The sequence below is a fragment of the Notolepis coatsorum genome (assembly GCF_963971535.1).
Source record: "Notolepis coatsorum genome assembly, chromosome: 17".
NCBI classification, from domain to species: Eukaryota; Metazoa; Chordata; class Actinopteri; order Aulopiformes; family Paralepididae; genus Notolepis; species Notolepis coatsorum.
The window spans coordinates 108,683,820-108,755,908 of record NC_140181.1 but is presented as its reverse complement, the minus strand read 5'-3'; the positions used below and the strand labels follow the sequence as shown (position 1 = coordinate 108,755,908).

General features: G+C 41.8%; 1 protein-coding gene across 1 annotated transcript; it reads left to right on the top strand.

Moving 5' to 3' along the window:
* Positions 1 to 24,676: 24,676 nt before the first annotated feature.
* On the top strand, positions 24,677 to 67,827 carry LOC311243425 (non-structural maintenance of chromosomes element 4 homolog A-like; the record flags this gene model as incomplete). Its single annotated transcript, XM_084332656.1, has 11 exons — positions 24,677 to 24,764; positions 26,207 to 26,338; positions 28,619 to 28,699; positions 30,573 to 30,703; positions 41,149 to 41,279; positions 47,662 to 47,764; positions 50,137 to 50,227; positions 56,848 to 56,939; positions 59,607 to 59,655; positions 62,144 to 62,235; positions 67,750 to 67,827. 11 exons carry the CDS (start codon positions 24,677 to 24,679, stop codon positions 67,825 to 67,827), a joined length of 1,068 nt encoding a protein of 355 aa, XP_084188782.1.
* Positions 67,828 to 72,089: the final 4,262 nt, after the last annotated feature.

The window sequence follows — 72,089 nt, the reverse complement described above, 5'->3', positions numbered from 1 at the left end:
AGGTACTTAAAGCTGTTGACTCTCTCAACCGGTGCCCCGTCGATGCTGAGGGGGCTGTAGTCCTTGACCCGACCTCCTGAAGTCCACAATCATCTCCTTTGTTTTGCTGACGTTCAGGGAGAGGCTGTTTTCCTGGCACCATCCCGCCAGGACCTTGACCTCTTCCAGGTAGGCCCTCTCGTCGTTGGCAGAGATCAGGCCCACCACCACTGTGTCGTCAGCAAATTTGATGATTGTATTGCTACTCCGCTGAGCCACACAGTCGTGTGTGTACAGGGAGTAGAGGAGGGGACTCAGAACACAGCCCTGGGGGGCCCCTATGTTGAGGGTGATGGATGAGGAGGTGCAGTTGCCTGCTCTCACCACCTGGGGTCTGCCAGTCAGGAAGTCCAAGACCCACTGGCAGAGGTCATAGTTCAAGCCCAGGTCCCTGAGCTTGGCTATGAGTATGGAGGGGACTATGGTATTGAATGCCGAGCTGTAGTCGATGAATAGCATTCTCACATAGTTCCCCTGCCTCTTGTCCAGGTGTGATGCTGCTGTGTGCAGCACATGGGCTATGGCGTCCTCCGTGGACCTGTTGGGGCGGTATGCAAATTGCAGGGGGTCCATGTTGATGGGGAGGGAGGAGCAGATGTAGCCCTTTACTAGCTTCTCAAAGCACTTCATGGCTATGGAGGTGAGAGCTACAGGGCGGTAGTCGTTGAGGCAAGCAGGCTTGGATTTTTTGGGTACCGGGATAATAGTGGACTTCTTCAGGCAGGTGGGGATGACAGCCTGTTCTAAGGACAGGTTAAATATGTCAGTGAATATGTAAAGATATATAAGATGGTATATATATATTATACAAACCCAGAAACAGTGGACAGACTTGTCTTTCTTGCCTGCAACTTAAAGTAATGGCTTTGCTTGTCCAAATGACAATACTGACCAAATTGAGATTTATTTTTCTCTTGTCCATTTATTTGGTTTGCTTTCTAATTTAAAATACAGGTTGAAACAGTCTGTACACAGTAGGCTATGTGTGCTAGCAGAGGTGGTTTGTCCACCAAAAAAGCACCAAAAGATAGAAAAGAAACTAGCAGAGCCAGAACTGTTCAACTCCCCTGGAGCCACAGCCAGCAGAGAAGCCGGTTTACTTTAGCTTTCAAACCAGGTGCAGCCTGAGAACTGGAGTGTGAGGGGCTGTAACACTAAAGATGGCGGCAAAATAAACATACATCTGTTGTTAAAAAAAAAAAAAAAAAAGTGGGCAAGGCGCTCACCACGAATACTGGAGACGCTGGGTTCGCCTGTTCGAGCCCAGCGCTCCACATTGCTTTCAGTTTAGCTGGTCGTCCGTACTAATACACATTGGCAGTATTAGGGGGTGGGAAACTGATGGGTGGGGATCGGGCGTTGTGGACAGCGACTCCTACAGGTCGGTTGGTGCGCCTGCGCAGTAGAATCAGGAAGCGATGGGGGCGGCGCCCCTCCAAAGCGCAGGCCCCTCCCTGGCGCTGAAAGATCGCGCCGCGCAGGTGAAAAGATGCGACTGCTGTTACCTCGAGTATCGGAGGGGACTTGTGCTATGTACTGTATGACTTAGTCCACATTGCAGCCGGCTTGTGGGAGGCAAGAAACAGCGTTCGAGACAGGGGAGGGTTGAATTGGATGATACGAAATTGGGATGGGAGAAAAAATTGAAAATGGGAGAAAAAAGTGGATAAAAAATACTTATAACAATATCGATAATATCGAATATCGAGTGATATGATATTGTTATCGATATCGTTATCGCGATATCATTTTTGGCTATATCGCCCAGCCCTAGTTCGAACGTCCGTTCGAAAAACCCTGACGAAGCTTGAATCACTTTATTCAAATTGAGGATTTAGTAAAAAAAATTAAAAATAAATAAAAAGATTTGGAATGTTTTATTTGTTTATTTAAATTTGTTCATTAAAAACGAAGGTTCGAACGTCTGTTCGAAAAACCCTGATGAAGTTTGAATCACTTTATTCAAATTGAGGATTTAGTTTGAGGATATATATATTAAAAAATGATACTTTTATTTTTTTCTTATTTTACCTTTTTAATTAAAAACGAAGGTTTGAACGTCCGTGCGAAGAACCCTGACGAAGTTTGAATCCCAAAAACAGGCTTCGGGGACAGCCTTACCAAACATTATTTATATTATTCAAATGGACTGAAACATGTTCCGTTGTGATGTCACAGTATGATGTCATAAACAAACATTCTAGAACATTTGTGATGTCACAGTATGATGTCATAATAACACATTCTAGAACATTTGTGATGTCACAGTATGATGTCATAATCAAACAATCTAGAACATTTGTGATGTCACAGTATGATGTCATAATCAAACATTCTAGAACATTTGTATAATGTATATTTAACAATTCTCTCACTGCCGGAAACTCAAATAAGAAGAAGAAGAAGAAGATCTCATTGTGCATCTTGAAACAGTACTGAACAGATAGACTAAACAACATAGATTGAAGCCTGCATTTCTCAAAATGCACCAAGGGTTGCCTACCATGTTGCTGAGGAAACGTGAGTGTCCACAACGGCTAGCTAGATGTTCTACTACTTGAATACTGAATGTTAATATTGAATCAGACAATATTGAATACTGAATGTTAATATCAGACCATATTGAATACTGAATGTTAATTCAGGTTGACAGTTGACATCATTTGACAGTTGACAGGGGTCTGGAAAGTTGATTTAATAAAAGAAAAAATACAATTTAATCAGATTAATAACTTTATTCAAATTGAGGATTTAGTTTGAGGATATAAAATGTTTTAAATAAAAAAGAATTTATAAAAAAAAATGAGAATTCTTTTAATTTAAATCTTTTAATTAAAAACGAAGGTTCGAACGTCCGTTCGAAGAACCCTGACGAAAGTATTTCTCTGGTCTGCATCCCCTTAACCCATTCTCTGCCACCACTTTGATCATCCTAAACCATCCTCTGCCAGCGCTATTTGTCTATGGAGATGTTCACCTTCTTTGCAGGGCTATAACCTTTTAAATTGTATTGCTAAATTGACATTACTATGGCCCAATTATCAATTATCTATCGTTCAGGATGTAGGAACGTTTTACTTTTTCATTCACACATTCATACTAAAATACCGTCTAGAGTATAAATATGTTTTTATCGTTTTCTGCAGTATTTCATAGAACGTGAGATATAGGCATAAATGCATATTATATTAGATTATAAAATGCAGTTTGATACCGATCCATGCTATATTAAAAATGTCATGGTCCTAAACGTCATGACTGATCACCTGCGGGTGAACGGAGGGGGGGGGGGGGGGGGGGGGTCGTTTATAATTCAATGACCGACGTTAAATGATTTATGTAGTATGGGTGATATATTGATCAGAGCAGTTTGTATCGAAAATGATAAAGAAAAACGCTGAAACTCACGTCAGTCTCCTCGTAGCGTTGGGCGATGAGAGTGGAGCAAACAGATCCCAATTATGTGATGTTGATCGATGCGATCCATTTCCGGGTTGTATATTACTAATACACGTCCAAATCATGTTGATTATTGAGTTATGGCAAAGATCCATATCCACGGTGTCTGTATTGAGCCCCGGGACGATAAACGAGTGGCTGGACGAAATTAGGGGACGGACCGAGCTCCCAACGGGCACTTCCGGTTTGGCAACTCGCCGATCGGCCACCAGGTGGCGGTATTGAGGTGTTGCAGAGTTGTGATGGCTCAGACAGCATCAGCCAAGACTCCGTGGGTGAAATATGAATGATGTCATAATGAATGATGTCATAATCAAACATTCTAGAACATTTGTGATGTCACAGTATGATGTCATAATAGTACATTCTAGAACATTTGTGATGTCACAGTATGATGTCATAATAACACATTCTAGAACATTTGTGATGTCACAGTATGATGTCATAATCAAACAATCTAGAACATTTGTGATGTCACAGTATGATGTCATAATCAAACATTCTAGAACATTTGTATAATATATATTCAACAATTCTCTCACTGCCGGAAACTCAAATAAGAAGAAGAAGAAGAAGATCTCATTGTGCATCTTGAAACAGTACTGAACAGATAGACTAAACACCATAGATTGAAGCCTGCATTTCTCAAAATGCACCAAGGGTTGCCTACCATGTTGCTGAGGAAACGTGAGTGTCCACAACGGCTAGCTAGATGTTCTACTACTTGAATACTGAATGTTAATATTGAATCAGACAATATTGAATACTGAATGTTAATATCAGACCATATTGAATACTGAATGTTAATTCAGGTTGACAGTTGACATCATTTGACAGTTGACAGGGGTCTGGAAAGTTGATTTAATAAAAGAAAAAATACTATTTAATCAGATTAATAACTTTATTCAAATTGAGGATTTAGTTTGAGGATATACAATTTTTTAAATAAAAAAGAATTTATAAAAAAAAATTAGAATTCTTTTAATTAAATTTTTTTAATTAAAAACGAAGGTTCGAACGTCCGTTCGAAGAACCCTGACGAAAGTATTTCTCTGGTCTGCATCCCCTTAACCCATTCTCTGCCACCACTTTGATCATCCTAAACCATCCTCTGCCAGCGCTATTTGTCTATGGAGATGTTCACCTTCTTTGCAGGGCTATAACCTTTTAAATTGTATTGCTAAATTGACATTACTATGGCCCAATTATCAATTATCTATCGTTCAGGATGTAGGAACGTTTTACTTTTTCATTCACACATTCATACTAAAATACCGTCTAGAGTATAAATATGTTTTTATCGTTTTCTGCAGTATTTCATAGAACGTGAGATATAGGCATAAATGCATATATTAGATTATCAAATGCAGTTTGATACCGATCCATGCTATATTAAAAATTTCATGGTCCTAAACGTCATGACTGATCACCTGCGGGTGAACGGAGGGGAGGGGGGGGGGGGGGGTCGTTTATAATTCAATGACCGACGTTAAATGATTTATGTAGTATGGGTGATATATTGATCAGAGCAGTTTGTATCGAAAATGATAAAGAAAAACGCTGAAACTCACGTCAGTCTCCTCGTAGCGTTGGGCGATGAGAGTGGAGCAAACAGATCCCAATTATGTGATATTGATCGATGCGATCCATTTCCGGGTTGTATATTACTAATACACGTCCAAATCATGTTGATTATTGAGTTATGGCAAAGATCCATATCCACGGTGTCCGTATTGAGCCCCGGGACGATAAACGAGTGGCTGGACGAAATTAGGGGACGGACCGAGCTCCCAACGGGCACTTCCGGTTTGGCAACTCGCCGATCGGCCACCAGGTGGCGGTATTGAAGTGTTGCAGAGTTGTGATGGCTCAGACAGCATCAGCCAAGACTCCGTGGGTGAAATATGAATGATGTCATAATGAATGATGTCATAATCAAACATTCTAGAACATTTGTGATGTCACAGTATGATGTCATAATAGTACATTCTAGAACATTTGTGATGTCACAGTATGATGTCATAATAACACATTCTAGAACATTTGTGATGTCACAGTATGATGTCATAATCAAACAATCTAGAACATTTGTGATGTCACAGTATGATGTCATAATCAAACATTCTAGAACATTTGTATAATATATATTCAACAATTCTCTCACTGCCGGAAACTCAAATAAGAAGAAGAAGAAGAAGATCTCATTGTGCATCTTGAAACAGTACTGAACAGATAGACTAAACAACATAGATTGAAGCCTGCATTTCTCAAAATGCACCAAGGGTTGCCTACCATGTTGCTGAGGAAACGTGAGTGTCCACAACGGCTAGCTAGATGTTCTACTACTTGAATACTGAATGTTAATATTGAATCAGACAATATTGAATACTGAATGTTAATATCAGACCATATTGAATACTGAATGTTAATTCAGGTTGACAGTTGACATCATTTGACAGTTGACAGGGGTCTGGAAAGTTGATTTAATAAAAGAAAAAATACTATTTAATCAGATTAATAACTTTATTCAAATTGAGGATTTAGTTTGAGGATATAAAAATTTTTAAATAAAAAAGAATTTATAAAAAAAAATGAGAATTCTTTTAATTTAAATTTTTTAATTAAAAACGAAGGTTCGAACGTCCGTTCGAAGAACCCTGACGAAAGTATTTCTCTGGTCTGCATCCCCTTAACCCATTCTCTGCCACCACTTTGATCATCCTAAACCATCCTCTGCCAGCGCTATTTGTCTATGGAGATGTTCACCTTCTTTGCAGGGCTATAACCTTTTAAATTGTATTGCTAAATTGACATTACTATGGCCCAATTATCAATTATCTATCGTTCAGGATGTAGGAACGTTTTACTTTTTCATTCACACATTCATACTAAAATACCGTCTAGAGTATAAATATGTTTTTATCGTTTTCTGCAGTATTTCATAGAACGTGAGATATAGGCATAAATGCATATTATATTAGATTATAAAATGCAGTTTGATACCGATCCATGCTATATTAAAAATGTCATGGTCCTAAACGTCATGACTGATCACCTGCGGGTGAACGGAGGGGGGGGGGGGGGGGGGGGTCGTTTATAATTCAATGACCGACGTTAAATGATTTATGTAGTATGGGTGATATATTGATCAGAGCAGTTTGTATCGAAAATGATAAAGAAAAACGCTGAAACTCACGTCAGTCTCCTCGTAGCGTTGGGCGATGAGAGTGGAGCAAACAGATCCCAATTATGTGATGTTGATCGATGCGATCCATTTCCGGGTTGTATATTACTAATACACGTCCAAATCATGTTGATTATTGAGTTATGGCAAAGATCCATATCCACGGTGTCTGTATTGAGCCCCGGGACGATAAACGAGTGGCTGGACGAAATTAGGGGACGGACCGAGCTCCCAACGGGCACTTCCGGTTTGGCAACTCGCCGATCGGCCACCAGGTGGCGGTATTGAGGTGTTGCAGAGTTGTGATGGCTCAGACAGCATCAGCCAAGACTCCGTGGGTGAAATATGAATGATGTCATAATGAATGATGTCATAATCAAACATTCTAGAACATTTGTGATGTCACAGTATGATGTCATAATAGTACATTCTAGAACATTTGTGATGTCACAGTATGATGTCATAATAACACATTCTAGAACATTTGTGATGTCACAGTATGATGTCATAATCAAACAATCTAGAACATTTGTGATGTCACAGTATGATGTCATAATCAAACATTCTAGAACATTTGTATAATATATATTCAACAATTCTCTCACTGCCGGAAACTCAAATAAGAAGAAGAAGAAGAAGATCTCATTGTGCATCTTGAAACAGTACTGAACAGATAGACTAAACACCATAGATTGAAGCCTGCATTTCTCAAAATGCACCAAGGGTTGCCTACCATGTTGCTGAGGAAACGTGAGTGTCCACAACGGCTAGCTAGATGTTCTACTACTTGAATACTGAATGTTAATATTGAATCAGACAATATTGAATACTGAATGTTAATATCAGACCATATTGAATACTGAATGTTAATTCAGGTTGACAGTTGACATCATTTGACAGTTGACAGGGGTCTGGAAAGTTGATTTAATAAAAGAAAAAATACTATTTAATCAGATTAATAACTTTATTCAAATTGAGGATTTAGTTTGAGGATATACAATTTTTTAAATAAAAAAGAATTTATAAAAAAAAATTAGAATTCTTTTAATTAAAATTTTTTAATTAAAAACGAAGGTTCGAACGTCCGTTCGAAGAACCCTGACGAAAGTATTTCTCTGGTCTGCATCCCCTTAACCCATTCTCTGCCACCACTTTGATCATCCTAAACCATCCTCTGCCAGCGCTATTTGTCTATGGAGATGTTCACCTTCTTTGCAGGGCTATAACCTTTTAAATTGTATTGCTAAATTGACATTACTATGGCCCAATTATCAATTATCTATCGTTCAGGATGTAGGAACGTTTTACTTTTTCATTCACACATTCATACTAAAATACCGTCTAGAGTATAAATATGTTTTGATCGTTTTCTGCAGTATTTCATAGAACGTGAGATATAGGCATAAATGCATATATTAGATTATCAAATGCAGTTTGATACCGATCCATGCTATATTAAAAATTTCATGGTCCTAAACGTCATGACTGATCACCTGCGGGTGAACGGAGGGGAGGGGGGGGGGGGGGGGTCGTTTATAATTCAATGACCGACGTTAAATGATTTATGTAGTATGGGTGATATATTGATCAGAGCAGTTTGTATCGAAAATGATAAAGAAAAACGCTGAAACTCACGTCAGTCTCCTCGTAGCGTTGGGCGATGAGAGTGGAGCAAACAGATCCCAATTATGTGATGTTGATCGATGCGATCCATTTCCGGGTTGTATATTACTAATACACGTCCAAATCATGTTGATTATTGAGTTATGGCAAAGATCCATATCCACGGTGTCCGTATTGAGCCCCGGGACGATAAACGAGTGGCTGGACGAAATTAGGGGACGGACCGAGCTCCCAACGGGCACTTCCGGTTTGGCAACTCGCCGATCGGCCACCAGGTGGCGGTATTGAAGTGTTGCAGAGTTGTGATGGCTCAGACAGCATCAGCCAAGACTCCGTGGGTGAAATATGAATGATGTCATAATGAATGATGTCATAATCAAACATTCTAGAACATTTGTGATGTCACAGTATGATGTCATAATAGTACATTCTAGAACATTTGTGATGTCACAGTATGATGTCATAATAACACATTCTAGAACATTTGTGATGTCACAGTATGATGTCATAATCAAACAATCTAGAACATTTGTGATGTCACAGTATGATGTCATAATCAAACATTCTAGAACATTTGTATAATATATATTCAACAATTCTCTCACTGCCGGAAACTCAAATAAGAAGAAGAAGAAGAAGATCTCATTGTGCATCTTGAAACAGTACTGAACAGATAGACTAAACAACATAGATTGAAGCCTGCATTTCTCAAAATGCACCAAGGGTTGCCTACCATGTTGCTGAGGAAACGTGAGTGTCCACAACGGCTAGCTAGATGTTCTACTACTTGAATACTGAATGTTAATATTGAATCAGACAATATTGAATACTGAATGTTAATATCAGACCATATTGAATACTGAATGTTAATTCAGGTTGACAGTTGACATCATTTGACAGTTGACAGGGGTCTGGAAAGTTGATTTAATAAAAGAAAAAATACTATTTAATCAGATTAATAACTTTATTCAAATTGAGGATTTAGTTTGAGGATATAAAAAATTTTAAATAAAAAAGAATTTATAAAAAAAAATGAGAATTCTTTTAATTTAAATTTTTTAATTAAAAACGAAGGTTCGAACGTCCGTTCGAAGAACCCTGACGAAAGTATTTCTCTGGTCTGCATCCCCTTAACCCATTCTCTGCCACCACTTTGATCATCCTAAACCATCCTCTGCCAGCGCTATTTGTCTATGGAGATGTTCACCTTCTTTGCAGGGCTATAACCTTTTAAATTGTATTGCTAAATTGACATTACTATGGCCCAATTATCAATTATCTATCGTTCAGGATGTAGGAACGTTTTACTTTTTCATTCACACTCATACTAAAATACCGTCTAGAGTATAAATATGTTTTTATCGTTTTCTGCAGTATTTCATAGAACGTGAGATATAGGCATAAATGCATATATTAGATTATCAAATGCAGTTTGATACCGATCCATGCTATATTAAAAATGTCATGGTCCTAAACGTCATGACTGATCACCTGCGGGTGAACGGAGGGGGGGGGGTCGTTTATAATTCAATGACCGACGTTAAATGATTTATGTAGTATGGGTGATATATTGATCAGAGCAGTTTGTATCGAAAATGATAAAGAAAAACGCTGAAACTCACGTCAGTCTCCTCGTAGCGTTGGGCGATGAGAGTGGAGCAAACAGATCCCAATTATGTGATGTTGATCGATGCGATCCATTTCCGGGTTGTATATTACTAATACACGTCCAAATCATGTTGATTATTGAGTTATGGCAAAGATCCATATCCACGGTGTCCGTATTGAGCCCCGGGACGATAAACGAGTGGCTGGACGAAATTAGGGGACGGACCGAGCTCCCAACGGGCACTTCCGGTTTGGCAACTCGCCGATCGGCCACCAGGTGGCGGTATTGAAGCGTTGCAGAGTTGTGATGGCTCAGACAGCATCAGCCAAGACTCCGTGGGTGAAATATGAATGATGTCATAATGAATGATGTCATAATCAAACATTCTAGAACATTTGTGATGTCACAGTATGCTGTCATACTCAAACATTCTAGAACATTTGTGTTCTATATATATTCAACAATTCTCTCAACCAGCGAGGGACAAAGCGGCCCAGGATAAGATAGCAGGGGGCAAGGAGGGTCCCGCGGAGGGGGGCTCAGACAGGAAGTAGCAGCAGTAGAGGCACTCCAATGGACAATGTAGTTGATGACGGGGTCCAGTAGAAGAAGAAAAAGAAGGTGAAGAAGGAGAAGAAGGAGAAGAAGAAGAGCCCATAAAAAGAATTGCGGAGGGCAGTAATACGCCTCGATGCGTCTACTCTGCCGGAAATTCAAATAAGAAGAAGAAGAAGAACCAGCCCACTTTACTTCCGGCCCATCGGGATCCGTCCCGAACGTCCAGATGGCCAGTCCGGGCCTAATCATGAGCATGAGATCATGAGATGTTTTTTTTTGGCAAACTCCAATCTGGTTTTCCTGTTTTTGAGACTCATCAATGGTTTACATCTTGAACTCTCTATATTCACTCTGGTGAGGTCTTCTCGTGAAGGTATTTTTTTCACCAGGGAAAGAATTCTAAATTATTTGTCGTGCCGTCTTATCTAGAGGATCTGAGCACAGTCGGATTCCCGACATCATACACCACAGTTGTTGTATTTCTGCTCTATATTGGAAGTAACATTCCCTGTCGCCTACTGTGACCTTTGAAAGCTTTCTGCCACAATGCACCTACACCTGTCCGGCCACGCCCACTTCCGCCCATGTATTTAAGCGAGGGGTGTGACAGTCGGCTGGTCCGACGGTCTCTTTGGTGGGTGACGACTTGCGGCGTACGCTCTCCGCCTCTGCTCGCTCCCGTCACGTGGCGGTGAGCAGCGTGGGGTGGTCTGTCGGCAGTGCTCAGTACGCAGGACCGGAGGCGTTCGGTTCTGCAGAACAGCTGGCTCCGAGGGGGGGTTCCCCCGTTGCCTCTCCATTGCATACTCGTTTATATGTAATTATGCTATAGGTTTTGAGGCGAGCAGATCTCCTAGCGATTGCTCTGCAAGAGCTCCTCCCCCTCAGAGCGAGTCTTGACAGTCCAGTTCAGACATTGTCTCTACTGATCCCTTTCTATCAGAGTTCAAAAGGTAGGCGATACTGCCACCTGGTGAGATTCGATCGGCATTCCAATTCCAACGTAGGCAAATGAGCCAGGGACACCTAGAGTGATCCAGATGACCGTTTAGAACGGTGATCAAAGGAACAAGATCAAAGGATCCAAAAATGAGTTTACTTGTTATTGGCCACTGTTGGGCAATTCCAGCGTTATGGATGTTACATTCAGAGAGAACATTGGAAACTTAACTTAACATTGACAAGGCATCGATTTGAATTGGAAGTATAATTTACACATTTTAGTTACACTTATTGAGATAAAGATGAGCCTGCAGTAAGAAATGTTTTGACCTTTTGGATTTTGAGATGGGTGACAAAATACACAGCGTTATGGATGTTACGGAAATTGACAAGCTTTTCGGACTCACTGAACACATGATGAAAACTCTGAATATCTTTTTCAAAGAATAACATGTTTACTATCACTTTGTAGGGAAGGGTTTGAGGTACCCAAAAAGCACATTCAGGAAAACTTGGCATTTCCTCAAGGAATGAATCACAAAAAAGTGCCGTTATGGATGTTACATTTTTGCGTTATGGATGTTACACGTCTGAAATAGGCAAAAAACACTATAACAGGGCTTTACCCATGTGTTTGACTTTGGTGGACCATTTTGAGGGTCAAACCAGTCTGGATTCATGTTGTAGTCTGAAAAAATTCCAGGAAATGCTGAGAGAATTGTTGAATATATATAGAACACAAATTTTCTAGAATGTTCAATTATGACATCATACTGTGACATCACAAATGTTCTAGAATGTTTGATTATGACATCATACTGTGACATCACAAATGTTCTAGAATGTTTTATTATGACATCATACTGTGACATCACAAATGTTCTAGAATGTTCTATTATGACATCATACTGTGACATCAAAAAAAATCACTTGGCCTTAAATAGTTTCAAAATATCAGTCACTTCTGAAAAGAAATTACAAAAAGTTTTTGGAAAATAGCTCTTTATTTGATTAACATAACAAAGTGTTTTCTATACAGAGAACAGCAATATTAATATTGATTAAATCAGAAAATTAGTTTTGGAGCAATTCTATGAAAATGTCAACCTCACCATGAAAAAAAAAGTTATAAAAAATCAAGTCCAATTCACTCTGCCTGGACTGGTTCAGAGAAATGGTATCTCCCTCTGTTATCCATGTGAGGATTGAGGTGTTCACGAATCTGATCAAAACTGACCCAGGACTTGTCCTCTTTGGTTGGAAGTGCAGCGGTAAGCTTCCATAAGGGACATGGACATGTGACGTTTCTGAACCCTCTGCTTGACTCCTTCTCTTATGGTCACGGCATCCTTCATTCCTGGGGCCTGTCTTGAAATTTCGTCCCTGGAATAATACTCATTTACTTTCTGTTTGGTTTCATTTGGGGTTTCTGTGTTTTTTGGGTGGGTTTCTTGTCATGATACTCAGCAAAACAATAACAAATACACATGTAGGCTGAGCAGACGCGAGGGGGAGATGGCCGACAGCAGCCGATTAGCAGTAGGCTAACGTGGACACTGCTCTGCCTAGACCAGGGGTCAGCAACCTTTACTATCAAAAGAGCCACTTTTCCCCCGTCCCACAAAATAAAATGCTGAGGGAGCCGCACAACCTATTTACCCTTAAAATGAAGATAACACAGTGTATAACGTTTTATATATCCCCAAGCATACCCCACATTTAGCATAAAACGCCTGACAATTGCATACCCAAAGTAATTTGCGATTTATTATACTTTATACTTATAGCACACAGTTTGTTGCATTAATGGGATTATAAAGCAACAAAAAGAAAAATTTTGACTTTTTAATTGCTGTTTTTACCTGTTTTTACCAAAGGAAAACCTCAAACTCTTATGAAGAGGAGAAAAAATACTGGCTGTGTAGACCTATTTTTTAATAAAACACAGAAGAGGAGACAAAACACTGGTGTCTGTAGACCGACTTTGAAATAAAACCCTGAACTATTCAGGTATATTTGAGTCCTTCCCTTATTTGTGGAACATTTATAAAATAGAAATAGTCCACTTTGAAAAAAGAATACCATGTGTAGACCTACTTTGAAATAAAACACAGAAAAGGAGAAAAAACACTGGCATCTGTAGACCTACTTTGAAATAAAACCCTGAACTATGCAGCTCTATTAGAGTCCTTCCCTTATTTGTGGAAAATCTATAAAATAAAAAGTAACTTTTTCATTGTTCGCAAATTTCGCACCACATATCAGGCATACAGGTAAGCCTTTTGTTGACTAAATATCTTAGTTGATGAAATATTTTTTAATTTCAGTGTCACAGTATGACATCGATCTCCAAAATAAGAAAAAACAGGGAGCCGCAGCTGATTGGCTAAAGAGCCGCATGCGGCCTCGAGGCCGCAGGTTGCCGACCCCTGGCCTAGACCAACAATGTGTGAAAAAGTTGTGTCTGGAAATATGTTGGATTTTAATCAAACAAGGAGTCATAAAATACTTCTGATTTAAATCAAACAAAGGGGTCATAATCAAACTTAACAACACACATTTTTGATGTCTATTTCAGACGTGTAACATCCATAACGCAAAAATGTAACATCCATAACGGCACTTTTTTGTGATTCGTTCCTTGAGAGGAAATGCCAGGTTTTCCTGAATGTGCTTTTTGGGTACCTCAAACCCTTCCCTACAAAGTGCTAGTAAACATGTTATTCTTTGAAAAAGATATTCAGAGTTTTCATCATGTGTTCAGTGAGTCCGAAAAGCTTGTCAATTTCCGTAACATCCATAACGCTGTGTATTTTGTCACCTATCTCAAAATCCAAAAGGTCAAAACATTTCTTATTGCAGGCTCATCTTTATCTCAATAAGTGTAACTAAAATGTGTAAATTATACTTCAAACAAAGGGGTCATAATCGGACTTAACAACACACATTCGCAATGTAACATCCGTCACTTGCAATGTAACATCCATAACGGTATCATCCATAACACTTGTAAAGAATACAAAAAATAAGACCAGAATGACTAATTGTTGCCAATATGTCATCTTTATAAAAGTTAGCTTTGCTTAGGAAGTTTGGTTGACATTGCATTCCAGATGCATGTTTTATGACAACTTTTCCTGGAAAACGTTATGGATGTTACATTCGCTGTCCCATAAAGGGGCATTATAACAGCATGCTTCACCTGCCAATGGAAAGACACAAAGTACATAATTGATTCACATATTGATACAACAGCCCTTCATGACCAAAGGTCAGGTTAGAAAAATATCTGTACATTTCTTTTGCCATTCTGGCCATTCAGAAAGTCATACAATTAGGTTAATCGAAAAATAAATTTTTACATCATTGTGTCTCCTCCTGTAGTGTGAAAAAACATGCATTCTCATAAATATTACGATCAAATCTATTTTGTACTTCAAAATATAGACCTTGATGATACATTTGAAATTGGTTTGGTTATGATCATGTTATTTAAATTTTTTCATGGTGAGGTTGACATTTGCATGGAATTGCCCTGTTACGACCCCTGTGGGTCTAAGGGTAAAGGGCTGTAACATAAACTCTCTATTGTATATATTAAAAATAGTGGCTATTTATGTACACTTTAGTTGTGGGTTTTCTTTTCTAATCAGAGTGATCTATCTTGAGAATGTGTTATATGCATTTATTTATATTTATATTAAATATAACTTATACTTAGTGTTATAAGAAAAGCTGCCCTGTACCCATATACTGTGATTTACAGGTATTTTGGTAAATGGTAAATGGCTGTATTTATATAGCGCTTTTATCGAAAGCGCTTTACAATTTGTTTCTCACATTTTACCCATTCACTCACACATTCACACACCGACGGTGGAGGCAACCATGCAAGGTGCCAACCTGCTCATCAGGAGCAATGGGGTTAAGTGTCTTGCTCAAGGACACTTCGACACGCTCCGGATTACCAGACGACTGCTCTACCTCCCAATCCACTGTCTCCCCCTATTACTAGGTCTATTTTATTATTAGGTATTTCTACTTTGGTCTCTATCACTATACATTTATAGTTAGTGTAATCAATCATTTGACCTGATGTACACTAGAATGTGCAGCATACAGTACCATTCAGATTCAGATTTCTTTATTCACCATTTTGTACAGGTACAAAATGGAACGTGATTTGACATTACAGTGCATGATTGATTTTTTCACAAATAGGAACAACATAATAATAATAATGATAAATAAATAAGTAAGTGCAAAACAGGACCGAACAGTGAGACAACAATAAGACAGTAAAGTGCAGTGGTAGGGGACATGGAAACAGTGCAGCACTGTTCAAGTCCAGAGGTCCAGCCTGACGTCTCACCCCTTTATGGAGGAGGATTGTTGGCATATTTACCTGGGTCACAAAAGAACCAACATAGCATGTTTACAAAAGAGGTGGATTATTCTGGTTGCAGAATGACAGCTCTCACTTTTTTCCTCATTCCTTCCCCCACTTTGGAAATTACTCAATAACCAACTAGGCTGCAGTAAAAAACTTAAAACCAGATTCTCAAACATAAACATAAAGACGGACAACACGCTCATCACAGAAAAGCTGGATGTAGCCAATTACTTAAATAGTTTCTTCACAAACATAGCCACAACACTGGTAAACAAACTACCCTCCCACTCAGGGCATTATGGGGTAGAACACATAGTAGCTTACTACAAAAACCTAGGGGTCCACAAAGACGACTTCAAACTGGAAATGGTAACAACAGATGAGGTACTCAAAAAACTGAGCGCCCTCCAACCTAACAAGGCCACCGGCCATGACAACATCCCCTCCAAATTCCTCAGAGACTCAGCAGCCGCCATCACCCCAGTCATCACACACATAATAAACCTCTCTATAAAACAGGGACACGTCCCCAAGGACTTCAAAATTGCGAGAGTGACCCCTCTGCACAAAAAAGGCAGTAAATTAGACCCAGGCAACTACCGCCCTGTTTCTATCCTTACCTCCATCTCGAAAGTCATGGAAAAAATTGTATACGAACAGGTCGAAAAATACCTTGCGGAAAAAAATCTAATCTACGAATTCCAATCTGGCTTCAGAACATCCCACTCCACTGACACATGCCTTCTCTATTTAAACGACCACATCAAACAAGAGGTGGACGCGGGCAAATACTGCGGCATGGTCATGCTGGACCTACAAAAGGCCTTCGACACTGTCAATCACACCATTCTGATTGACAAGCTAAAAGCAATTGGTTTTGATAGTCTATCAGTGAGCTGGATGCAATCCTACCTGGAGGGGAGAGAGCAGATGGTGGAGGTAAACGGTACCCTATCCCCCCCCCTCACAGTAAACTGTGGTGTTCCACAAGGAAGCATACTAGGTCCGCTACTGTTCCTAATTTATGCAAATGACATGTCGTCAGCTTGTGACTGCAACTTGTTCCTGTTTGCGGACGACTCAGCCCTGCTGGTCTCTGACAAGAACAAATTACAGGTTGAAAAAACCCTCAGCTCAGAACTAAGCAAAATCTGCATATGGCTCGCTGATAACAAACTATCATTACACATGGGCAAAACAGAGTCCATTCTCTTCGGTTCAAATAACAAACTCAGCAAGACCGACGGCTTCTCAGTTACAGTGGGTGACAATATTGTCACAAGGAAAGAAGATATTACCTACCTGGGTTCCATCCTAGAGGCAAATCTTTCCTGTGACAAAATGGCATCCAATGTAATAAAAAAAGTCAACCAACGAACTCGTTTCTTGTACCGGATCTCCTCACTGGTAAACAAGAATACCCTGAAGACTCTAGCAGGAGCACTCATTCAAGGGTACTACGACTATGCTTGCACCTCATGGTACCAAAGCACCTCAAAGGTGCTAAAAACAAAATTACAAACATCTCAAAACAAACTGGTCAGACTACTGCTTGACCTTACTCCTAGAACCCACCTCACCCCTGCCCACTTTGACAACCTAGGATGGCTTAGAGTAGACGACAGAGTACAGCAACTTGCAATGGGCCTGGTCTACAAGATACACTACACGACCAAGGTACCCATGTACATGACTAAATACTTCCCAAAGGTCAGTGAATACCACGATCACAACACCAGAGGGAGCTCCACAAATCATGTTAAACCCAGATTCGGCTCAAACAAGGGACTAAACACGTTTCGCAATTATGCCACATCAATGTGGAACGCCCTACCCAAAGCTGTAAAGGAATGTGAATCACTACCCACTTTCAAAAACACTCTCAAAAAACACCTAAGGGAGACTGCAACTCGAAACTGGCCCCTGTAAATGTCCGAACACAACCCCCGCCAATGTACAGTAAATTACCAAGTATGGTCTTGTCAATAATCCAATGTACAGTGTTGTTTGTACAGTTGTACAGTGTCCCCCACCCACCCCTCCTACCCACCCCCCCCCCACCCACCCAACCACCTCCAATGTACAGTCCCCTCCTACCCAACCCCCCCCCCCCCCCCCCACTCCTACCCAACCCCCCCCCCCCCCCCCCCCACTCCTAACCACCCCCCCCCCCCCCCCCCCCCCCCAACCACCTCCAATGTACAGTCCCACCCCCACCTACCCAATCCAATGTACAGTTTCTACGCCTAATGTATATACTCTTTTCTTTCTGGACTCTTTTTGTATCACAAATACAGTACTGTAATTGCAAATCTGGTATGTCATAAATGTATAGATGTAGCAGTACTGTCTATCTGTATGTCATGTATGTCATATATGTTACGATGAATTGGAAATGGGGGACCCTGGTGTAAACAAGACGAAAGTCTTTCTCTGGTCTGCATCCCCTTAACAATTGTATGTATTGAGCTGTACTGCACTGTACCCATTCTGCAATCTGTTAATAAAGTTTTCATTCATTCATTCATTCATCTAGTGACACAGCTGTCGGGTCTAGCTCGTATACTACGTTGGACCACTAGCCTAAACTAAATGTATCAGCAATAGTAGTAATCATGGATTATCGTCATAGTTCTTGTAATCTTCAATCAAGTCAATAAGTAATGCTTGAGAGTAGCTAGCTAACTAACGTTATCTATAGCTAATGCTTGCATCACCATGGAGGTCTAAGGTAATAATGTGTTAGAAATTACTACCCCCGTCCGAGTTTTCAAAGGGGGCGTGGCTTAGCGATAGGTCTATTGTTACAATAGCCGATAATCCATTTTCCCAATGATAAATCCCTATACGGGTGCTGTAGTAGTGCATTGAGTGTGTCGGATAGTAGAGTGACACTACTTCCTTAGCCAACAGTAGTCTACTGCATGTTCACCGTGACTCTCTGGTTCATATATTTTTTTATTCAGCACAAAATCAAGACAGTACAGATATGCAGATATTTTACAACTAGTTCTCAATTAACATCTTGTCTGTACCGTGTCATTAAGACACAGCTATGCTTGGGGAAGGGGAAGGGGCGTAAAAATAAATACATAAATAAAATAAATAAAAAAATATAAAAAAAACAGGTAAACCAGAATAATACTACATGTGTGGATCAAACCATTTAAAAAGAAAATGACAATAAAATGGGGAATAAGATAGAAAATAATAAGATGAAAATAAGTAATACGTTGCCTTTATAGCCCTATTCGCTCTATACAAGCCCACTTTCTATCGAACTGTTCACCTTGCAACCTGATCAGATGAGTCATCCTCTCCATGTCCTGAATTTCTTTAATTTTGTTTAGCCATTGGTTATGTGTTGGGGGACTGGGTTTTAACCAATTAATTGTGATCATTTTCTTGGCAGCAGTTAACAGTATTTGAAGAAGATACACACTTTTCCTTCCCTCAATGCCCTCTGGTATGACTCCGAGGATGGCAGTTTTGAAATCTTGTGGGATGTCCATGTCGAATACTTTTTTTACATCCCTGAAATACATCATCCCAGAAGTGACATAGTTTTGGGAATGTCCAGAAAATGTGTGTATGGTTACCTATTTGTTCACCACATCCCCTCCAGCATTCGCTTGTGGGAGTCGTACCTGCTTTAGCAGTCAATAAGGGGGTCTTGAAAAACCTACTAATGACCTTCCATTTATATTCTCTCCAGGAATTAGAATTAGTCACCTTATGTGCTTCAGTACAAACATCGAACCACTCCTCTTGTGAGATCTCCTGTTGGAGCTCAGCCTCCCACTTCAACTTAATGTATAGCGAGTCGTTGTGGTTCATTGATATTAGGTTTTGATATAATTTAGAACGAATTTTTTGTATTGAAGCATCAATTTGGATATTAGCTATAAAGCGTTCTATAGCAGAAGGGTGTCGAATTTTGTCCCAATCTTCCTGTTTTTTTTTTTTTTTTTTTTATTGATCTTTTTCCCCCTCCATTTTCCTCCGATTTTCTCCCATCCCAATGTTAGTCGTATGCCAATTCCCAGTCCCTTCCTGGTCGCTGCGCACTTACCCCCCACAGTCAGATCATCTGGGAGAGTGGAGGCTACCACGTGCTTCCTCCGACACACGTCCAGCCAATCACCGCTTCTTTTCACCTGGCAGCACGGATTCTCATCGAGAGGGCGTAGCGTGTGGGAGGACCACACTATCCCCCTCAAGTCCTATCCGCGCTTAGCAGGCGCCCCGACCGAACTGTAGGAGTCGCTGTTTACAACGACCCGGACCCACCCCGCCAGCTTCTCCCACCCTCTAATACAGCCAATTGTATTAGTGCAGACGGCCAGCCAAGCTGGTGACAACCATCTTCCTGGTTTTCTAAAAAATGTCTTAATTGGAGACATCTGAAAAAGTCAGTACTAAGAAGGCTAAACTCCACTCCGAGTTGTTTGAAAGATTTAAGCTGGCCGGAGTGAATAAGTTGGTGAACAAATGTCAGACCCTTTGTCCTCCATCCACTGAATCCTGCATCCAAAGTTGATTGTGTAAAGTCCCCAATGAAACCAATTGAGGTCAGGCCCGATGTTAAAGGCAACCTGAACTCTTTCTGGACCTCTCAATATTTTTATCGTAAATCTGGACCACACACCTATTGAGTCCTCCCTTATCTTATGTCCAGAGAATAATAAGGTAGTGAGTTGTTTCTGTGTAGATAAGTCTTTTTCCACTGACTCTCTGTGTCTTTATTTTCAGCTGGAGGGGAGTTTGCCAGCAAGGCACCAAGCTACAAGAAGTCTAGAGGAGGTACCACACACACACACACACACACACACACACACACACACACACACACACACACACACACACACACACACACACACACACACACACACACACACACACACACACACACACACACACACACACACACACACACACACACACACACACACACACACACACACACACACACACACATGCACTCTAGGGCTGCATGATGTGGACAAACCATTAATATTATTATTTATATTGCAAATAAAATTGTATGATAAAAATATCATGTTAACGTCTCAACTTTCCTTCTAACAGGGCTGAAAGCACATTTTCAGTCAAATCAGTATAATAATAATAACTTGAACCAACGGGACAACTTTCAACTTTATTTGTAAAATGCCTCATTCTGCTGGGAACATGCATGGGAGGAAGCAGCAGAGCAGCTTATTATTATATTAACTTTAGTGGGTTCTATCTCATTTTTGTTGGCACCATTGGATTCCTTGACTCTGAACATGTATGTTTAGAAGTTCAAATCAATGTTCTAGCTCATTTAGAAGCCGAGATATTACAAAACCTACATTTTACGGTGGCCATTTTGGAAATTCACCTGGGCAAATGGAAACATGGATTTTCTGAATCCTTATCCAATATCCTTTCCAAAAATGTATAGTATTGCAAATCCTTTTATGTGTGTCAAAATTATGTATGAATATGTATGTACGATTATAGAAATTATTGTATATTTAAATGTTTTGTAAATGTTTTTAAATGGATTCTTGGAAGATTAGCCAATGAAGCTAAAAGCCATCCAAATTAATTAATTCAAAGTACAGTATGTCCTATTGGATTTTCAACAACATAATTTGTTATCCCGACATGCTGTTGGACGTTTATGCGTGTCAAAATGATGTATGAATATTAGGGTTGGGTACCTTTCACATTTGAACTGATACCGGTACCTGTGAATCGATACCGGTACCCAACGGTACCTTTTTTCTGTACTTTAGTCTCTAAAAATCTACCTACCTCAGTTGTAAAAAAAAAAATTAAATAAAAAAAATCCAAACTTCAAATAATTTATTATCATATATAATAGATAGATAGATAGATAGATAGATAGATAGATAGATAGATAGATAGATAGATAGATAGATAGATAGATAGATAGATAGATAGATAGATAGATAGATAGATAGATAGATAGATAGATAGATAGATAGATAGATAGATAGATAGATAGATAGATAGATAGATAGATAGATAGATAGATAGATAGATAGATAGATAGATAGATAGATAGATAGATAGATAGATAGATAGATAGATAGATAGATAGATAGATAGATAGATAGATAGATAGATAGATAGATAGATAGATAGATAGATAGATAGATAGATAGATAGATAGATAGATAGATAGATAGATAGATAGATAGACAGATAGATAGATAGATAGATAGATAGATACTTTATTAATCCCCTTGGGGAAATTCAGGGTATCTCGCAGTATACAGACATTGACCGTTCCCATACAGTTATTACACGTTATGTCTGCATCATGAATTAAAAATAAGTACATGATAAAATTCAATTAAGTCATACCCATCAATATTAATAATAGCGTGATTAGATAAAAGCAGGTGTATAAAAACAGTGTATAAAAACAGGTGTAAAAAACAGGTGTAAAAAACAGGTGTAAAAACAGGTGTAAAAACAGGTGTAAAAACAGGTGTGTGGGTCAGAGGTCAGGTCCCCCGCACTATAATACGCTGTTGTACAGTCTGATGGCTGTGGGGACAAAGGACCTCCTGTGCCGCTCAGTCCGTGAGTGCAGGGAGATGAGCCGTCCGCTGCGACTGCTGCTCTGCCCCACCAGGGGGCGGTGGAGAGGGTGGTTGGTATTGCCCATGATGGCCAGCAGCTTGCTCTGCGTGCGGCTCTCCACCAGTGGGTCCAGTCTCCTCCCCACCACTGAGCCAGCCTTCTTGACCAGCTTATCCAGCCGTCTGGTATCCCTGGCCGTGGTATTACCACCCCAGCAGACAGCGGCGTAGAGGAGCACACTTGACACCACTGCCTGATAAAACATGAACAACATTTCCCCACACACATTAAAAGACCTGAGCCTCCTAAGGAAGAACAGCCTGCTCTGTCCTTTCTTGTAGAGCGCTTCCGCGTTAGCAGCCCAGGCCAGCTTATCGTCTAGGTGCACGCCTAAATATTTGTATGTCTGCACCGTCTCAATGTTGTTTCCCCGTATGCTGACTGGTTGCAGAGGTGGTTTCGAATCCAGTACCATCTCCTTGGTCTTTTTTGCGTTCAGGAGAAGGCCGTTCCGTTCGCTCCAGTCGCTGAAGGCTCCCACTTGGTCCCTGTACTCTCCCTCCTGTCCCTTCCTCACACACGCCACAATCGCTGTGTCGTCCGAGTATTTTTGGACGTGGCAAGACTCAGAGTTGTAGTTGAAGTCTGCCGTGTAGAGGGTGAACAGGAACGGGGCGAGAACAGTCCCCTGTGGAGCCCCAGTGCTGCTGACCACTGTCTCCGAGACACAGTTGCCCATTCTGACAAACTGTGGTCGGTCTGTCAGGTAATCTGTGATCCAGGAAGTGAAGGAGGGATCCACCCCCATCTTCCTGAGCTTGTCTTTAAGTATGGGAGGTTGAATAGTATTAAAAGCGCTCGAAAAATCAAAAAACATAATCCTCACATAACTCCCCGGCTCATCCAGGTAGGAGTAGGCCCGATGGAGCATGTAGAGGACTGCGTCGTCCACCCCGATGCTCTCCCGATACCCAAACTGCAGGGGGTCAAGGGCGTGTTAAGTCTGTGGCCTCAGATGGTGTAGAAGCAGCCTCCAGTGTCTTCATGATGTGTGACGTGAGGGCCACCGGTCTGTAGTCGTTGAGCTCGGCCGGGCGCCCAACTTTGGGTACCGGCACAAGACATGATGTTTTCCACAGGACCGGCACCCTCACGTCCCGCAGGCTCAGTTTCTGGAGCGGCTCAGCCAGTTGGTCTGCACAGAGCTTCAGCAGCCTCGAACACACGCCATCCGGGCCAGCCGCCTTTCCTGGACGCAGTTTCCTAAGTTCCGCCTTCACCTCATCTACTGTAAGGGACAAGGGGGGGGGGGGGGGGCCTGGGTGACACAGGGGGGGGGGGGGGGGGGCGGTGACAGGGGGGGGGGGGACTAGGTCACTGGGGGGGGCTAGGTGACAGGGGGTGGGGCCAGGGAGCGGAACTGCAGAGTTGTGGTTGCAGCAGTGAGGAGGAGATGGTGCAGGGGGAGGAGCTGCAGCTGGAGAGGTGGGAGGGGCTGTTGGTGTGGCCTGGTCAACAGGGGCAGAGCGAGCCCTGGCTGCCGTGTCAAACCGGTTGTAGAATTGGTTAAACGCGTTGGCCTTGTCCACATCACCCTCTGCCTGGCAGTTTACCTGCTTATAGCCGGTGATGGTTTTCATTCCCCTCCACACCTCTCTGGTGTTGTGCTGCAGCTTCCTCTCCACCTTCCTCTTATAGTCCTCCTTGGCCTGCTTCAGACTCCTCTTTAATTCCTGTTGCACCTGCTTGCGCCTCTCTATGTCATCCTTCCTGAATGCCGCCTTTTTCTCATTAACAAGCCTCTTAAGGTCAGCGGTGATCCAGGGCTTGTTGTTTGAAAAACAGCGCACAGTCCTTGCTGGTACAATCATGTCCCTGCAGAAGGTCAGGTAACTGGTGATACAGTCAGCCTTCCTGTCAGTGTCCAAGGTCCCCATATTCCCGTCTGTGTCCTGCAATACATCCCAATCTGTACACTCATAGCAGGCTCTCAGGGACTCACTGGCCTCCGGTGTCCATTTTCTAAATGTCCGGGTGGTTGCCTCTGCACACAGGGTTTGTAGCAGGGCTGAAGGTGAACCAAATTGTGATCTGATCTGCCAATTGGTGGGAGTGCTGTGGCAGTATATGCTTCCCTGGCATTTGCATACAGTAGATCTAGTGTGTTGTTCTCTCTTGTGGGGCAGTTAACATATTGTACAAAGCCAGTTAGATGGGAGGCAAGGCTGACATGGTTAAAGTCACCTGAGATCAGGATGAATGCATCAGGATGCCGAGTCTGAAATCTCGCGACAGTGTCGTGGATGACGTCACACGCCACTGCCGGGACAGCGCGAGGGGGGATGTAAACAACAATGGCAACTATGTGAGAGTACTCCCGGGGAACATAGTAGGGCCTGATACTAGCGGCTAGAAGTTCGACATCCTGGCAGCATATCTTTTCCTTAACTGTTATGTGACCCGGGTTGCACCATCGATTATTCACATAGAGGATTAGACCCCCTCCTTTGCTTTTACCGCTCGTTCTATATCGTAATATATAATATTGCAGCGAGCGTTGTCTGCATCTAGCTTTGTTAAGTGTAACAACACTTGCAACCGTTTTCGGCTTGCCATTGCCCCGACTGCTTTGTTGTTGAATCAAGTAATATCCTAGGTAAGCGTGTATTCTGCGCGTGAACGTTGACGTGAACGTGCGGCACACTTCATAGGTTTTGTTTTGCGGTAAACAAAACATTGATGTCGGCGAACAAAAAATGTAAGTAAAAAAAAATAACCTAATGAATATGAATGTCCGATTTATAGAAATTATTGTATATTTAAATGGATTCTTGGAAGATTAGCCAATGAAGCTAAAAGCCATCCAAAATGAATTAATTCAAACTACAGTATGTCCAATTGGATTTTCAACAACATAATTTGTTAGCCCGACATGCTGTTTGCAATACTGGCATGATTGTTCTTTTATGCATGTAGGTCAGTTCATGACCAGTTCACACTGAGACACAGTTCCTGAGATTGTAAAGTTATAATTATTCAAAGCTAGTAGTGGCAGGTCTATAATGTTAAATACAGTACAGTGTTTCCCACAGGATTTTCAGAGACTATGGGGGGGTGAACCTCCGACCCTCTAGGGGGGTCCGGGGGCATGCCCCCCGTAATTATTTTTAGGTGTACATTTTAAAGTTAAATGCATCAATCTGGTACACTTTGAGAGCAAAATAAAGAGGCTAGATCTATGATGAACTTTGTGCTCAAAACACAAAATCGACTAGACTAGTGCCTCCCAATCCTCTCCTCGAAGCACCCCAGCCGTTCAATGTATTTGTTAAATTCCACCACCAGCACACCTGATTCAACTTAACAAGCCCGTTATTAGTTGAATCAAGGTGTGCTGGTGGTGGAATTTAAACAAATACATGGAACGGCTGGGGTGTCTCGAGGAGAGGTTTGGGAACCACTGGACTAGAGCATACATTTGAGCCATCAAAGAAATTAAGCAAAAGTGGTTACCTGTGTTGAACTGGTATATTTTTTCGGAAAAAAAAAAATATATATATATATACTATTATGACTACTACCACTGCCAATACATCCCTATTGGCAAACTTTATATTTAAAAAAAAATGTAATAATTTTTTTTTGTGTTCATTATACAACTGTGGCGGGACTAATTAGACTGTGGCGGGCCTAGGTAATTAATGGGAAACCCTGCAGTATTACCATTGCCTTTTTTTGTAATGATATTACCGTACGGTACCCCTGTTAAAAGTTGCCGTTACTTGTCAACCTTTTGAAGGCAGGGATTCCTCCACAAGCGTACAGGACGAGGCAGCAGGGTCCAGTGTGATGCCCGTTGACCTGGAGGACGATCCCATCCGCCGCAGGGAGATCCGGAGCAAGTACAGGACCCTCATCAACTCAGTGCAACGTGAGTTGAGGAGAGGGGTGGTCACCATACTGGTCTTTTAGCCAGCCTCCCAGGAATTAGCCCGGATCATTCCGAAATTATACTCATATTCACCATGAAATAACGTGTGAACGTATTCATGAACAAATGTATTCTTTTTTGCATCTTGAACGGAAGATAGTTACTGTCAAATGACCATGGTATTGTATCCATAGCTATAATATAAAATATAGATTTAGCTCTACAAACAACGTGATGCACAGTGAAACTATGTAATGAAAACCTGGCCGTGCTATAGCTAGATGGGGAAATCGAATGTCCCCGAATGTGTTAACACATTGTGCGCCAAAAACGTGATAATTCGTTATTGCCCGCCATGCGTTGTGCGCCAACAACGAATAAACACGTTTTTGGGACCAATATTTTATTTTTTCGCCATGGCATTCATAATTCATGCAGCCTCCCTCCGGGACTGCAGCTGGACCCTGTCTGATATTGCAACGCCTCAATACCGCCGCCTGGTGGATGTCGGGCGAGTTACACTCCAAGCCAAACCGGAAGTGGCGCTCGGTGCATCGAGGAAATTCCTCCGGCAGTAATATCTTGTAACGTGGATCTAGATACACACTCGAGTGCATGGAATCGCTTTCGAAACGCAATAATCAATATGATTTCGGCGTCAGGGCCTATAACTCGCATTTTAGGAATTACTGCAGAATGATGATCCGATATGATGTCAACGTATCTCTTGTTTTCCAACTTTCTTCAACTAGCAACCTCGTCAAGTGGGGATCTACCGAACAGGCCATGTGAGAGGTGCGGCGCGTGAGCGGCGCGGGGCGCGGAGCGGGCGGTTTTGACGTGAGCGAGAGTTCTCCTCCGCTCCAATCCACTCCAGGCCGCTCACAGTGGTTTAACACTGTTGATGTAATATATACATGCAGTACAATGCCAAAGCAACAGATGGCGATGTACAAACATGAAGGCCATTTTCAACCAATGAGAAGGGTGAACCTGTGATATCCTGTTCAGGCTTTGTCACTCACTCCTGTTAGAAAAAGTATCGACGCCATTGTTGTTGTCGTTAGCTTACATGCTAACGTTAATGGCAGCGATCATAGCATTGTGGCTCGGCTAGCCTATCATCGCTTAATAGAGCTAGTGAATGGATAAACAACGTTATTTAACATTGCAGAATGGGTACAATTACAATGCGGCTCAATACAAACAATTGTTAAGGGGCCCAGGGGGTGTAGACTGTTGTAGTTTGAGCTAATTTACACCATGCTCCAAAAGAAAATAAAAAATCTGCCGAGCGATCTGGCGCGGGGAGCGGGGAGCGCTCGATTCAAGGTGAGCGGGGAGCGAGCGGAGAGCGACTTGGGGGCGGGGTCAACATGAGCGATTAGCGGAGCGGACCAAGCTTTAAAGAGCGAAGAGCGGATTTCTCGGCCGCGCCGATCCGCTCACGTGGCCTGCTACCGAAGGCACTTCCTTGTGGTGAAAGCGAAGAAGGAGGCGAGTGTGTGGCCCCACCCCTGCTTATGTAGGTAAGCTGATGGGGGTGTGGCCAGACGGATGTTGGGATGTAAAGGTGCATTGTGGAATTTTTTATTCAGTGCGCGTGCACGAGTGAGGTACAGTGCAGTAGTGACGCCGAGCGGAGCCATACGATACAGAACTAATAATGTTGCCACATCCGGAACGATAGATACCCGATGTTGAATGGGCCATAGTAATGTCGACATAGCTATAATATTTAAAAAGTTATAGCCCTGCAAAGAAGGTAAACATCTCCATAGGGTTACAGCACTGGCATAAGGATGGGTACAATGCATGGCAAACAATGTGTTAATGGCTGAGGAAAATAACATTGTGTGTGTGCTGGTGCGTGTGTGCGTGTGCGTGTGCGTGTGCGTGTGCGTGTGTGTGTGTGTGTGTGTGTGTGTGTGTGTGTGTGTGTGTGTGTGTGCGTGCGTGCGTGCGTGCGTGCGTGCGTGTGTGTGTGTGTGTGTGTGTGTGTGTGTGTGTGTGTGTGTGTGTGTGTGTGTAATCTATGATCACAGTGGTGAAGCCTGGGCTAAAAACTCTTATGAGTCACATACAGTAGTTTGCAGGTTTTGTTTTGAATAATTGTTTTATAAATGTTTATAAAATACATTTTATATAATATTTAATATTATATTAATACATTTGATATACTATTGTGATCGTTTAAAAATAATTTTTTAAATCTTAGATAAATCTGTACTGTATGTGTATTTGTGTTAGTGTTTATATATTTGTGTGTGTCTTTCTCAGAGGACAGAGAGGACTTGATGAGCCCCTCCAACAATAAGCTCACTAAGGTTCTGGATGAGGCTAACATTCTTTTTAAAGATGGTATGTGTCATTTGATATAATACTGTATTAATATATTTAAAAAGTTATTATAGTAAGTCATGTTATATTATACAACTTTTAACCATTAGTGGTGCTAGTGAGCGCTGGAAAACAGCCCCCGAATAGCTTTAATTTGATTGGTTTATACTAACAAGCTAATTACTTGTCAATTAAAAGAAGATGTTAAATTGGTAATACGCAATGCATCGACTTGCTTCCCATCTTATATGCATTCCAAATAAAACAGTGTTGCTGCTGGTGGTGACGTAAAATGTATCACTTGCTGTGTACCCAAGAAAACAAAAATCATGAACTGGGTATAGGTAGAAACTATTGTGTTATATCAATTGGTGGTAGAGTGGGGCAAAATAGACATTTTTGAGTTGCCAGTGTAGTTTCCCAAACACGTTGATACCATAAGCTTCGGACGCTCTCAAACTTTGATTCTCCCGTTCCATATCCACGTACAAGAAAGCCACTGACCACGACGTAAGATTCACTGTTTAATTCCAATTTGGGTGTTCATACAGTATACACTTTAAAGTGTCTTAGTCTTATAGAGCGAGATGAATAAAGTTCATACAACATCGGATGGTAAATAAAGTTATCGTGTCAAAATAAAAGTCCCTATATCATATTAGCCAAATATCATGTAAAAAACAAACTCTTTACAAAGAAATCACTGTTATCAATAAACATGAATTGTACTGTAAATACTGTATCTATTTATATAATTGACTCATTGACCACCGAGCCCCTTCCGGGAAATTGGGCCTAGTACGCCAGCGCTTTAATCAATGGGAGGACGGGGATATTTGCGAGTGCTTAAAATATATCTTAAATTATGGCTATGGGTCTAATACACCCGTCGCTTATCAATGACTTGCTTGCAGTCAACATGTACGAAACGGATTGTTTTTTCATCTGTACATTTCCGTTTTATACCGTTTTGAATACGAGTATAGTTTTGGAGATTTCTAGTAATTCCAGAGAAAGACGCGATAATAGCCCTTTAGTGGAATACACAAAACACGTTGTAATTTTTCGGCTGATTTATGAATCGTTTTCAAATAAACGCTAGATTATCGATAGTATATGTGTCCTTATGCACAATACAGAAGCGGGCTGAAAAATCGCTTATCCGTGCCTTGCTCGGCGCCAACGGCACACACACACGTTGTGATCGCTGTGAAAAAAACATCTGATTAACCCAAGACTGGTAACATAGATTCCTTCCCTCACATCTGATGTTCTGCAAAAAGATTAATCCAATTCCTGATCGCCATTCCAAATATTGATCGCGTTTATTGATCCAACGTTATATCTCCAAAACACATAATCCACGCTGCTCTGAGTGTCCCCAGTCCATTTGTTGTAACGATACATGCCCGAGAAGCAAAACCTGGACCGGAGTTTTTTTTTTATGCACATCCCCAGCCAATCCAATCCAATGATGTGCAATACCATCCGGGAGACGATAGGCGGCGGTATTTGCCCTTTTGCAAGCTCAGACCCATTCCCAACGATAACAGCAGGTTGGATGGATGAAAATGAATGGATATCGCTAATAAAAGAAATAACGACCAAAACCCGACTATACTCGTGATTGGCGCTCAAGCGATAGCGAGTTAACCCGACTATCATCGTGGTTGGCGCTGAATGAGTTAAACACCATGAACTAAATGTCCAAAATACTTTCTCATGAACTGAAATTATTCTTATTTATCAAACTAGGCACCTACAGCCAGAGCAACACTTTCCAAAAGTTAATGAGGGAAAAAAAAAATGTATTCGGGTTGTAACTTCGGACCTAGATGTGTAGTGGTTTTTCGAGTATGAATGTGCATGTAAACTGTCAGTGTTCCCTCTGCAGTCCGTCTGGCACGGGAGCAAGTTCTCGACTCTCACCTGCTGGTGTTGGCCTCAGACCTGGGGAAGGAGAAGGCCAACCAGATGCACGCTGAGGGCTCTGCCTTCGACACCACTGCCTTTGCAGAGCATCTGGTAAGTACTGTAGCAGCGGTGAGACCATACAAGTAACTCATAATAATAATAATAATAAACTTTATTTGTATAGCACCTTTCATACAGAAACTGCAGCTCAAAGTGCTTCACAACAGAAAAAAAGACGGGCACAATATGAGCACATAAAGTGCAGACATTAAAATCACAGTTTTTCACATTAGGATCTAACATCCCAACAGGCCACCTTGTTTATGGTTTGATTCAGTTTTAAATAGACAATAATAAAAAGAGTAAGATAGAATAGACAGAGTAAAATAGTGCACATAAAGTGCAGACATATAAAATCATTTTTTTTTACAGTGCAATAAAATAGTTCTGGATTACTGTTTTTTACAGTGCAATAAAATAGTTCTGGATTACTGTTTTAACAGTTTAAAGTCGTCTTTACCTTCTCTGTTTGGTAGCAAAACCTGACAGTCTTCCCTCCTGTTTGATACCCACTTTGACCCTTCGAACCTCCCACTCAGGGCAAACCTCCCTATCAGGGCGCAGTTCTAGGCCTGGGTCCTACTAGGGGTGGGAATCACCAGTTTCATCATGATACGATACGATATAGATTCTTTGGACAACGATACGATATTTGCCGATATCACAAAGTCTGCCACGATACGATTAGATTCAGGTGCAATCTATTGTTCTTAATACAAATGGACCTCCTGTTCACTGTAAAGTGCCACATTTTGATATATTGAGCTTTAAACTTTTGGAACTCACAACACGCAACCTAAAACCCCTTCCTCTCCCAAACCGTTCCTACAATTGTTTTATGTAGCATGATGATCATGAATACATTCATTATGTATTGTATTTTTTATGTTTAAATATCAACATTATCTGTCCATCCTCAGTAAATGTACTATAAATATAATATACTCCTGACTTCATCTGGTCTTTCCAAACGCACACACACACACAGAAATGGAGAATGCCACTTCCACACATAGATATCTATATAGAACACTAGATAGCTTACCCGCGCTGCCGGCCAAGAGCGACGTCGTCGTAGGGCGGCCATCTTGCTCGAGGCAGCTCAGCTACTGATAACATTCATGTCTACTTTTTTACTTAAAGGCATTTTTTTTATTTTTTTTTTTACAAACCGCTTGAATCATAGCCACGTTAATAATGCTTGTAATAAACCAACCCGTTTGTAAATCCGTCAATATTTCAGCGAGTTATGAGTATTTTTGTCTGTGCAGCTCACTCTTCCTCATTCAAGGCTGACTCGAGCAAGATGGCGGCGGTTCAGTGACGCTGGTGACTCCGCCTTAAGCTATCTAGTGTTCTATATAGATATCTATGCTTCCACAGTCCCCACTAATGGAGGCTCTGCTGTTCTACAACAAGACTACAAAGGCGCCTCCCTCAAACTGAACAGTGACATCTCCTTAGCAAATGACCTCAATACCTTCTATGCGAGGTTTGATGCTGGTAATAACAACACCAGCCCACAAGCCACGGCAATGGGGGGGGGGGGTCGGCTGCTGATGGAGACGCAGTGTTCAGGGTAACAGAGCATGAGGTGAGGCGGACCTTTAAAAAAGTGAATATCAGGAAGGCAGCAGGTCCGGACGGCATCCCCGGCCGCGTCCTAAAAGTCTGTGCCGACCAACTGGCCCCAGTATTCAATGACATATGTCCTTAGAACAGGCTGTCATCCCCACCTGCCTGAAGAAGTCCACTATTATCCCTGTACCCAAAAAATCCAAGCCTGCTTGCCTCAACGACTACCGCCCTGTAGCTCTCACCTCCATAGCCATGAAGTGCTTTGAGAAGCTAGTAAAGGGCTACATCTGCTCCTCCCCATCAACATGGACCCCCTGCAATTTGCATACCGCCCCAACAGGTCCACGGAGGACGCCATAGCCCATGTGCTGCACACAGCAGCATCACACCTGGACAAGAGGCAGGGGAACTATGTGAGAATGCTATTCATCGACTACAGCTCGGCATTCAATACCATAGTCCCCTCCATACTCATAGCCAAGCTCAGGGACCTGGGCTTGAACTATGACCTCTGCCAGTGGGTCTTGGACTTCCTGACTGGCAGACCCCAGGTGGTGAGAGCAGGCAACTGCACCTCCTCATCCATCACCCTCAACATAGGGGCCCCCCAGGGCTGTGTTCTGAGTCCCCTCCTCTACTCCCTGTACACACACGACTGTGTGGCTCAGCGGAGTAGCAATACAATCATCAAATTTGCTGACGACACAGTGGTGGTGGGCCTGATCTCTGCCAACGACGAGAGGGCCTACCTGGAAGAGGTCAAGGTCCTGGCGGGATGGTGCCAGGAAAACAGCCTCTCCCTGAATGTCAGCAAAACAAAGGAGATGATTGTGGACTTCAGGAGGTCGGGGGTCAAGGACTACAGCCCCCTCAGCATCGACGGGGCACCGGTTGAGAGAGTCAACAGCTTTAAGTACCTCGGAGCCTACATATCCGAGGACTTGACATGGACCACACACATTGACAGTGTTGTGAAGAAGGCACGACAACGCCTCTACTTCCTCAGGCGCCTAAGGAAGTTCCAAGTCAGTCAGAAGATCCTTAAGAACTTCTACTCATGTACAATAGAGAGCATCTTGACTGGCAACATCACCTCCTGGTTTGGGAATAGCACTGCACAAGACCGAAGCAGACTACAAAGAGTGACACGTTCAGCCGAACGCACAATTGGAGGGGGGCTCCCCACCCTCCAGAACATTTACAACAAGCGTTGCAAGGGCAAGGCTAAGAGAATCATTAAAGACTCCAGTCACCCGAACAACTGCCTCTTTGAACTGCTGCGGTCAGGCAAGCGATACCGGAGTCTCAAGGCGAGCACAGAAAGACTCAGAAGAAGCTTCTATCCCCAGGCCATCAGGCTGCTAAACGAACAATGAACACTACACAACAACAACCACCAAACGCACATAGCACACACATCCACACGCACACACTCACTTTAAACAAACACACTGTAGCACCCACTCCACACACTTTATAGCACACACCCACTTTAAACAAACACACTGTAGCACCCACTCCCCACACTTTATATTTATTGATGAAGGATTGCACTACAACTCGTACACCTTACTGTAAATTGTACCTAAATTGTACCTCATCCCATTTCTGCTTTGCACTATATAGTACTGTACATTAGTACACTGCATAGTATTGTATATTATATGGTAACTCAGAACATTGTACATATGTCTATACCGAACACTGTGACCTCATTTTCTTCTTCTAAATTACATGCTATACTATGTTATTTGATACTATCTTGTCTAGCACAGTCTCTGGAGCGTAACAGTAAGAAGCATTTTGTATGAAAGTATTCTGTACTTCTGTATGACAACTATTAAAGAAACTTGAAACTTGAAACTTGTTCTCTATGGCTCTGATCAGGGTTAGCTTAGCTTAGTTAGCTTATGCTAACGTACCGTTAATTTCGGTCTTTAACGCGACGTGGGCATAAAGGAATGGTGAGGATGCAAAGCATGTTAGATGCATTTGACCCGTTGTGGAAAAAAACAGCAGGCGGACTCTGGAGCTATGCTGTAATGTGTCGTCTACACACGCAGAGCTACTGTTGTTGATGGGCGGATATGCTCGCCAGGGGATTTTCAAAATACTGTAAGTATCGCAATATGAACCGATATTTTTACGATGCATCGATCATATTGGATTATTGATAATAGATTGATATATCTATCTGGATCGATGTATCGTCCCACCCCTAGGTCCTACACAGTTTTAAAGCCCGACAGTCTTTCTTGTTTGATACGCACACAGTTTAATACCTAACAGTTTTGAACCTGTAATAAAAAGTAATAGGCAGAGTACAGTGCAATAAAATAGTAGAATAGAGTAGATAGTAAAATTATGCAACAGTGCAGTGATTCCATACTGTTAACAGATTTGGCCCTCGATAACGATACACAATATCTGGAATCATCAATATATTGCAAGATTTTTTGTATCTACGATACATCACGATTAGGGCTGTCAGTTTATCGCGTTAATTAGATTTATATTTTTATTATTATTATTATTTTTTAAATCTCATTCATTCCATAAGAACGTAGAATACACATTTACAGACTTTTTTTAATATGGTCCATTTGCATGTTCTTGGTATCTGATTCTAGGGACATCTATGGATCTCAGGGAATGTATTCCCAGTGTCAGAAATACTGTGTCTGTTACTAGGCTTGAGTAAATTGTAATGAACCAAATGAGAATATCAATAAATTTTTTTTTATCTTTGACTGTGAATAACACCATGCTAAAATTGACCAGACCTGAAAAATCTAAGCAAATGAATAAATGGAAGATGATTAAACAGAAGGTTTTGTATACAGTACTGAATTCTGCCATCCGGACACATGCCATTTGAACTATGATTATAGAATATAGAATATCAGGCCTAAAATGGTTACGTGATTAAAATGCGATTAATTAATTACAAATCCTGTAATTAATTAGATACATTTTTTGTATCGCCTGACAGCACTAATCACGATATCTGTGTAACTGAAGAAGAAATAATACCCATAAAAAGGCAAAAAGCAGGAATTATGTATTTATTCACAGGCTTCTCATGAAAGCTTATCAGCTTATATTTAGTGTGCATCACAAACTGGCCAATTGTACATGAAACAATGTTCAACAAATTGCAGTGTCTCACAATTTGACCGCTACTTGATTATTATTATTAACTATTAATTATGTCCCCAACCGAAAACGTTACCATCTTCTATAAAGAAAAAATATCATCTTTAATCATCTGTCAAGGAACACGCCAACTTTTTGGGAAATGAGCTTATTTGTGATTTCATCACGTCAAAAGCCGACGTGCCTGTTGCTTTTTGAAAAACGGGGCAGCAGTGGTTTCGTAGTATATATCTGCTTAGAAAATGAAAATGTCAAATTATTTTATTTTTTATTTCTCCACGTGGTAAATACACAGGTCACAACATGTTTACAGGAAAGTTTTGGAATTGTATTTGGAGTGTATTTCGTGACTGTTGGGAACTAGGCTACACTGGCACACCTACTTCCAGTGAATGACGCTAAGCTAGGCTAACAGTGCGGCTGTTCCCTAAGCCTAATGCATGCACAGAGAAGAAAAGGGTATGTATCTGCTTGTCTAACTCCAGGGTAGATGGCAAATAAGCTAATTTCCCAAAAAGTTGGCGTGTTCCTTTAAGACAGTCCATTCACCTCATTTCAGTAATTTGTATTGCAGTAAAATGGGATTGTCAAGCAAACATTAAAAAAAAAAATATGTATATATATTTTTTTACATTGTTTCATTATCATGACCCAGGTTAGGTTATAGTAGGGCTGTCCCCAACTAAGGATTTGGATAGTCGACTATGATTGGCCGAAATTTGCAGATAGTCTACTATTAGTCAAAAAAAAAAGAAAAAAAAAAAGTATAATATATATATTTTTTATATATATATTTTTTTTATCCCATTTGGGCTGTGGGGGGTGCTTAACCGTTTCAGGGCCAACCACGGACATGTCCGTGTTTCGGCGCCATGCTTAAAGGGCCAACCACGGACATATCCGTGGCTAGGTTGTTTGGGCTTTTATTCCATTTTAATAACCTACTCAATGTCACCGAGCGGCACTGCAGAATTACCCTACTCTTGGAATTCGGAAAAGTGCATTACCGGCCAGATCCTCGTAGGGGCGCTGTCTCGATAATGCAGTGTTCCCTGTGGCAGAACGTTGTCTTTTTTTTTTTTTTTTTGAATGGAGTTTCCTGTTAGCCTAAATCTATGCCTGTAGCATGGAATACGTTTTGGGACGCGGAATTCGCTATGCAGTAAAGGAATATATCATCAGCCAATGGACATATCGTTCTACCAGATGGCGATCGATAACTGGGAAATCCTTTTTGCAGTCCAACCGGCCCATGGTAAGAGCTTTTTCACGTTAATTACAGGCCAATCGGGCCTTGCTCTCATACTCAACCAGGCGATCAGCGAATGTGGCTACTGAGGCTAACGCCGTTATTGGTAATCAATAATCAAGATGTCCCCCGCCCCCCCTTTCATGCATTCATGGTGGACCATGAATACCGACAATATGCATTTTGATTTTTAGCTCTAGCTTCTGTAGGGCCGAAACGCCATTCGATTTAACGTTATTGGCGTTAAACTAGCGTTCCAGGAAATATACCAAACCAATCCCATATAATGCTTATATTCAAGACGCTATACAATGGGAACGTATTGATGAAAAAATTATTTATTTGAGCCATTTTGAAGCGGTTTATGGTGTCAATTGAGAATGGACAGATAGCAATAATATAAAGTATAGATTTAGCTCTACAAACAGCCTCACGCACAATGAATACTTGTTATGATAAGGAGTTATAGAGTGGGGCCGTCTAATACCCGTGGCCGTCAATGTGTTAACACATTGGGCGCCGCGCATTGTGCCCATCATTATACCCAGTCTGCCAGCACTGTAACCCTATGGAGATGTTTACCTTCTTTGCAGGGCTATAACTTTTAAAATATTATAGCTATATCTGCATTACTATGGCCCATTCAACATCGATTATCTATCGTTCCGGATGTGGGAACGTTATATTTTTTCATTCATACATTGTTGTGTTAATACCGTCTACTCTAGAATATAAGTATGTTTTTAAGCTTTTCTGCTGTAATTCCAAAAACGCTAGTTATAGGCCCTGACGCATATGATAGATTATCGATTGGCATTTCTTTCCTATACACGCTATATTAAAAATTCAAATGTATATGATCGGTATACATTATGCTTCATCATGCGTGAAGGAAAGGGGGGGGGGGGGGCGTTTATAATTCCTGGATCGTCAGTAACGGCTTTATTTATTATGGGTTGACATGTTGAGCAGATGGTTTGCAGTGAAATGAATAAACAATCGGGCTGAAAATAACGTTATATTCCTCTTACCGTTCGCCAATGAGACTGGAGGAAAAAGATCCCAATAATCTGACGTCGATCTCCTACATCCATTTCCGGTTTGTATGGTGCAATAAATGCCGAAATCATATCGATTATTGCGTTTCGAAAGCGATCCAAATGCACTCAAGTGTTTGTCTGGATCCACGTAACAAGATATGACTGCCGGAGGGATTTCCTCGACGCACCGATCGCCACTTCCGGTTTTGCCGTGAGTGTAACTCGCCCGACCATCCACCAGGCGCCGGTATTGAGGCGTTGCAATCTCAGACAGGGTGCCGCTGCAGTCCGGAGGGAGGCTGGATGAATTATGAATGCCATGGCGAAAAAATTAAATATTGATCCCAAAAACGGTTTACGCGGTTGTTGGCGTTCAACGCATGGCGGCCAATAACGACTTACGCCGTTTATGGCTCACAATGTGTTAATGTCTGAAGGAGTCAACGGAAGGCTTCTTGTCCTCTGCAAAAGCATGCAATTGGTCCACTGACTGATGGATACATCTTGATATTTGTCTAGTCTAGTGTGTTCATCAGATGGGTGAAATCCTCTTTCAGTGCCTATGTGCCTGTTTTCTTAGGCAGTTAGCCTCTGGTATGCGTGCCATTAGCGTTAGTCACGCGTCTAGGCCTCTTTTCTTTTGGAAAGAATGATACAAATAAAAATTTATATTTTTTTTTCTTCGACTAAGAGGTTGGCAGTCGACAACGGCTCCTTTCGACCGATTAGTCGACTATTCGACTAATAAGGGTCAGCCCTAGGTTATAGTAAGACTTTTAGTGTTATTAACTCTTTAACCTATTCAGTGCCAACCACGAGATTAGTCGGGTTAACTCGCCATGCGTTGAGTGAGTGCCAAGACCCGAGAAAACCCGAGAAAACTCGGGTTTTAATCGTTATTTCTTTTATTAGCAATATCCATTAATTTTTCATCCATTCAGCCTGACGTTTTCATTTGGGAATAGGTCTGAGCTCGAAAAGGGCAAATACCGCTGCCTATCGTCTCCCGGATGGTATTGCACATCGTTGGATTGGATTGGGTGGGACTGTGCATCAGAAAAAAATTCTGGTCCCGGGGTTTCCCTTCTCGGGCAAGCAGTATCGTGTTATCACATTCACTGGCAAGGCTGGGAGCAGCGTCGATTATGTGTTTTGGTGCTATAACGTTGGATCAATAAACACGATCAATATTTGGAATGGCGATCAGGAATTGGATTAATCTTTTTGCAGAACATCTGATGTGAGGTAAGGACTCTATTTTACCAGTCTTGGGTTAATCAGATGTTTTTTTCTCCGCCATCGCAGTGTGTGTTTGTGTGTGTGTGTGTGTGCGTAAAAAACGAGTGTCTTTTTTATTTGGGCCTCACAGGGTTAACCTCTTAACACTTTGATTACCGGCCATAAGATGGTCAAAACATGGTTGAATGCCGCCACCCACTTCAATGATAGCGTTGTGAATGCATAATGTGTCATAATAATCTGCCCGTCGTTTATCAATGACTTGTTTGCAGTCAACATTGTCGAGACGGATTGTTTTTTAATCGGTTCATTTCCATTTTATAGCATTTTGAAAAGCCCTCGTTTTTCAGGAAAATATATAGATTCCGTGATAATCGCCCTTTACTGGAATATTCTGGCATACACAAAAACTGTCATTTTTCTGCCTATTTATGAATCGTTTTCAAATAAACGCTAGATTATCGATAGTATATGTGTACTTATGCACGCTAGGGAAGCGGGCTGAAAAATCGATTATCTTATTTCCTGATCAGCGAGCACACACACACACACACACACACACACACATAGGGCACACGTTGATATATCTGTGAAAAAAGCTTTGATTACCCTAAGACTGGTAAAATAGATTCCTTACCTCAGATCAGATGTTATCCAAAAAGATTATTCCAATTCCTGATCGCCATTCCAAATATCGATCGTGTTTATTGATTCAGCGTTGGGTACTGTAAATATATATTCCACGTGTTTTCCGGGCCGGCGATCAACTTGGGTCTCTTCAGTTGGCTGTATTTTCCCAATTGAGCTCAGAGAGAGTCTGCAACACTAGCGTGAGGCTCGATTGATGAAATATGAATTCAAATCGCTAATTAAAAAAAATACGACAAACAAACGCTATATGTCGTTGGCGGCACTAACGACAAAGTGTTAAGGCCGAGAGGTCCGGTACTGAACCGCAAATGACATTGGGCCATAAATCCATCTCTACAGAATGTATGAATTAATGTTGCGTTTTCTTTTCAAATGTAGCCAAGAGTAAAGACCCTAACCCTGTCAAAACAGCAGTCAAAGTGTATATTTTCAGCATTACGTTTGTTTACCAATGATTGTAACTGTTATTAGTGAAATATATGATTATAGAAATCTCAGGGCATTGAGTCGGAAACCGGCGCATATTGACGTTCGAATTTCTAAAAACTACCCTACCCAGCTCACCCCAGCCCCTGTCAATCATCTGACTTCTGGATACGCTTTTTTATTTCTCTTATTTTTTGGGATTATCTCCCACAAACCTGAACGTTATTGCCATAATACAAAACACAGTTAGTTTCTATACCTTTCTGTGAACATCTAGCAAAAAACGGCGTTGCAATCTTATGAAACATTTTGGAGAAATTTACATTATAAAAAAGTAACTGTACTTGTGAATCACGCCTGGTGATACTAAATCCAGATTGAATTCTTCCATTGGAAAGGGGAGATTTGGCCTGATCCATAGATGTGCGACTTGGTCATAATAAGGTAATTTATAGGCCTGATATTCTATAATCATATTTCAAATTGCATGTGTCCAGATGGCAGAATTCAGTACTGTATCTACAAAACCTTCTGTTTAATCATCTTCCTTCATTTGCTTAGATTTTTCAGGTCTGGTCAATTTTAGCATGGTGTTATTCACAGTCAAAGATAAAAAAAAAAAAAAAAAAAACATATATATATATAATTTAATTGATATTCTCCTTTGGTTCATTACAATTTACTCAAGCCTAGTAACAGACACAATATTTCTGACATTGGGAATACGTTTACCATTTAAATGAACCTGTAAATGTTTATTCTATGTCTTATGGAATGAATGACAAAGAAATATTCTACTTTCTTTTTATTTAATTTTTTTTAATGGAGGGAGGAGACACACATTGGGGGGCAAAGAGCCACGCGTTGGCTACCCCTAAATGCTATGTTATGTAACAGGTCACACTAAATTAATCTTGCCTGCCTTCAATGTACAACTCCGATGTGGTGGTCCCCCTTTTTCTTTCTTTTTTCTTTAAATGTTACACTGTGAATTTTATGAAATTGTGATTTGTAATTGTCTTACCGGTAATTACGTCTTGGTCTCTCTTGTAAAAGAGGTTTCTAACTTCAATGAGACTAACCTGGTTAAATAAAGTACAAATAAAAATAAAATAAAAACAATAGCATGTAATTCTCTGGTGTTTGATGGTTGACAGCTGACGTTCATGGGGCTCAACGACCTGGAGAGCGAGGAGGAGTTTGGTGACAACCGGGTCCTGGAGGGCTGGCAGCGATTAGGCGAGAGAGCTGCCATGTGTTTCAGAACCGCCCCCACCTTCCACTACATGTGAGTAGAGCCATAGACATAATATAAAGGCTAGAGGACTCGCCTGCGCTGCTGGCCAATCGAGACCGATGTTGCCACACGGTGGCCATCTTGCCACAGACAGCATGCCCCCACATAACATGAATGTCTATGGTGCATGTAGTACTATAACCATAGCTTGCTAAATTTTCAACCGATTTTCAAACGGTTTGGTTTGTTATAAACGTCAGAGATGTAGTTATCATACTGCATACTTATAATTTACTTTTTATATGAAAATAATTTCAACATGTCCAAGCATCCTGAATCATATTAGCCACGTTAATAACGTTTGTAATAAACCAAACCGTTTGTAAATCTGTTGATGATTGAGCAAGCTATGGTTATTTCAATGGTACATGCACCATAGACATGTTATGAGTGGGCGTGCTGCCTGTGACAAGATGGCCGCCGGTGAACCACGCTGGAGACTCCGCCTCGCACCATCCAGTTATATATATCTATGAGTAGAGCCGCCCCCTGCTTCCACTACACACACCATTTACAACACAAGTACATTTACACACCATTTACAACACAAGTACATTTACACACCATTTACAACACAAGTACATTTACACACCATTTACAACACAAGTACATTTACACACCATTTACAACACAAGTAAATTTACACACCATTTACAACACAAGTAAATTTTACACACCATTTACAACACAAGTACATTTACACACCATTTACAACACAAGTAAATTTTACACACCATTTACAACACAAGTACATTTACACACCATTTACAACACAAGTACATTTACACACCGTAATTGTAATTGAAACTTGATTAATTGCCCAGCCCTAATATATATATATATTTTTGTATACCTTCATATTCCGTATACCTCTCCCAGCCCTATATTAAATATTCGTTTTAAATGCTTATCTGTGTGAAGCCTGCAGACACAATGGGGTTCATTGTGGTTTAATGGAAGATTAAAATGCATTAGTGTTGACTGCACTAGAGACCAAAATGGTGCATATTGCTTGGCTGGTACCATCATCCAAAACGACATAATGATACATGATAAAAGAAGTTCATCAGAAGTTCAGTCGATCGCTTCCTCTGTCACGCAGTTAGCCAAGCAGCACATGCTCCACACACACACCCTTCTGAGCTAAGGCTCTCCCCAAAGCCTGTTTTTGGGATTCGAACTTCGTCAGGGTTTTTCGAACAAACGTTCGAACCTTCGTTTTTTATTTAAATTGAAAAAAATTAAAAAAAAAAGATCAATACTTTTTTTTATATATATAAATATCCTCAAACTAAATCCTCAATTTTAATACAGTGATTAATCTGATTTAAAAAAAAAATATTATTAACACTATCAGTGCCGACCTTGTTTACCTTTTTACCCTGTTGAATGCCATCATCCACATCAATGTTAGCGTTAAAAACGCATTATCTATGTTTTAAATTATGGCTATGTGTCTAATCTGCCCGTCGCTTATCAATGACTTGTTTGCAGTCAACATTGTCGAAACGGATTGTTTTTTAATCGGTTCATATCCTTTTTATAGCATTTCGAAAAGCTATCGTTCTCTCGAAATTTTTCGGAAAATTGAAATATTCTCGAATACACTAGACACGTTGTCATTTGTCGGCCTATTTATGAATCGTTTTCAAATAAACGCTAGATTATCGATAGTATATGTGTACTTATGCACGCTATAGAGGCGGGCTGAAAAATCTATTCTCTCGTTTCCTCAAGATCACACACACACACACACATACACACACGGCACCTGCTGATATCTCAGTGAATACAGCTCTGATTACCCCAAGACTGGTAACATAGACTCCTTACCTTAGATCAGATGTTCTCCAAAAAGATTATTCCAATTCCTGATCGCCATTCCAAATATCGATCGCGTTTATTGATTGATTATTGGCTGCTGTAAATATATATTCCAGGCTGCTTTCCATCTCGCGATCAGATCCCTCATCATCAGATGGCTCGCCAGCATAATGGAGCCAGTTGGCTCCACCTCTACAGATCCCACAGGGATCTCCCAGTATAATCGACTGACCTGCAGTTACACAGGGATAGACGATAGGGGGCGGTTTTTTCCCATCTGAGCTCCTAGAGGGTCTGCTGTACCAACGGCAGACTCGGTTGATGAAATATGAATTCAGATCGCTAATAAAAAAATCAAACCACAAATCGCGTTGTCGGCACTCAACTTTCTAGACCCAGACCCAGCCCAGGGAGAAGCCCCAGCCCAACTAAATCAACTTTCTAATGAATATAACTCATCAGTTTCTTATAATATTAGTGTAGCCTAATCTTTATCTGCAACTGTGAAGAAAAAACCCATTGGTTTAAACAGAATGAATAGAAAAGAAAAGAAATATATATTTTTTTTGTATTAAAAAAAAAACATTCCAATGTTGATTTAGAATTTACATTTATCGAATGCCAACGTAACAAATGAACGTTCGTATGTTTGTGCTCAGCCCTATTCTGAGCACAGATAAGCACACATGTGCAGGAGGAAGAACTCCAGGATTACGATACTTGAAGGCGCCTCCCGCTCATGGTTTGAACACGGAGCTGTGTGTCTGAAGTACCACGTGGAGCATCAGAGTGGAGTGCTGGACTGTCATGTAGTATAACATGATTAATCATAACATGATAAATACAATGTTGTGCTTTTCTAAATACATCTTCTTTTGCACTATAATTTCATTTCATTTAATTTCAAACCTTTATTTAAACTAGAAAGCCAACTGAGGTTTCCCTCATTTACAGTCAGGTCGAGTGTACATACAGAAATAAAGAAAAAAAAAAAGGCATATAAAATCGCACAGTGTATAAAATCTAAATGTTTACAAAAAAACAATAAGACAATAAGGTGAGACAAAAGTAAGGATAACAAATCAATAAAAACACGTACAACTTGATTGCCAAAGGTTGGATCAATGTTTTATACTCTGCAACAGAGGGGATAATCTCAAGCTTTAAGGACCGTTGGAGTTCATTCCATGAGCTAGAGGGGAGCATCATAGCAAAATGTGGATTTACCCTGTTCAGAGCAAACTCGGGGGACATTTAAGGACAAAAGCTAAGGTAATGGTTAAGCCATATTATGTAAAACACTGAGGTAAACGAGGACTTCAGTCCTCAGGACCACTTGACTTGCTATACTCAATGCATTATGCAACACTGGCACAGGAAAAAGACTGGTGTCATTTGAATTCCAGAGGGGTTGCATAATATCCAATGCAAAGCATGAATGCTAATGTGGGTCTAATGACTTTGCTATTTGGAGTGTGGTAGCGTATTGCGTGCAGCGGCTAAGTCTCAAGCCTTGTTTGAGATATCGCTTGCTCTTAAAGCTTGCGGAGGAGTTGCTAATTTCTTCACTCAAGTACTTCTGAAAGTGAGAAATCCTACAAAAATAGGTCTGCGGCTTTTCCTGAGATGCAGTGTTTATTAAAGGCACCTTGCGTCAGCTGACGCCTATGAAGACACCTTGGATTGTCCTCAGGCTTCAGTCCTGGTTCTGTTGTGCTGATGACGTGGATTGAAGGTGTCGTCAGGATAATCTATATATCATGGGCTAATGAGAAATTGCTAATGAGTCGTCTCCTCCAAGATAATCCACACTCCCACCACTAACGCCCCCCGGCTTCTGGGTGAATATGACTGGGTGAATAATGAATATGAATGGGTGAATAATGAATATGACTGGGTGAATAATGAATATGACTGGGTGAATAATGAATATGACTGAGTGTGGGATTAATTACTTCCCATGTTAATCGCCTGTTTGTGTATTCCAAAGACTCTGATGAGTAAATAATATAGACGAGGGCTGGTGTGTTGGTGTTAAGTAATGAATGATTAGTGATTCATACATGGGGTAACTTCATGCAGGTCCTTGCAGCCTTCGACACAGTCAACCACCAGATCCTCCTCGCGGCCCTCGCAGGAATGGGAGTGGCTGGCTCTGCGCTGACATGGTTGTCATCATACCTCAATGACCGCTCCTACCAAGTGTCATGGAGAGGGACCCTGTCGGCCACCCGCCCCCTGCGGACGGGTGTCCCCCAGGGCTCGGTTTTAGGACCCCTTCTCTTCTCCCTCTACACTAAATCACTGGGTAACATTATCACGTCTCATGGCTTCTCCTACCACTGTTATGCCGACGATACTCAACTCTTCCTCTCCTTCCCTCCCTCAGATATCCACGTCTCTGAGCGGATCTCGGCCTGTCTGTCCGACATCTCCGCCTGGATGACGACCAACCACCTCAAACTGAACCTAAGCAAAACAGAATTGCTCCACCTGCCGGCCAAATCCTCCCCCCTGACCGACCTTTCCATCACAGTCGAGAATGCAGCTGTGACCGCGTCCCCGACCGCCAAGAACCTTGGTGTTGTCCTCGACAACCAGTTGAACTTCTCTGCTCACATCGCAGCGACAACCAGAACCTGCCGATTCCTCCTGAGCAACGTCAGAAGGATCCGCCCCTTCCTGACAAAAGAAGCCACCCAACTCCTCGTCCAATCAACAGTCATCTCCCGCCTCGACTACTGCAACGCACTGCTCGCTGGCCTCCCGGCCACTGCCACTAAGCCTCTTCAACTCATTCAGAACGCAGCGGCCCGCCTGATCTCAAACCTACCGAAGTCGGCCCATGTCACCCCACTTCTTAGGGACCTGCACTGGCTCCCCATTGCTGCACGAATCCGCTTCAAGGCCCTCGACCTAGCATACCGTGCGGCAAAGGGAACTGCTCCCGCCTACCTCCGGTCAATGGTCTCTAACTACACACCCTCAAGACCCCTACGCTCTGCATCTTCTGGCCGCCTCAGACCTACTCCTATCCAAGCTCCGGGAGGGTCATCAAAGAGAAGTCGCCTATTCTCAGTCCTTGCCCCACAATGGTGGAATGAACTACCCACCCCAGTTAGGACAGCCGAAACACGTCCAATCTTTCGCCGTCGACTAAAGACGCACTTCTTCAACCATTATCTGAATAAAAAAAAAAAAAAAAAACCCTAACCCTAACTAACCATACTGTCATGCACTTGTCCTAATAAACTAACCTACACTGTAGCACTCAACACTTTGATGAACATTGTTACTCAGCTGATAGAGTTGTGCCCTTCCTGATGGCTTGTCGTACAGAACTTGTAAGTCGCTTTGGATAAAAGCGTCAGCTAAATGACTAAATGTAAATGTAAATGTAAACAAAAGGTGGGTGTTTGGGGGAAAATACTCATTTGGAAATCCTACATGCAATGCATCTGTATATCTTGTTATTGTAACCTGCTACAATGTTTTCTTTCGCATTGTCCCTGACAAATAAACAAATGAATAAATAGATAATAGGTAAGTGCAAAGACAGAGGTGCGTGCGTTCGTTCGTTCGTTCGTTCCTGCTCCTGCTCCAGTCAACCAGAGGTGTGAAAACTCTTGCTGGTGAATAAACTCCTGCAGCAGGGAAAAGATAGCTGCTTGTGTTGATGGGAGTTGCAGACGCTTCTTTGGAAAAGACCCACACTGACAACTGCTCAGAGGAGGAGGGAGAGGAGAGGAGGAGGGAGAACACAGACTCCTCCTTTAAGGAAAGGTAGAAGCACTTAGTGGAACACTGCCCTGGAAAGAAAAAGGGATTTTAAAATAGGGATCCGTGATTCTAGCACGGCTCCCTGCTGGTTGTGTTTGCATTAGGGATGTATTCACTTGAAATGTATTGTCTTTGATACAAGGTCTGACATGACAGCAAAAATGTTTGTTTACATTTGCACTGTTGGTAAGCACTGGAGTGACCTGTATTCTGAGCCCGGGTGACCTACGAGGGTTCTGAAGAGCGTAGTTTACAGACTATAAGTCAAACTAATCAAGATTCGAACATACTATGTGAATATACCTATAGTTAGATGGTCAAATAAATACCACATGGCTTTAATTCAAATGACTTCAGTATAGTTGTTGAATGCACTAAAGTAAAAGTACACATTCAGCGGGTGATGTGTTGGAGCCTGGTGGCCATGCGAGTGAACGCCCCACACAAGTCCATCTCCGCAGCCCAGAGGTGTGAGACCCATCTGAGCAAGACGCTGCACCAGAGGATTGGCTTGACGGAAGGAACCGGTGTGCGCTGAACCCCTGCGCTCCCTGTTCATTAAATAACCACTTCCCCGTGGTCCACTGCGAATGCTTTGATTGCTTCTTCTTAGAGACGGCTGGGCTCAAAGTTGGAAAAGCTTTGCATGCAAAACAATTTCCTTTTGTAATTCCTTCAATGTAATCTGTAAATCGCTTTGGTAAAACACGTCAGCTAACTGACTAAATGTAATGTAATCCTGTATCTGGTTGGTTTTGTTGTTGATCAGGATGGGCTCCTTCCTGGCCGAGCCCCCCCCTCCAAAGCAGCGTGCGGAGCGAAAGGAAAGAAGGCCACCGACCAAGGAGGCCAAGCGGGTCATGCCCACCCAGGTAGGAATTGACCTACTGTCTAGTAGTCCCAGTCACATCTCCCAGAGGAAAGTAGTTGGAACAGGCTACAACCTGTTCAAGTTTCGTAGGGTATTTTATATTGATTTCAGTGAACTTGGCGTAGAATTATTTTTCCTAAAGATGTATCGTTCCTATGGAATTTCAAATGGAGTAGGCTATCGACCAGCTTGGCAACGCAAACGAATGACGTATTATTCTAATTTATACAGGTAGGTCCGACCACCTATTTACCAAGGTGGAACGCTGTTTTAATTTATGACCTAGGACCATTCTTTTTATTATTATTATACAAATCAAGCGAGAATGTACCCATTTATTTTTTTCAATCTACTTTTTCTCCCATTTTCTATTTTTCTCCCATCCCAATTTCGTATCGTCCAATTGTACCCTCCCCTGTCTCGAACGCTGTTAGGCCACGCCTCCCACAAGCCGGCTGCAATGTGGACGAAGCCTTGCATCACGTGTCCCCTCTGGTACACGAGGAGGCAGCGGTCGCATCTTTTCACCTGCGCAGCGCGATCTCTCAGCGGCGAGGGTCTGCGTGGGAGGGACATGCCGCCCCCGCTGCTTCCTGATTCTACTGCGCAGGCGCACCAACCGACCTGTAGGAGTCGCTGTCCACAACGTCCGATCCCCACCCACCAGCTTCCCACCCCTAACACTGCCAATTGCGTTAGTATGAACAACCAGCCAAGCTGGTAGCAATGCCGAGAGCTGGGCTCGAACCCAGCATCTCCTGCATTAGTGGCGAGCGCCTTGCCCACTGCGCCACTTAGCCGCCCAGAATGTACCCATTTAGATTCCAAATATGTAGTCAGTTCGTCCAAATAACGCTTGTTTGGAAATTTGCTCCCAACGTTTTCGGAGATTCGGCGGCTGCGACAGGACTTTGGTTGACGCATGCCCAGTTTAATAATGTGAGGTTTGTTTACATAAGTGTCCTCCATTTTCAACTCATCAAGAATTTATTACTAAAGTTAACTATCGTAATCGATCGTCCCGCTATATTCCTTTATCCGTAATTGATCAGTCTCCCCAGTTAGTAGCTAGATTAATATATTTAGTGGAAGTGTCAATAATCAAATAATCTGGACAAAACCATCGCTTTTATCCGTCTGATTCAGATGACTGTAACAGACATTTTGAACCGCTCTTGGTCCATATATGGGCATAATGCATGCCGTGGCGCGGGGGATTCCCCAATCTGGATGCTTCAGCCCCAGTCTCCTCCGTAGACCAGACCGTCTCATTTAACAAGAAGCTTGTTTGAGATTCAAATAGCTCCTACAGGTACGTTAAATCAAATGTAACGTTGTCCTCGCAGTAGGACCGTCAGGTCGACAGTTTCCTTTTGATGAATGGCAGTTGAAACTTTCTACAACATTCTAAAGCCAGCGCAGTGGTATATTCATGGTGATTTAACCGTGAGTGTATCATGAATATACTCACGGTTTAGAACACTCTCGACCAATCACAATGCGTGATCGGACCTACCTGTTGTAGCCAGGGGTGTCCCAGACTAAGGATTTGTATAGTCGATTTGTAGTCGCCAAAATTTGCCAATAGTCGACTACTAGTCGACTATAAAAAAATTAAATAAAAATAAAAAAAAGTATAATATATATTTATTTATTTATAATTTTTTTTTTGTTACCATTCCATTTGGGCTGTGGGGGTGCTTAATGTCTGAAGGAGTCGACTGAAGGCTTCTTGTCCTCTGTGAAAGCATGCAATTGGTCCACTGATGGATACATGTTGATATTTGTCTACTCTAGTGTGTTCATTAGATGGGTGGAATCCTCTTTCAGTGCCTCTGTGCCTGTTTTCTTAGGCAGTTAGCCTCTGGTATGCGTGCCATTAGCGTTAGCCACGCTTCTAGGCCTCTTTGCTTTTGGAAAGAATGATAAAATAAAAAAAAAAAGTATACTATTTTTTTTAATTTATTTTTTTGCATTCGACTAAGGTTGGCAGTCGACTACGGCTCCTTTCGATCGATTATTCGACTAATAGGGGTCAGCCCTAACCTGTTGTATAAACTAACTTATTATACTGTGGATTTATAATACACAGTAGGGCTGCATGATTAATCGAAAAAAATATCGCGATCTCGATTCATAGACCTATGCGATCTCATTTCTAAATTATGACGATTTTTTTATAGATTTTTTTTACTTTATAAAGAAAGAAAGATTTTATTTAAAAAAATTATTTCCTTTTTTAAATGATGACGAAAAATGAGAATCGTGATCTCAATTCTTAGAGAGAAATCGTGATTCAGATTTTTAGCAAGAATCGTGCTGCAGCCGTAGTACACGGAGTGCTAAAGTCTTCAGAATGTTTTGTGTTTTTAGTTGCAGAAGATGGAGGAGTCCCACCAGGAGGCTACGGAGAAGGAGGTGGAGCGGATCCTGGCATACCTGAGGGGGTACCATGCAGAGGATTGTGAGTCTGACCTCTGACCTCTACAGTGTGGATCAGAGTCTGACCTCTACAGTGTGGATCAGAGTCTAAAGTCTACAGAGTGGATCAGAGTCTAAAGTCTACAGAGTGGATCAGAGTAAACTCTACAGTGTGGATCAGAGTAAAGTCTACAGAGTGGATCAGAGTCTAAAGTCTACAGTGTGGATCAGAGTAAAGTCTACAGAGTGGATCAGAGTCTAAAGTGTGGATCAGAGTAAAGTCTACAGAGTGGATCAGAGTCTAAAGTCTACAGTGTGGATCAGAGTCTAAAGTCTACAGTGTGGATCAGAGTAAAGTCTACAGAGTGGATCAGAGTCTAAAGTCTACAGAGTGGATCAGAGTCTAAAGTGTGGATCAGAGTCTAAAGTCTACAGAGTGGATCAGAGTCTAAAGTCTACAGAGTGGATCAGAGTCTAAAGTGTGGATCAGAGTCTAAAGTCTAAAGTGTGGATCAGAGTAAAGTCTACAGAGTGGATCAGAGTCTAAAGTCTACAGAGTGGATCAGAGTAAAGTCTACAGAGTGGCTCAGAGTCTAAAGTCTACAGAGTGGATCAGAGTAAAGTCTACAGAGTGGATCAGAGTCTAAAGTCTACAGAGTGGATCAGAGTCTAAAGTGTGGATCAGAGTCAAGTCTACAGAGTGGATCAGAGTCTAAAGTCTAAAGTGTGGATCAGAGTAAAGTCTACAGAGTGGATCAGAGTCTAAAGTCTACAGAGTGGATCAGAGTCTAAAGTCTACAGAGTGGATCAGAGTCTAAAGTCTACAGAGTGGATCAGAGTAAAGTCTACAGAGTGGATCAGAGTCTAAAGTCTACAGAGTGGATCAGAGTAAAGTCTACAGAGTGGATCAGAGTCTAAAGTCTACAGAGTGGATCAGAGTAAACTCTACAGTGTGGATCAGAGTAAAGTCTACAGAGTGGATCAGAGTCTAAAGTCTACAGAGTGGATCAGAGTCTAAAGTCTAAAGTGTGGATCAGAGTCTAAAGTCTACAGAGTGGATCAGAGTCTAAAGTCTACAGTGTGGATCAGAGTCTAAAGTGTGGATCAGAGTAAAGTCTACAGAGTGGATCAGAGTCTAAAGTCTACAGAGTGGATCAGAGTCTAAAGTCTACAGTGTGGATCAGAGTCTAAAGTGTGGATCAGAGTACAGTGTGGATCAGAGTCTAAAGTCTACAGTGTGGATCAGAGTCTAAAGTCTACAGTGTGGATCAGAGTCTAAAGTGTGGATCAGAGTAAAGTCTACAGAGTGGACCAGAGTCTGAAGTCTAAAGTGTGGATCAGAGTAAAGTCTACAGAGTGGATCAGAGTCTAAAGTCTAAAGTGTGGATCAGAGTAAAGTCTACAGAGTGGATCAGAGTCTAAAGTCTAAAGTGTGGATCAGAGTCTAAAGTGTGGATCAGAGTCTAAAGTGTGGATCAGAGTCTAAAGTCTACAGTGGATCAGAGTCTAAAGTCTAAAGTGTGGATCAGAGTCTAAAGTGTGGATCAGAGTCTAAAGTGTGGATCAGAGTCTAAAGTCTACAGAGTGGATCAGAGTCTAAAGTCTACAGAGTGGATCAGAGTCTAAAGTCTACAGAGTGGATCAGAGTCTAAAGTGTGGATCAGAGTCTAAAGTCTAAAGTGTGGATCAGAGTAAAGTCTACAGAGTGGATCAGAGTCTAAAGTCTACAGAGTGGATCAGAGTCTAAAGTCTACAGAGTGGATCAGAGTCTAAAGTGTGGATCAGAGTCTAAACTCTACAGTGTGGATCAGAGTAAAGTCTACAGAGTGGATCAGAGTCTAAAGTGTGGATCAGAGTCTAAACTCTACAGTGTGGATCAGAGTAAAGTCTACAGAGTGGATCAGAGTCTAAAGTGTGGATCAGAGTCTAAAGTCTACAGAGTGGATCAGAGTCTAAAGTGTGGATCAGAGTCTAAAGTCTACAGAGTGGATCAGAGTCTAAAGTCTACAGAGTGGATCAGAGTCTAAAGTGTGGATCAGAGTCTAAACTCTACAGTGTGGATCAGAGTCTAAAGTCTAAAGTGTGGATCAGAGTCTAAAGTGTGGATCAGAGTAAAGTCTACAGAGTGGATCAGAGTCTAAAGTCTACAGTGTGGATCAGAGTAAAGTCTACAGTGTGGATCAGAGTCTAAAGTGTGGATCAGAGTAAAGTCTACAGAGTGGATCAGAGTCTAAAGTCTACAGAGTGGATCAGAGTCTAAAGTGTGGATCAGAGTCTAAAGTCTACAGAGTGGATCAGAGTCTAAAGTCTAAAGTGTGGATCAGAGTAAAGTCTACAGAGTGGATCAGAGTCTAAAGTCTACAGAGTGGATCAGAGTAAAGTCTACAGAGTGGCTCAGAGTCTAAAGTCTACAGAGTGGATCAGAGTAAAGTCTACAGAGTGGATCAGAGTCTAAAGTCTACAGAGTGGATCAGAGTCTAAAGTGTGGATCAGAGTCTAAAGTCTACAGAGTGGATCAGAGTCGAAAGTCTAAAGTGTGGATCAGAGTAAAGTCTACAGAGTGGATCAGAGTCTAAAGTCTACAGAGTGGATCAGAGTCTAAAGTCTACAGATTGGATCAGAGTCTAAAGTCTACAGAGTGGATCAGAGTAAAGTCTACAGAGTGGATCAGAGTCTAAAGTCTACAGAGTGGATCAGAGTAAAGTCTACAGAGTGGATCAGAGTCTAAAGTCTACAGAGTGGATCAGAGTAAACTCTACAGTGTGGATCAGAGTAAAGTCTACAGAGTGGATCAGAGTCTAAAGTCTACAGAGTGGATCAGAGTCTAAAGTCTAAAGTGTGGATCAGAGTCTAAAGTCTACAGAGTGGATCAGAGTCTAAAGTCTACAGTGTGGATCAGAGTCTAAAGTGTGGATCAGAGTAAAGTCTACAGAGTGGATCAGAGTCTAAAGTCTACAGAGTGGATCAGAGTCTAACGTCTACAGTGTGGATCAGAGTCTAAAGTGTGGATCAGAGTACAGTGTGGATCAGAGTCTAAAGTCTACAGTGTGGATCAGAGTCTAAAGTCTACAGTGTGGATCAGAGTCTAAAGTGTGGATCAGAGTAAAGTCTACAGAGTGGACCAGAGTCTGAAGTCTAAAGTGTGGATCAGAGTAAAGTCTACAGAGTGGATCAGAGTCTAAAGTCTAAAGTGTGGATCAGAGTAAAGTCTACAGAGTGGATCAGAGTCTAAAGTCTAAAGTGTGGATCAGAGTCTAAAGTGTGGATCAGAGTCTAAAGTGTGGATCAGAGTCTAAAGTCTACAGTGGATCAGAGTCTAAAGTCTAAAGTGTGGATCAGAGTCTAAAGTGTGGATCAGAGTCTAAAGTGTGGATAAGAGTCTAAAGTCTACAGTGGATCAGAGTCTAAAGTGTGGATCAGAGTTGGGTGTTGGTGCTCCTAATGCACAGAACTATATCATGCTACTCTACTCGGGTCCCCACTGCAAAATGACTGTATTACCCTCAGTCATACACTTTTACTATCATGTTGTAGGCTATTCTGTTTTATGTGATGTATTGTATATTGTATACATGCACTTTTATTGTGTTCTTGTGTGATGTATCACACATTTTATTGCTGTTATCTTGGCCAGGTCTCTCTCCCATATCTCTATGGGACTTCCTGGTAAAAATAAAAATAAAGATAAATACTATTTAGCGGAAATAACTAGGGATGTTCAATGTTGGCTTTTTTACCGATATCCGATATAGCGATATTGTCCAACTCTTAATTTCCGATACCGATATCAACCGATACCGATATATGTGGGCCCCCTCCCCCCCCCCCCCCCCCCCAAAACGTGTGAAAACAAATAATTTCAGGTAATTAACATTACATATCTCTTGTCGTGGAATTAACACAACATTATGCATACTTTTGACAAGAAATAAAATAAAAATGTGTTCTTGCCTGGGTAAATAAATGTAAAAAAATTAATTTTTAATTTTTTTTAATTTTTTTTAATATATTTTTTGGCGTTTATCGCTTTATTTATTCTACTGGGCAGTCCAGTAGAGAGAGACAGAGGAGAATGGGAGACAGAGTGGGGGGAAGACATTCGATAATAATAACTCGATACCGATAATTATCGCCGATATAATGCCTGTCAAGTTTAATTAACTTCTTATGCCCGGCGCCGATGGACGGGCTATTAATAGACTTGTTTTGCTGCTGCGAATGTCTCGAGTTGATGTCGTCATCAGTCCGCGCACGTTAGCAGTTAGCCGACAAGCGGTGTATCCCATGACAATGTACTAAATATGACCCTAAAATACTCTGTTCCGCCCCAATACATTGCAACGACGTCCACCGTATACCCCACACTACTATAACCGTGGCCTCAGAATTCACGCCACACACCCACTCGGCACGTAAACTATAAAATAGCGCAGTGCAAGCTAATTATCCTAGCCAGCCTTGTTTACTACTTGAGTCCTACCTCTCTACCCAGAGGTGCAGCGCGGGTCTCCTTCCGCTCTCGGCCATCTCCTTCACTGATTGGTTGTTAGTGCGTGTGCTCATATCCAAGCTTGGAAAATCGATATATCGAAACTTTGCGACCACGTTTCATGTTTATTTCGAGGAAATAATTTATCGCGATAGTTATCGTTATCGTTTTATCGCCCAGCCCTAACTCATGGTCCTAATCCTTTAGAGCAGTGTTTCTCAACTGGTGGGTCGCGGGGCCATTTTGAGTGGGTCGCGGATGTGTGGGGAAAAATGAAAGAAAAAAAAAGAAAAAATAATTATACTTTCTTTTTTGCACTACCTATCTTTGTGAAAGTGGCTTCTCAGCTCTGGTCCAGCTGAAGACAAAGCAGAGGAACAGATTGGACATTGAGCATGACCTCAGAGTTGCTTTGTCTACCATCACCCCAGACTTTGAGACTCTTGTCAGGAGCAAACAACATCCCCAGTTATAGATCGTATAGCTTACGCTCTGCTCTTAGTGGAACTATCCCTTTATCCAATCTAATAATGAATAATTTTCTCCACATGCACACACCCATCCGCCTGGCCACACCCACATCCGCTCCTCTACATAAGCGGGGTCGTGGCCACACAATCAGCTCCTTCCCTATTTTCACCACCGAAAGTGTCTGTATACACCACTTTAAGTTTAGTGCCAAAATAGTTGTTGGAAAGGAGCTACGTTGACATTGTATCTTTCTTTTTTCTCTCTCGCAAATTTCCGAAAAAGCAAAGAGATAATGTCTTCACCGTCGGAGGGTCTAGACGGTTACAACGCTACCCTCCACCAGCGCTTCACTATCGCGGCGTCCTCCGTGCGTCGTGGGGCGTCTCTGGTTCCACGGTCGTGGAAGAGAGTGTGCTTCGCAGAGGGGCCGTTGAGCCCCCATCTCCTGTGAGGTGGCCGGGTTCCGGCCCTGGTTCCCCCGCCAGGGGACAGTCGGCCCCAAAGGACTTTGTGCTTTTCCGGGGCGGAAATGCCGGGTCGGCCCGGGCGTCGCAGGGATTGATGTCATGGATGCGTGTGTCATGTGTATGCCACTACGAGTTGCCCTTCACAGTGACGTGCTTGGTCCATACTGTGTTGTACCTTGCGCTGTGTTAGGGGTCCTGGTCCTTCTCCATTTGTTTTCACCCCTCCTTCCCCCTGCTGGGCGGGGATGGGAGGGGGCTGTCGAGGAGGTTTTTCTGTTAACCCCTCTAGGCATCCCTGTGTAGGTCCCGGTCCGCCGGGCCCAGGTCCGAACTCGTTCTCGTCGACCTGTTGGCCTGGGTTAACCCTTTGAAAACTGAAACACTTGTACTGCCTGTATAGCCTGTGTACACGCAGTTATGTTTCTGTGTTTTTCTTGGTGGGTTAAAGGAACAACCGCCTCCTGTTACACTAAACATAGGGGGGTGGTTGGTTCCCCGGTGTGTTGGTAGCAGAGTCGACTCTCGGGTTGAGGCCAGGCTTGACCCCGTCTGCCCGAGAGTGTGCCCCCGCACCTTTCGTGACGTCTACCAATTGTGTCAGCCTTCTCTTGCACCTTGACCCCGCTGGAGGGGTCGGGTTTGTGGAGGTCATGACATGGTGCACAGCATACCGAACACCCCTTCCGCCGGGATACTGTTCTCACAGTAGACCCTTTAGGCGCCTGTCTAGTCCGCAGTGCTCCAGGCGCAGGTCAAGTTATACTCTTGGGGCCTGTTGCCTGGATTGAGGGATCAACCTCCTTGGGGGTTGTCTCCCAGGCACGCCGACTGGCCCTGTTATAGTCTAGTATCATTACAGCAGTATCCTGTTATAGTCTAGTATCATTACAGCAGTATCCTGTTATAGTCTAGTATCATTACAGCAGTATCCTGTTATAGTCTAGTATCATTACACCAGTATCCTGTTATAGTCTAGTATCATTACACCAGTATCCTCTTATAGTCTAGTATCATTACACCAGTATCCTGTTATAGTCTAGTATCATTACACCAGTATCCTGTTATAGTCTGGTATCCTGTTATAGCCGGGAATATATCTAATTATCATCCACTAATGTCTTCAATACTAACACAATACATCTCTAATTATCATCCACTAATGTCTTCAATACTAACACAATACATCTTACAATACAACAATTATCAGTCACTAATGGCTTCCTTTTTCTGTTGCAGCATCACCCCTCTCCTACTACGAGTTTGTCATTGACCCCGACTCATTCTCACGAACTGTAGAGAATATGTTTCATGTGTCGTTTCTAATCCGGGTGAGTAGTGAGGGTACTTGTATTTGTATATTATCCTCATTAAAGTAGAAATACTTTGATAGACTAGTATTTTTGTTCAAATGTCCTATGGTTCTGTGTAGAGCACAATACAACGCTGCGGTTAGGGGTTTGATTCCCATTGTGACCACCCATGCTAAAAACGCATGCATTCGTGGTATTGGAAGGTGCTTTGGATATGGCATGTTCTCCATTAAATATTCTGCTCACATAGAAATATTGAGATATTTGATGGTGTTTAAAGTAGATGCCTACAACCTACAGTAGATCATAAAAGATCATTGTACAATTGACCTAGCTCAAGGCCTGCCCTCTTTCCTTGATCGTCCAATCACAACTGTTGCTTCTCTCAGACAAGGGATAGGCTGGTAAAGATAAGCCTCCTAAAGTGTGAAAACGGAAGTACCGGCTACAGGCTTTCCGGTTTCGACAAAACAATTATAGAAACGTGTGAAGTGCACAATATTTCCTTGTTTAAGCCACTGCAACGGCTTTGCCTGAAGAATTTACTACATGACTGGGACGCGTGTATGCTTTCCCCAACGCAGTTGTGTTTCCGCGTTCCCGTTTTGCGCTCTGATTGGCCAGGTCATGTGACATGTGCGCCAATCGTGGGACAGCAAGTTCTGCGCCTATTTCCGGGTCTAACAGCCTGCAAACTACCTGGCGTTCTATCGCCATGCTCTAAGACAAACTCTAACCTTAACCAACTTCGAAAGAGTGCCTAAGCTTAACCAGTGTAGAAACTTGCGGAAACACAACTGCGTTGGGTAAAGTATTCACGTGACCGGGACGTTCTAGCTTGTTTGCCACAGGATTCGGGAAAAGTTTGGTCCATTCGGAGGCAGCTTCCAGGGGAAGTACATACACTGGAAATTCTACCCCATACACACTTTCGGCCGTAATGCTTTTCCAGTCTTTATCTCACGGAGGAGATAAAACTGGGAACGAGGTTAGACAAGGGATATATATATTTATTTTGAACAGTTGTGATTGGAGGATCGAGAAAAGAAGGCATGGTTTGAAATAGGTCAGTTGGATGCTTAAAGGAAAACTCCAACATTTTGGGGAATTAGCTTATTTAACATCTTCCCTGGAGTTAGACAAGAAGATACATACCTTTTTTGTCTCTGTGCATGCATTTAGCTTTGGGAACAGTCGCTCCGTTAGCGTAGCTTAGCTGGAAGTGGGGGAGATCCGGAGCTTCATCACTGGAAGTGGGGGAGATCCGGAGCCTGACGTTCCCTTACACTGTATACAGTCACGAAATACACTCCAAATACAACTCCAAAACGTTCATGTAAACATGTTGTGACCTGTGTATTCACCACGTGGAGAAATAAAAAATAATTGAATTAGACAATTACGTTTTATAAGCAAATATACTCTGAACTATTTTTTGCCTAACCACTCCTCTCTGAGCGCAGTCAGTGATTTCAACGTGTCGTCGTGATTGTTGACATTCTCATTCATTCAAAGGATCCGAACCGATTGAAGTTTATGGATACCATGACTTAAAATCATCTTACCTTGACGATTAAAAGCCTCCCCAATTTAGAAAACAGTAATCCAATGGCTGGTATTGATAATATACTACTAACTACTGGACGCTCTGAGCTAACCGGAGCTAATACAGAACAGGATGGTAAAGCATATATAATGACTTCCTTTCTGGGGTTTTCAAAATAAAGGTGCAATGTTTATAGCAGCGGAAAGCGTTTATTTTGTACATTATCTAACGTTAACACAAACCTAAACTAACTTTAGGTTAGTTGTAACGTTAGTTTAGGTTCGTGTTAACGTTCGATAATGTACAAAATAAACGTTTTCCGCTGCTATAAACGTCGCACTTTTATTTTGAAAACCCCAGAAAGGAAGTCATTATATATGCTTTACCATCCTGTTCTGTGTTAGCTCCGGTTAGCTCAGAGCGTCCAGTAGTTAGTAGTATATTATCAATAACCGCCATTGGATTACTGTTTTCTAAATTGGGGAGGCTTTTAATCGTCAAGGTAAGAGGATTTTAAGTCATGGTATCCATAAACTTCAATCGGTTCGGATCCTTTGAATGAATGAGAATGTCAACAATCACGACGACACGTTGAAATCACTGACTGCGCTCAGAGAGGAGTCGTTCAGCAAAAAATATTTCCAGAGTATATTTGCTTATAAAACGTAATTGTCTAATTCAATAATTTTTTATTTCTCCATGTGGTGAATACACAGGTCACAACATGTTCACATGAACGTTTTGGAGTTGTATTTGGAGTGTATTTCGTGACTGTATACAGTGTAAGGGAATGTCAGGCTCCGGATCTCCCCCACTTCCAGTGATGAAGCTCCGGATCTCCCCCACTTCCAGTGATGAAGCTAAGCTATGCTAACGGAGCGACTGTTCCCAAAGCTAAATGCACGCACAGAGACAAAAAAGGTATGTATCTTCTTGTCTAACTCCAGGGAAGATGTTAAATAAGCTAATTTCCCAAAATGTTGGAGTTTTCCTTTAAGGCTGTGTGTTCTCTCTCTCTCTCTCTCTCTCTCTCTCTCTCTCTCTCTCTCTCTCTCTCTCTCTCTCTCTCTCTCTCTCTCTCTCTCTTTCTCTTTCTCTTTCTCTTTCTCTTTCTCTCTTTCTTTCTTTCTTTCTTTTAGGATGGGTTGGCCAGGATGTATTTGGATGAAGAGAAGTTGCCATGTATTGGTGAGAAGGCCTCAGACATATTTTGATCTTGTGAATTTTGGTGTAATTTTCCTTGGCTAGACGCTTGTAACTAACTTATTTAATTTTTATTTTGTATTTCTTTATTTCACACCATTTCAGCAAAACAGTAAAAACATTGACCATGACAGAAAGTGTATAAAGGTGCTGAGTAGAGGCAAGAGACCCAGATGGGCCGATACGGGGCCTCAACTCATTAAATCATTGGATTAAAAAAAACACAAACAAAAGTAAAGTGAAATAAGTTCATAAAACAATTTTCATAATATTAAGATAATAATAAGATAATAATAACAATAATAATCAAAGTAATAACAAAAACAACATTAATAATTAGTCTAAACAAATTAACATGAAACTGTAAAACAAAGTGACATTAATGGTTTTATGAGATTGAAGCTATTCATTTAACAATGTATATAAGCTTTGATTTGAGTGATGAAATAGATTTAATTTTTTTTATTATGGAGGGTTTTGAATTCAAAATAGTAGGACCTTTAAATCGTATACTGAACTGACCTAATGTTGTGCGGAAGAAATTACGATGAATATTGTTTGATATGAATGAATACTGGAGTTTGATATGGAAAACAATAGGAAATAAATCTAAATTAAAAGTGCAGTTAAACATAAAAATACATATCTGGTATACATTAATATCAAAGGTTGATAGTATTTTAAGTTGCTTAAAAAGAGGAGCAGATGGTTCAAGGTGATTAGAAGTAGTGGCAAGCCTTGTGAATTTCTTTTGCAATATAAAAAGTTTTAGAAGAGAAGTAGGAAAAGTACTGGCCCAAATAATATTACAATACGATAAATATGGGTATATCAAACTAATAAAGTGTCAAAAGACAGGAGCGATTCACAAGAGAAGAAATCCTTCTAATAATGCCATATGATTTCATAACTTTTTTGCAAACTGTCTCCTTGGAGGAGAGCCATATAGGTTGAGTAATTTTTTCTAAATCCATATTGATGCTTATACAGGATGGTGTTGTCATTGAGGTGTTTTAACACTCTTGCATAGACCAACGTCTCCAAAACCTTGGAGAAGCAGGGTAAGATCGATATAGGACGGTAATTATTGAAGAGACAAGGGTCACCTTCTTTGAAGAGTGGTAATACCTTAGCTACTTTCAAGTCATTCGGGACGACACCTGTTTTCAAAGAGACATCCAGTACATGTGTTAATGGCATGATGATTGAGGTAGCTACTTCCTTGAGAAGCTTGACCTTGATTTCATCATGTCCGGCTGCTGAATTATTTAATTTATTAATGATTTCAAGCACTTCAATAGATGTGGGTGGTCAAACTACATAGGGTAGGTAAATAGGCTGTAATATTATCAATAGGTGGAATATCTTTAGCAAGCTTGATTATTAGCTTGATTATTAAAACCAACAAAGATGGTTCTGATTGGAGAAACATAGACAAACTATGTTCTGTATACATGGTGGTAGAGATGTATTGGTATTGAACACATTAGTGACTGATAGATGTATTGAACACATTAGTGACTGATAGAGATGTATTGATATTGAACACATTAGTGACTGATAGAGATGTATTGATATTGAACACATTAGTGACTGATAGATGTATTGATATTGAACACATTAGTGACTGATAGAGATGTATTGGTATTGAACACATTAGTGACTGATAGATGTATTGAACACATTAGTGACTGATAGAGATGTATTGATATTGAACACATTAGTGACTGATAGAGATGTATTGATATTGAACACATTAGTGACTGATAGATGTATTGATATTGAACACATTAGTGACTGATAGAGATGTATTGATATTGATCACATTAGTGACTGATAGAGATGTATTGATATTGAACACATTAGTGACTGATAGAGATGTATTGATATTGAACACATTAGTGACTGATAGAGATGTATTGATATTGATCACATTAGTGACTGATAGAGATGTATTGATATTGAACACATTAGTGACTGATAGAGCTGTATTGATCACATTAGCGACTGATAGAGGTGTATTGATATTGAACACATTGGTGACTGATAGATGTATTGAACACATTAGTGACTGATAGAGATGTATTGATATTGATCACATTAGTGACTGATAGATGTATTGATATTGAACACATTAGTCACTGATAGAGATGTATTGATATTGAACACATTAGTGACTGATAGTGATGTATTGATATTGAACACATTAGTGACTGATAGTGATGTATTGATATTGAACACATTAGTGACTGATAGAGGTGTATTGATATTGAACACATTAGTGACTGATAGTGATGTATTGATATTGAACACATTAGTGACTGATAGATGTATTGATATTGAACACATTAGTAATCACGTAGAAAGAATTCTTTCACATTGTTAATGTGTGTGTGTGTGTGTGTATGTGTGTTTGTGTGTGTGTGTGTGTGTGTAGCTCCTGTGGAGGAGGTAGCTCCTATGGAGGCGGGAGCTCCTATGGAGGAGGGAGAGGTTGATCAAGCAAAAAAAGCAGGAGGCGAGCGTCAGCAGTGTATCATCTCCATCAGTCCCAAGAGCTGGAAGGTGAGCAGTTCTTAACACCCACTAAGACGGCTCCTAACACCCGCTAAGACGGCTCCTTGGCTCTCCTCGTAAAAGGAATAATCTTAAAAAACCATCTGATCTAACCTACTCTGCGTTGTGTTCTAAATTACACCTTAAAACCTATTTACTGATAAAACCAACGTGGTTTGTAGGACGGCAGCGAAGCAAGAGAATAAAGAGGAACATTTTACTATTTCTCAGATCCAGCTTTATTTTCAGAGTCAAGAAGTACAACAATGAATCTGGTTCAAAGGAGTATACTTGTGCAATAATATTGATGTACCAAACACTATGCCGTTTGTCACCAACACTAGACTAAGAAAGTAGATTAAAGAATAATAATCTTCAATGGAGGCTCGATGGTCGAGCCTCGTCGATCTTGTTGATTTTCTCTGTTGCCTCGGGAGACAAAGGATTCTTTTCTCGTTTCAAAAAGCAGCTTCTTCTTCGTGTGTTCCTCTGCTTGCCGTCTCTCCTGTGGGGGGTGGTGTGTTCTGTTCTCGGTCTGTTTTTGTTGTGATTCCCACACCCCCCTTTTATCAACGAGACGAAACTCCTCAATGTGAGGTCATCAGTGACCTCACACAAATGGTCTCATCCAATCACCAGCATTCACAGTTCAAATCTCAAAGGAGGTTGGCCTTAGTCCAACTGTTTTCATTGTTTCAAATCAAAGGGCTATTTGCTAGTAAAAAATAGACTTAATAACTTTGGTATTAAGTCTCATAACATTCCTTTTAGCTTAAGTTGAATAGCTACAAACAGTTTATACTTAGTTATCATTAAAATATGTCCCACTTAATTCAACCAAGGCTCAGTTGCTTACTTCAAAGATTCTTCTCCTATTTACTACATTGTTTCATCTCATTTCATTTATCAACCTTTATACAGTACAATAGTAATAATTGCAATTGTTTCCCATTTAATGTAAGTATCCTAAACCAGTAAAAACACATTTAAGTTATTGAAAGATAGTTTCTACTCTATACCACTCAGACCAGTTGTCTGCATCTGTCTCACAAGGCAGCTGGTTATCTCGCTCACATCTACATGCGAGGTGCTCATCTTTTGTTTAACCCTTTTCATCACCACCCTGTATAAACAGTTTCTGTTGACTATCTATTGTCTCTCCATGCCTGATTACATTCCAAGTCGCTTCACACACACCCTATCCTGGGAGCATCCTTGATCACATCCTGTTCCTAGTATACTTTATGGTCCATATGATTTATCATTAACTTTTATTAAACTAAAAGTGTATTACAGTCCCTTTTGCCCATAGTGAAGCTTACTTTATTTAACTGACTGTCTATTTGTAGAAATACCTATTCTCTGCATCAAAGATCTGTTCTTCTGTAATCTTATAGCTGCCTCCAACTTGGCCCTTTGGTTGACTAATGGGACAGCTGTTTTCTGACCAAATCCTATGTACTTACAACCTTTTCTCCTAGCGACATTTTCCAGTACATTTTAGGAGCTATAGTTACCAAATTATACCACACCTGTGTCGCCCACCCTTTGAAACCTTATATCTAACCCTGTGTTACACTCAAATGTCTCCGGGCGCTATTTTTATACGGAGCCGAGTAAATCGCTTCATCCGACCACTTCGAAGTGCATCTGGCACACTCGATCCATAAGTGACAAATTATGTCCGGGACCAGATGGACACCAATACTGGAAATCGCGATCAGACAATTGGAATATTATTTTTGGAATACCCCCGACCAAAGGTAAGGACTATCTGGTATCAATTTCAGCTTGATCCAACAATGTTTTGATATCGGTCCAGCTGATCAGCTTCTGTAGTGTTCAACACGAATGCCGTTACTGGCCATCAAAGCATAAAAAAACGACCCCCCCCCCCCCTTTCATGCATTCATGATGAAACATAATACCTATTATATAGATTTGATTTGTAAATAGTAGCGTGTCCAGGCAAGAAACGCCAACGCTTATAGTAGAATACACGTAGCGCCCTATAACTCAGCGTTTCAGGAATTATCCCGGATCACTCCTAAACTATACTTATATTCCCCACGAGATAGCTCGCGAACGTATGCATGAAGAAATTATCTCTTTTTTTGCATGTTCGATGGAAGAAAGTCACTGTCAAATGACTATAGTATTGTCTCCATAGCTATAATATAGAATATAGATATAGCTCTCCAAACATAGTGACGCACAGTGAAAATAGGCTATGGAAACCTGGCGCAGCCATTACAAGGATAAGGCTAATGGCTGGCGCCCAATGAGTTAAGACAGCTCCTAACACCTACTAAGACAGCTATTAACACTTACTAAGACAGCTTTTAACACCTACTAAGACAGCTCCTAACACCTGCTAAGACCGCTCCTAACACCTGCTAAGACAGCGTATACAAAATTATAGCTTTTTAAGGGTAAGACATTTACGGCGTATCAAGAGGCACCAAAAAGCTTTCAAGTTTGGGATTCTTCTGTGAACTTGTTTAAATTTTGAATGTTTGGAGTATAATTGATTTAGACTTTTTTAATTGTATTTCCCAAAGTTTTTATTATTTTAGGTTTTTAAGATGCAAAGCACATCTATATAACCAGCAATGTCACTAACTCACTCATGCAGTAACCCACTCACTCACTCATGGTTAGCTGATCTGCCCCTAGTGGCGGCTCACAGGAAATGCACGTTGCATTTATGACACTGGGCTCTATTTTCGCTCCTACTATTCTTTGTTTTACACTAATACTCCTGCCTACCACTATTCTTTGTTTCACACTAATACACTCCTGCCTACTACTATTCTTTGTTTCACACTAATACACTCCTCCCTACTACTATTCTTTGTTTTACACTAATACACTCCTCCCTACTACTATTCTTTGTTTTAAACTAATACACTCCTGCCTACTACTATTCTTTGTTTTACACTAATACTCCTGCCTACTACTATTCTTTGTTTCACACTAATACACTCCTGCCTACTACTATTCTTTGTTTTAAACTAATACACTCATGCCTACTACTATTCTTTGTTTTACACTAATACTCCTGCCTACTACTATTCTTTGTTTCACACTAATACACTCCTGCCTACTACTATTCTTTGTTTCACACTAATACACTCCTCCCTACTACTATTCTTTGTTTTACACTAATACACTCCTCCCTACTACTATTCTTTGTTTTAAACTAATACACTCCTGCCTACTACTATTCTTTGTTTTACACTAATACTCCTGCCTACTACTATTCTTTGTTTCACACTAATACACTCCTGCCTACTACTATTCTTTGTTTTAAACTAATACACTCCTGCCTACTACTATTCTTTGTTTTACACTAATACTCCTGCCTACTACTATTCTTTGTTTTAAACTAAGGGCGCGTTCACACCTACCCTGTTTGGTCCACTTTAAGTGGACCATGGTCCCTTTAGAATCAATAGTCCGTTTGGTTTGTACAGGTCTGAATGCAAACCGAACTATAATGAGGACCAAACAACCGAACCATGGTCCTCTTGAAAAGTTGGGACTCGGTTTGTTTCAAAGTGGACCATGGTTCGTTTGCTGTTGGTGTGAACGCAAAACGAACGTTATATAGTATCTAATCTAGAGCAAATGAGTGACAGCGCCAAGTGACAGCATGCGCGCGACCCAACTCAAATGAATGACAGGCGCGCGGACAGTCTCTCTTCCTCTCTCTCTCTCTATCTCTCTCTCTCTCTGCCTCTCTCTCTCTCTGCCTCTCTCTCTCTGCCTCTCTCTCTCTTCCTCTCTCTGTCTCTCTAGACTGGCGCCGCGCGCGGACAGTCTCTCTCTATCTCTCTCTCTCTCTCTCTCTCTCTCTCTCTCTCTCTCTTTCTCTCTCTCTCTCTCTCTCTCTCTATATCTCTACTCTCTAGTCGACTTGCGCCACGCTCGTAATGACAGTATCTCTCTGCTTTATCACAAGAGACGCTGTCGGCAACTGTTTACGTTTGTGAGTGCTAGTCCAATAGATGAACGACTTGGCGACAGCATGTCCTTTGTTTACAAATTAGATCCGCACCAAACAGGGTAGTGTGAACGCTGACCAAAATCAAACAATGTATCATTTTCACATTTGGTCCACCAGAAAGTCCGGACTATCCATGGATAGTCCGGACTATCCCCGGACTTTCAGGTGTGAACACACCCTAATACACTCCGGCCTACTACTATATTTTGTTTTACACTAATACTCCTGCCTACTACTATTCTTTGTTTTAAACGAATACACTCCTGCCTACTACTATTCTTTGTTTTACACTAATACACTCCTGCCTACTACTATTCTTTGTTTTACACTAATACACGCCTGCCTACTACTATTCTTTGTTTTACACTAATATTCCTGCCTACCGGGCACCCAAGTGGCGACCCATGTAACGCGCTGCGTCGCGAAGCGGCCGACCCGGGTTCGATTCCCGGACCTGGCGTCCTTGGCCAAATGTCTTCCCCCCCGCTCTGTCTCCCGTTCTTCCTCTCTCTCTCTCTACCGGACTGCCCGGTAGTACAAACAAATAAAAATCTACCAAAAACATAATAAAAAATACTCCTGCCTACTACTATTGTTTTACACTAATACTCCTGCCTACTACTATTCTTTGTTTTACACTTATAAGGGCCTAACTTGATTAAACAAAACAATAAATCTATAAAGCCCTGAGGAGACTGAAACCGGCTAGAACATACGTTGACACGTCTGTGGCTCGTGAAGGCTACTCGTCTGATCCAAAAATAGAATGTCCACAAGGTGTGTTGCATTAATGCCCCCAACTGGGTTTATTTACACAAAACAATATTCGATGCACAATTTGCATGTGATATGAAGTAACGCCAATGGTACTACCTTGCACAACATAACATTCCTATACTACAAACAAAACGATTCACCAAACAATGATAACGTGACGTGATGGTCAAAAACTGTTAACCAAACACAGCAGTCCCGTTATCCATTAAGTAGCTAAGTATGTTACCTACTGGTGAGCAACGGGAACTGATGCCACAAACCCAATTTGGCAGGCTCAATGTATACAGGCAGAACTCAACATGAATCCAAACAAATACATAAAATATAACATATGGCAATACAACCTCTAATAATGTCAGTTTTGGCTTCTACAACACTAATACTCCTGCCTACTACTATTCTTTGTTTCACACTAATACTCTTGCCTACTACTATTCTTTGTTTCACACTAATACTCCTGCCTACTACTATTCTTTGTTTACACCAATACACTCCTGCCTACTACTATTCTTTGTTTTACATTAATACACTCCTGCCTACTACTATTCTTTGTTTTACACCAATACACTCCTGCCTACTACTATTCTTTGTTTTACATTAATACACTCCTGCCTACTACTATTCTGTTTACACCAATACACTCCTGCCTACTACTATTCTTTGTTTTACACTAATACACTCCTGCCTACTACTATTCTTTGTTTTACATTAATACATTGCACTGTTGTTTCTTGTAGGAAATAATTGAAGTGTTTGAGATCAAAGAGCCGATGATCCAGCCGTCCTCTCGACAGCCCGTATCCGCCACAGACTGACTGAGCGGTTGTTTTTCGGGACCAGCCAGGGAAAGAATTGGAGTCGCCTGTGGAGCTGTTTGTGTTCATTATTTTTGTAATTTCTTTTAAATGTTAATAAAGAAATATTTGTAAATATATATATTTTTTACCGTGAATATATATTCAATCAATACCGTGCAGGTGATTGATTGAATGCAATTTTTTGTTAACAGTATGGCTCAATACACACATTGATCGCCACTGCCAGCAGCAGGGGGCGCTGATACCCCATTCATCACCAGGTCTTTATTCAATGGATAGTTTTAGACTGACATTTGCGAGTGCTTAAAATATATCTTATTATATCTATGGGTCTATGATATATGCCACGCTAGATCTCAGGTCAGATTGATAACCCCATAACTCATTGGTCCGCTCATCTTGACATCAAGCAGCGTCCTGCGATGTTTTTGACATTCAGAATCCAGTGGGTCTCAAAATGTGTGGTTGTTATCAAATTACAACTGACCGGCAAAAATAGCGAATGCACGTCTCGACCCCCTCCGGCACTGACTAGGTCAAGTGATAGAAGTTGCGAGATCTTTACTTTGTTTTATCACGGGAAGTTTTTATCTGACAAGTCTGACCCTGTCATTAATCAGATGATTTCCCCTTCCCTAATCCATCACACTGCAGCTGGGGAGAGTTACTCGACGAAGCCTCAATGAGTGTGCTGTTGTTTTAAATTTCTTATAAAACGCTTACTGTCTAGAGTCATTATTCTATATCATTTGAATAAGACTAGATTATCTACTTCTTATTTACGTCTCTGTAGTGAGAAGAAAGACATCTGTAATCATTACCGCTAAAATCTTTACATCATAAATAATGTGTCGACGGAGCAGCGTTCCTGCCGACTTTCCTTTATCATGCAGAATGGGTTCTTAAAAGTGCACCATGATATTTAAAGCTTACCAGGATGTTTAGAAGAAGTAACACGGAGTATTTTCCAAAAAAGTTTTAATTAGTAATACAAGAGTTACAAAAGAATGCAAAAATTACCATAGAATATCTTACAGCAGTAAACATGTCAAAATCCAAAAATCAAAATCTCTATCTCTAGCATAACAAAAAACTCTCTTTGTCATTTTGAGCAAATGAGCAAATGAGATAGAAAAACAAAGCTTTGTCATGGGGACTCCACTTTGAAAAAATAGGCCGATTCCGTTCCATACACCGCACAACGATATCGGCCGCTAGAAGAAAGGTGTCTGCAAGCAATCAAAATCTGAAAATCTAAAAATCTCTTATGTGATCTGGCAAGTTGGCCTTTATAAAGGGCCCCAGATCTCTTCGCTATTGGTCCAAATACAGTGATGTAATTTCTACCATCCAATCAACGTATAACACATAAGGACTAACTCTCCTCCCCTCCTAGTTGTCATTGGCTGCCGTCTACTCCACTGGGTTGTAACTTGAAAAGTACTTGTAACGTTTTTGCTGGAACAGAGTACGATATGGCCAGGTTGGTAAATCCCGGGCCCCTTCCACTCACACTGCCAGCCTCCAGTTGAAGCTCCAGACTCAAAGACGGAGGTGCAGTCAGACAGAGCTCTACTGTGTCTCGCTACCCAGTGATTGTGCCCACCTGTTCCCACGAAGCAGGGATAATCCACCCTGCTACATTTGGCGTCACGAACAGGATACACATCCTACTCCACTCCCTCGTACGTGACGACCAAGAGACCTAAGATGTCAGAGGGCGACACCCCGAAGCCGGAGGTCAGAGCCGGGCCATCCCGGGCGGAGCAACGAGATGACCCGCCGGCCCCTCTCAAAGAGGAAGGAGGGGAAGCCGAGATGGTGCGGACCTTGGCCGCAGAAGTGGAGTCCCTAAGGGGTCAACTCCAAGACCAGGAGGGCGTCCGGGACCACCAGCACGAACACCTGGAGCAGGCCAGGCGCCAAGAGTCGCTTGCCTTGGCGCAGGCCATGATCCGACAGCTCCCTCCAGCGCCCCTCCCGGTGGTGTACGTCCAACGAGAGCGGAAGTGCAGCAAATTTGGAGGTGAAAAAGAGAGGGGGGAACTGCCTGTGGAAGACTGGATCCAGGCAATGAGGACCCATCTCCGTGACAGTAGAGTGCCCGCGGAGGAACAAGCGGAGGTCGTACAGCTTCACCTCAAAGGCCTTCAAGTGGACTCCGCAGAGTCAGACGGCCTTCGATCATCTGCAGGAGTGCCTCTTGACGCCTCCGGTGCTGGCCTACCTCGACCTCCAGCTGCCCTTCATAGTGACCACAGACGGGAGTTACTTGGGACTGGGAGCGGTACTAAGTCAGAAACAAGAGGGCGTGAAGCGAGTCATCGCCTTTGCGAGCCGAGGTCTGCGTGGGTCCGAAAGGAATGACCAAAATGACAGTGCGTTCAAGCTGGAACTCCTCGCCCTGAAGTGGGCAGTCACTGAGAAGTTCCGAGACCTCTTGATGTACGCCCAGTTCACCGTGATCACCGACCACAACCCGCTGAAGCACCTCGGCACGGCCAACCTGGGAGCAGTGGAGCAGCGCTGGAACGCTCAGCTCGCGGAGTACGACTTCGTGGTACAATACAAGCCTGGCCGACTCAACCAGAACGCCGAAGCCCTGTCTCGCATGCCGATGCGGTCAGAGCCTGAAGTGGAGGACACCGAGAAAGACTTCCTAACAATACCCGCGACCGGCACTCACACCCGCCAGGATCTACCGGAACGGACCCCCTCATTGTGCGCCCCCGCCTCAGTCGCCCGCGATGGCTACGTCCTGGTCCCAGCGGAAGAAGTACGGGCCCTGCTGGGTCCCGAGAGACCGACCGAGACGTGGGAGGTCCCGAGTGTCAGTGCACGTCAGATAGCGGCACAGAAGGGGAACAGCGGATATGACTGGGCGGAAATGTGGCAGCTACAGGCGGACGATCCCGAGTTGGGTCCGGTGTGGCGGGCGGTGACACAGGGAGTCCCTCCCATGGAGGTCCTTGCCATGGACTTTACCGTGTTGGAAAGGTCGGTGGGTGGCTACGAGAACGTACTGGTGCTGACTGATATGTTCACCAGATTCACTATTGCCATACCGACCAAAGATCAGACGGCGAAGACCACCGCCGCCGCCATCATCAAGTACTGGTTCGTGTATTACGGCTGCCCTGCCCGACTGCATGCCGACCAAGGGCGTAATTTCGAGTCGAGCGTCATCAAGGAGCTCCGCCGACTCTACGGAATTTCCAAGAGCCGCACCACGCCTTACCATCCTCAGGGGAATGGGCAATGTGAGAGGTTTGATTGATTGATTGAAAACTTTATTAACAGATTGCAGAATGGGTACAATACAGTACAGCTCAATACACACAATTGTTAAGGGGATGCAGACCAGAGAAAGACTTTCGTCTTGTTTACATCAGGGTCCCCCATTTTCAATTCATCAGGACATATATGACATACATGACATACAGATAGACAGTACTGCTACATCTATACATTTATGACATACCAGATTTGCAAATACAGTACTGTTTGTGATACAAAAAGAGTCAAGAAAAGGGAGTATATACATTTGACGTAGAAACTGTACATTGGAGGAGGTTGGGTGGGGGGGGTTGGGTACATTGGGATATTGACAACCATACTGGGTAATTTACATTACAGGTGGTTGGGGGGGGGAGAGAAACACTGTATAAACAAGCAAAACTGTACATTGGGGGGGGGGGGGACACACACTGTACAAACAAGCACAATTGTACATTGGAATATTGACAAAACCATACTAGGTAAATTACTGTACATTGGAGGGGGTTGGGTTAGGACATTTACAGGGGCCAGTTTCGAATTGCAGTCTCCCGTAGGTGTCCCTTGAGAGTGGTTTTGAAAGTGGGTAGTGATTCACATTCCTTTACAGTTTTGGGTAGGGCGTTCCACATTGATGTGGCATAATTGCGAAACGTGTTTAGTCCCTTGTTTGAGCCGAATCTGGGTTTAACATGATTTGTGGAGGTTCAATCGGACTATGCATGACATGCTGCATAGTCTGCCGGCAGAGAAGAAGCGAGACTGGAAGGAGCACCTACCCGAGTTGGTACTTACGTACAACTGCCACGTGCACTCCTCCACGGGATACTCCCCCTTCTACCTGCTCTTCGGAAGAGACGCCAGAATGCCCGAGATGTCCTGGGGGGCAGAGACGTCATCGAGGAGGGGACGGAGGACCTAGACGAGTGGGTACAGAGTCACCACGAGCGACTAAAGGCCGCCGCGGAGGCCGCCGAGGCCAC